This window comes from Thunnus maccoyii, chromosome 15 (genome assembly GCF_910596095.1).
Source record: "Thunnus maccoyii chromosome 15, fThuMac1.1, whole genome shotgun sequence".
In the NCBI taxonomy this organism is placed as follows: domain Eukaryota; kingdom Metazoa; phylum Chordata; class Actinopteri; order Scombriformes; family Scombridae; genus Thunnus; species Thunnus maccoyii.
Genome location: NC_056547.1, coordinates 9237826 through 9297703, shown reverse-complemented (window position 1 = coordinate 9297703; position 59878 = coordinate 9237826). Strand labels below are relative to the sequence as shown.

General features: G+C 39.9%; 6 protein-coding genes across 16 annotated transcripts; 2 read left to right on the top strand and 4 right to left on the bottom strand.

The window, feature by feature from the left end:
• Positions 1–231: 231 nt before the first annotated feature.
• Positions 232–15740, top strand: ago3b (argonaute RISC catalytic component 3b). 3 transcript variants are annotated; one of them, XM_042436493.1, is made up of 19 exons: positions 232–391; positions 5155–5326; positions 5446–5566; positions 5861–6069; positions 6448–6584; positions 7023–7157; positions 7366–7453; positions 7582–7729; positions 8388–8507; positions 8593–8715; positions 9514–9647; positions 10093–10277; positions 10493–10652; positions 10828–10918; positions 11388–11582; positions 11722–11856; positions 12082–12183; positions 12837–13036; positions 13176–15740. In XM_042436493.1, exons 1-19 carry the CDS (start codon positions 373–375, stop codon positions 13282–13284), a joined length of 2583 nt encoding a protein of 860 aa, XP_042292427.1. In that variant the 5' UTR covers positions 232–372; the 3' UTR covers positions 13285–15740. The 3 variants fall into 3 exon arrangements, with proteins under 3 accessions (XP_042292427.1, XP_042292426.1, XP_042292425.1); XM_042436492.1 differs by having other exon boundaries at positions 8593–8736; XM_042436491.1 differs by having other exon boundaries at positions 8593–8736; positions 9481–9647.
• Positions 15741–21665: 5925 nt separating this feature from the next.
• On the bottom strand, positions 21666–26862 carry LOC121913060 (free fatty acid receptor 3-like). The gene is made up of 2 exons (XM_042435717.1): positions 25691–26862; positions 21666–23266 (listed from the first exon to the last, which is right to left on the bottom strand). Exon 2 carries the CDS (start codon positions 23227–23229, stop codon positions 22306–22308), a length of 924 nt encoding a protein of 307 aa, XP_042291651.1. The 5' UTR covers positions 23230–23266; positions 25691–26862; the 3' UTR covers positions 21666–22305.
• A 1834-nt stretch (positions 26863–28696) lies between these two features.
• Positions 28697–30907, bottom strand: LOC121913058 (free fatty acid receptor 3). The gene has a single exon (XM_042435714.1). It carries the CDS (start codon positions 30673–30675, stop codon positions 29674–29676), a length of 1002 nt encoding a protein of 333 aa, XP_042291648.1. The 5' UTR covers positions 30676–30907; the 3' UTR covers positions 28697–29673.
• A 44-nt stretch (positions 30908–30951) lies between these two features.
• On the bottom strand, positions 30952–38145 carry tekt2 (tektin 2 (testicular)). Of its 2 annotated transcripts, none has more exons than XM_042435712.1 (10): positions 37864–38145; positions 36516–36678; positions 36288–36413; positions 35790–35995; positions 35287–35430; positions 34861–34975; positions 34468–34575; positions 34219–34362; positions 34041–34120; positions 30952–33551 (listed from the first exon to the last, which is right to left on the bottom strand). In XM_042435712.1, exons 2-10 carry the CDS (start codon positions 36669–36671, stop codon positions 33347–33349), a joined length of 1284 nt encoding a protein of 427 aa, XP_042291646.1. In that variant the 5' UTR covers positions 36672–36678; positions 37864–38145; the 3' UTR covers positions 30952–33346. The 2 variants fall into 2 exon arrangements, with proteins under 2 accessions (XP_042291646.1, XP_042291647.1); XM_042435713.1 differs by having other exon boundaries at positions 36516–36675.
• A 509-nt stretch (positions 38146–38654) lies between these two features.
• Positions 38655–48179, bottom strand: usf2 (upstream transcription factor 2, c-fos interacting). 2 transcript variants are annotated; one of them, XM_042435715.1, is made up of 11 exons: positions 47763–48178; positions 46976–47019; positions 46089–46204; positions 44484–44603; positions 43655–43817; positions 43354–43441; positions 42989–43033; positions 42302–42360; positions 41746–41837; positions 40962–41090; positions 38655–40176 (listed from the first exon to the last, which is right to left on the bottom strand). In XM_042435715.1, exons 1-11 carry the CDS (start codon positions 47798–47800, stop codon positions 40087–40089), a joined length of 984 nt encoding a protein of 327 aa, XP_042291649.1. In that variant the 5' UTR covers positions 47801–48178; the 3' UTR covers positions 38655–40086. The 2 variants fall into 2 exon arrangements, with proteins under 2 accessions (XP_042291649.1, XP_042291650.1); XM_042435716.1 differs by lacking the exon at positions 42989–43033 and having other exon boundaries at positions 47763–48179.
• LOC121913056 (lamin-A-like) lies at positions 43838–59513 on the top strand. Of its 7 annotated transcripts, none has more exons than XM_042435709.1 (14): positions 43838–43852; positions 51910–52058; positions 52621–52973; positions 54189–54345; positions 54815–54940; positions 55070–55240; positions 55835–55960; positions 56223–56443; positions 56582–56855; positions 57045–57152; positions 57248–57367; positions 57491–57547; positions 58314–58511; positions 58769–59513. In XM_042435709.1, exons 3-14 carry the CDS (start codon positions 52636–52638, stop codon positions 58802–58804), a joined length of 1932 nt encoding a protein of 643 aa, XP_042291643.1. In that variant the 5' UTR covers positions 43838–43852; positions 51910–52058; positions 52621–52635; the 3' UTR covers positions 58805–59513. The 7 variants fall into 7 exon arrangements, with proteins under 7 accessions (XP_042291643.1, XP_042291639.1, XP_042291640.1 ...); XM_042435705.1 differs by lacking the exon at positions 43838–43852 and adding an exon at positions 44676–45059; XM_042435706.1 differs by lacking the exon at positions 43838–43852 and adding an exon at positions 45088–45563.
• Positions 59514–59878: the final 365 nt, after the last annotated feature.

The following is a 59878-nucleotide window of genomic DNA, read 5'->3' as shown; positions in this document are numbered from 1 at the left end:
ACTCCGTGTTTTAAAACTGTCACAAACATGTCCAACACTGACAATAATGTTGTTCTCGTTTCAGCCACAAAACAAACAACTTTGGAAGTACTTAAGCGGGGACGTTTTGTACAACTTTGAGCTGCCAAGTTGCCGGTGAGGCAGGTCGGGGAGAGAGGCTCCAGGCAGGTGGAAAACCACAAGCGGCCCGGTTCAACATCAGCGACCGAAGCCGGGGAGCAGAGAGCCGGGGAGCCGTAAGGGGGAGCGGGGTGCCCGGGGGGAAGCGGGGAGCCAGCGGGGAGCGGCGTGTCGGCCAGCAAAGCTTTAACCTGCGCTGGGAGAATCGATCACTGGGTGCCGGCCGGGTTCATCCGGACTGAGACCTCATGAATGGAAATCGGAACAACAGGTGGGAACCCCAGACTAACGGCCATGCTCGACAGCGCTAATTTGGTGTCCAGGTGCTGCACTCGAGTTATTTTCAGACAGCGTAGAGTCCAAGTCACACGTTTGACCCCCATATTATAGCTTTTAGGGAAGGCTGGTACTGTTAAGTTAACATTAGACGTACTGAAAGTAGGTGACATAGTAGTTAAATGAGTCTCCAGCTCATAATGGAAACTGTATTCAAATTCACAATTCCAACTCCAGCAGACATAAAGCGTTTCTGTGCTCTGTTTTACCGGTCACTTTTCCGCCTCCTCTGCGTGTATGTGTGTGTGTACGTGTATGTTTGCGTGTGTGCGCGCGCGCGCGTGTGTGTGTGTGTGTGTGTGTGTATTCCCCAAACCAGTCTCACTGGGTTTTTTTTCTTCTATTATCTACGTCATTCTTTCTCGGCTGTCAAAGGCAGGTGGTGATCCCGTCAGGTGTGCCTGAAGCCTGAGAGGCAGGCTCACTTTCAAGGAGGTGTGTGTGTGTGTGTGTGTGTGTGTGTGTGTGTGTGTGTGTGTGTGTTCATATCCGTTTGAAGCCTTTCACACCAGCTGCTGCCATAGTTATCTCAGCTATTAGATAAAGTTCAGTTAACTGCTGCCTGAGTTAATTACAAATCAATTGAGCATTGCAGGACATAAGTCAATTTGCTTTGTTGCCAACAGGCTCAATTTGTGAGTCACAGCTTGTATATTATTGATGTTGTTGGGGCCAGCGGACTGGACTGGGAAGAGAAAAAAAGGGCCATACTGGTTCATTGAAAATGACCTACACCCACTCCACCCACTTTTCACTGTATGAGCACATGTATAACAACAGCTTTATCAGAGAGCAAAGGTAAATTGAGAACCTTTAAAACACTGTCAGACTTTGATTAATGAGCACAGAGAATTAATCTCCAACTATTTTGATGATCGATTTAAAGAAAAAATTCTCTTGTTCCTGCTTCTTAAACGTGAATGTCTTCTGGTTTCTTTAGTCCTCTACGATAGTAAACTGAATATCTTTGGGTTTATGGACTGTTTGGTCAGGACAAGACTAGACATTTGAGTTTGCACCTTCTTGGGCTTCAGTGATCAACATTTTACACACCAAACGACTAATCGTTTAATTGAGAAAATGATCCTCACATTAATAGATAAAGAAAATAATCATTAGTTGTAGCCCAAGTATATTGAATTCAAAATTTGTATTTGTTTACCATCAGTTGTTGACAAGATTGTATGACAGGCAGCTATTTTTAGTATCAACTCATTTGGCTTTTCTGTTTTTTTTAATTCATTGTATAAAATGTAGAGCTGCAACAATTAGTCGATTAATCGATCAGTTGACTACTATTAAACTAATCGGCAACTATTTTGATAATGGATTAATCGGTTTGAGTCATTTTTTAAGAAGAAAATGTCTCTCTTAAGTGAAATGTGAATATTTTCTGGTTTCTTAAGTCTTTTATGACAGTAAACTTAATATCTTTTGGTTGTGGACTGTTGGTCGGGATAAAACAACAGACATTTGAGGACGTCACCTTTTGGCTTTTGGAAACATTGATCAACATTTCACCATTTTCTGACATTTTATAGACCAATCAACTAATCGATTAATTGAGAAAGTAATCGTCAGATACATTGATATTCAAAATAATCGTTTAGTTGCAGCCCTAATAAAATGTCCATCACAATTTCTCAGAGCCCAAGCTGATTTTTCTCAAGTAGTTTTGTCTGATTAACACACCAAAACCCAAAGATACTCAATTAATAATGATATAAGACACAGAAGAACAGCAGATCCTCACATTAGAGAAGCTGAAATCAGTGAATGTTTCTGCATATATAAACTATAGATTCATCATAACTGTTTCTGTTCTGATTGAACATCTGGGCTTTCTCTGTCTCTTTTTTTCACCATCCTCATTCCCTTTCTCTCACATTTTTCATTCATTAAACTCCTAATGTGTGATTTCTAACAGATAACCATGAGGGCAGCAAATTGCTCATTGATTGGGTTTCCGCCCCCCCGGACACAATTAATGTGTAACAGAATAAGGTTGTCATTGTCAGCTCATTGTGTGAAACGTTGAACGCAGGAGAAGATGAAATGCGTAGCAGCATGGGACTTTACAAAACGATCTTTTCTTGTTGCTTGGCTCACCGGGAAAACTTGTTATGCCGCTTCAACAGGCCAGTCTTCCCCCCTCAGTGAGGCTGTCGAAATTATAGGCCGCTGTGTGAACGTGATGGTTTGTACAAGAGAAATATGTTGGTATGTATCGAGAACGAGACGTTTAAAAAGGCGCCATCTGGTTTTGTTGTCAGATATATGTGGCGTATTCTGAATTTGGTTTAATCAGCACTTCTTCTGAGCTCAGTATAACAAATTAAATATTAAAATCTAATATATATGTGTCTACCACGCATGAAATCAATAATTACGGGTATGTTATGCACCCTTTTAGGCTCGGTATCTTGTAATTCAAGGTGTCATATTTGGTACTTTTGGAAATTAAGGATCTTGAGTCAAATTAGATCGAACGTTTTTCAGGTTTAAAAAGTGTTTGTCTGCATATTATAAGTGTTTTAATACCTGCGGTCTGGAAGGATGAGGAGGTTAAAATGACATTAGCTTTACTCATATTTTTTTTTTTTTTTTTTTTTTTTTGGTCTCCAGTTTTCGCTAAGTGATGTTAAGACTGTGCAATATGACATCAGTGGAGTTCTCCTTTTAAAGTGTGTGGGCTGAATGTCAGCTCTGTGTGGGCCGCTCCTGCTTGTGTGGTGCATTTGTATGATGAAGCAGCCTGATAAGTGGTCATTAATCTCTTCATTGTTACTCGCTCTACACTGAACCTTTGTGTTTTTGGGTCATTACTGGTGCAGGAGCTGTTTTCTGTCTTTTGCCTTGTCGAGCGTGTTTTCCATAATTCCTCAAAAATACAAAAAAAAAGCCAAAAAACAATGTCGTATTCATTTTGTTGTAACTCGTGTTTCCCTTTTTGAAATTTTCCACATGAACAATTCAAACTGATTTCAAACAGACAACGTCTTTGTCACCAGAGCTCCCAAGATAAATAAAGACAAATCCGTGTGCACCTGTTTTTCCTCCTCTCGTCAGCTTGCCTTTAGTTGCCATGGAGAAAACTGTAGCCACATGGGTGCCATTGCCATGGGAACCGCTCAGGGGAAGAAGCGACCTGGCGACGCATCAGCTGAAAGTGCAGTCCTTTACAGAGTGATGCCTCCTTACGGCGGGGTCAGCCCCTTGACCCTGATTGGAGCACGCCGCTGCGAGCTGAAACAGTTAAATATTTTCCACCCACAGCTGCTCTGTCTGTCTCCCGTAACTCATGATCACATTAATCATTACTGCCAAACTCCTCACACTTTCCCCCCCATGACAACAAAGCACACGCCTTGCTGTTTTTTTTTTGTTGTGTTTTTTTTTTTACAGTTTGAACCCGCTGCGTATGTGCAGACTTTATGTCACGTTGATCTTTGTGTGCGTGTGTGTAAGTGTGCAGATCCTCTGACTCACATTCATGGAAATTGTGTGGTTGCGTGATGTCAGTTCTTTTCACTGAGTAGTTTCCAGTTTGGCATTTATGAAAATTGGTGTCAAATTGGCGTGGTGACACCCGCCTACTTCTCCTCCCGTCTGGCAAAGGCCACAGTCGATCAGAGAGAAATCTATGACCGCTGAGCCGGTCTTTACGCAAAATGTCATCAAATTCTCTAACCTTTTATTCGGTCTTTATCAGATTGATGTGGGAAAAACGGCGTCGGCCCGTTTGTTTCCAGTTTTGTCAGTTAAATATGAGGCAATGTTTAACGTCCATGACCCTGTACAGTCCCAGCACTCGCCGTCTGCTCTTTCCTCTTAATTAACCACTTCCTTCCTCCACAGTCAGTTTGTCTTCCTCTCAGAAGCTTCAGGTTTATTATACATGAGTATCTGTTTGGGCTCGGTTTTTAGCTGTGTTGGGATGTTGAATGTCGGGACACAGATGGTTTAGAATTTACATGAATGGTTTAATTTCTGGGTATTGGTACCACGTTAAACAATAATGAAATATTGAGTCAAACTTCTCTCATGTCAAACATTTTTTTTATTTTTTTTATTTCACTTTTTGGCAGCTGTTGACTCACTCCATTGACACATTTCCACCTATCACCTCATAGATTATATGGTAACGTTACCCACCTACATCCAGCAGATATGGAGCAACTTTAGGAATTCATTTGGAGTCGTGTTTCTGTTCGCTTGTCAAATTTAGGTCCAATAGTCACTCTCTTATCGACCCAGTTTCCGTCTCCACCAACTTCTGAGGTGAATAATTGTCTCTTTAGCAGCTTTGAGCTCCACGATGTTCACCAGCTAGTCACTAACTTTGTCAGGCAGGTGGTGTACCGAGAGCTTTTTCACTAAAAACCGTTTGCCTTCTGTGGTGAGAGTGAAACAGAAAACCAAAACAAGGAGTTGAAGATGCTAAAATGTTCTGTAGAGCTGAAGGTTGGGTTATAAGTCTACTGGGAGTGACCCTTTTCCCATAAACATAATCATTTGTTCCATCGTTATCTTAAAATATTGATTATAGCAGCTTTAACCATTTACATTAACACTATACATTTTAACATCAACATAGACAGAGTTGATATTAAAGTTATTGTTTATCAAGAAAGCCAGAGTGTGCTGTACACAATTCTTTTTTTTAACTCATTTATTTTTTTACATGTGTTGTTGTAGGAGCCGCTGAAGCCCGAGCCCTTTTTTCGTTGCCACGGCGACCTGGCTATGGCACCATTGGGAAGGCCATCAAGCTTCTGGCGAACTGCTTCCAGGTGGAAATCCCCAAGATCGACGTCTACTTGTATGAAGTGGACATCAAGCCTGACAAATGTCCTCGCCGGGTCAACAGGTGACAGAAAAGACTAAAACTGGTTCAAGACTGTTTTTCCACAAAAAAAATGTTTTGAGTTTGTGTCAGTTTGGATACATATATTGATCGTGGTGATATGTTTTTCTTGGTTTTTCTAGGGAGGTGGTGGACTCCATGGTTCAGCATTTCAAGGTGACCATCTTTGGTGACCATCTGCCAGTTTACGATGGGAAGAAAAGCCTCTACACTGCGAGCCCACTTCCTGTCGCCACTAGCGGGGTAAGACTCTACCGCTTGTGATTTGTGTAGTCTTGACCCAGTTTGACCAAAGTCAAGGTCAGCAACATGTTTTTTTTTTTTTTTAACTGTTGTATCAGTGCAACAGTGTCAAGGAATGACAGCTGAACAGAGCGCTAACTCAATGTAGCCTAAAGATTTTATTACTGAAGTGACTAAAATACTTTTTCATCATCTCGCAGGTAAACTTTGTTAATGTGGAAAACCCTTAAAATATGTTCATAAAGTTGTTTAACAGGTTGGTGGCACACAAATGACCCTCATTTTCCTCTTCAGGTTGATCTGGATGTCACATTGCCAGGTGAAGGTGGGAAGGACCGCCCGTTTAAAGTCAGCATGAGGTTCGTGTCGTTGGTCAGCTGGCACATGCTGCACGAAGTCTTGACGGGACGCACCATGCCTGAACCGCTGGACCTGGAGAAACCCATCAGCACTAACCCCGTTCACGCCGTGGACGTCGTCCTTCGACACCTGCCATCCATGAAGTAAGATCTCTCCCTCGGAAATTGGAATTTCCAAATGATCATAGTAAAGAAATTAAAGCTGGTATAAGGTTAAAAACATCACCGTTAATAATCATGATTATAATATACTGCTGTAGTTTCCTTTTCCCCTGTTACAGGTTCCAGCGTCAATGATTTGGCTTCATTTCAAGAACATTTACAGTCTAAATAGTATTGAATTAAGCAGAAGCAGAATATTTCCAAAACAGCTTCCAGTAACATTAATGAAAACCTTTTCAGCTCCCCGTGATTCAGACCTGTAACTCAGGCAGCACTTGTGTTATTCAGCCCCCAGTGAACCACACAGGGAATGCAACTCTCAGCCTTGGTAGAGTTTTATTTCTGTGCTCTGCTCACCAGGTACACCCCCGTCGGACGATCCTTCTTCTCCTCCCCGGAGGGCTATGACCACCCGCTAGGTGGAGGAAGAGAGGTTTGGTTTGGTTTTCATCAGTCGGTACGGCCGGCCATGTGGAAGATGATGCTCAACATCGATGGTGAGCAAGTAACACACAAAGGACATCCAGTTGTGTATTTTAATTTCATCTCCTGTTATGCAGAGATTCTGGGAATGCAGCCTTTTTAAAAAATGTTGGGGGTTTTTTTGTCACTCAGATATGGCAACACTTGTGACAGAGAAATCTAGGATCAGATCAGATCAATACATAATGAAATTAAACAGCTCTTTTATCTTACTCAAAACCTCATGACCAACTCAAAATGCCCTGATTTTGTGCATAAGACTTCTTTGAACTTCTTTGAAATCTTGTTTGAACTGGTTGACTTACAGCATTTCATCACTGAATAGTCATAGACTCTACTACAAACTGAAACATTAATCTCTTTTGCCCCAAAGAATAATCTGTCTGCTACACGTCCTGAACCTTCATCCGCCTCCACCTGTGTTATTGTGACCTTGCTCTGTATCGTTTCAGTGTCAGCCACAGCTTTTTATAAAGCCCAGCCAGTCATCCAGTTCATGTGTGAGGTCCTGGACATTCACAACATTGACGAGCAGCCCCGCCCGCTCACAGACTCCCACAGGGTTAAGTTCACCAAAGAGATCAAAGGTACTGATTGTATGTCACCGAGGAACAGCAGCTTGTTTTCAGTGCTCTGCCATTAGAGGCGTCACCCTGCTCTGCTCTGTGTGTTGTTGTAGTTGACAGTATTCAGTGTTTTGATGCTTTGCTTATTTGATACATAAAGGTCTGTTCAGATGTTCACTCTAAACCTTGCTGATACTTATTTACACTGATGCCTCCAATGTCTCTACAGGTCTTAAAGTGGAAGTGACACACTGCGGAACCATGCGTAGGAAGTACAGAGTCTGCAATGTAACACGCCGCCCCGCCACCCTCCAGACGTACGTTTTTCACATTCAAACCAAAAGCTGTTAACCCACACTCCAAAAAAAAAAAAAAAACTGAACTGACAAACTGAAATCAAATCTAATAATACATTCAACAACTCTTGTACCCTTGAAACCCACAGATTTCCTCTGCAGCTTGAGAATGGTCAGACAGTTGAGCGCACAGTGGCGCAGTACTTCCGAGAGAAGTATAATCTGCAGCTGAAGTATCCCCACCTGCCCTGTCTGCAGGTGGGCCAGGAACAGAAACACACCTACCTGCCCCTGGAGGTAAGGAGGAACCGAGACGGTATCATTCACTGCCAAATAGGAGTTGAATCATTAAGAGTCTGACAGTCAAGTTATTCTTTTACTTCTAAATCAGTGCCATAAATCTTAAATTACATTTTTATATCCACTCTGTTGCTTGATAATGTTGGTTATGTGTTAAAACCAGCCTGGTTCCAGACCTCTGAATCATAGCCCACATCTCAGTTTCAAACAGGTTTGGTGTCAATGCCCATTGACACGTGTTTCCACCAGCTGGAGAAACAGTAGATTAGTCAGATCTTAGTAGGTAGGATTTAGAATGAGGATGTCTTCTTCTGATATACATTCACAAAAAAATGATGTTAGGAAAAATGGTGACAAGCATGGATGAGATTGACCAGTTGAAACTGTTTCCATGTACGGGAATAACTCTTAAATCAACATATTTTATCTGATCAATTATAAAAAAACATTAACTGCTCCCAGCAACCATTACTGCAGCTTCCATATCAAATGATGTCAGTGTATAACACCCACTCCCAACAAGAAATCTACTTACATGAACACAACATCAGACTGAATGAGTGAAGTGTAACGAAATGGCAGTTTGGTCTGATTATCAGGATGGATTAAGAGCTGGATTAACCTGAATTGCTGTTTGGTTTTTTTTTCCATCTAGGTATGCAACATCGTTGCCGGACAGCGCTGCATTAAAAAATTAACAGATAACCAGACGTCAACCATGATAAAAGCAACAGCGCGTTCTGCCCCCGACAGACAGGAAGAGATCAGCAGGCTGGTGAGTGTCCCGGCGACCAGAGATAATACTGCATGAACTCTAAATGTTTGTCTTCTGCACTAAAAACAAATGTCTCTCCTCTCAGGTGCGGAGCGCAAATTACGAGGCCGACCCGTTTGTCCAGGAGTTCCAGTTCCGTGTTCGTGACGAGATGGCTCAGGTGATGGGCCGCGTCCTGCCGGCCCCCATGCTGCAATATGGCGGCAGGGTGAGCTCTGAACCCTTTATGGTACCTTTCTTTAAATCACGCTTCATATGCATGTGTGTCCTTCAATGTGTGTGTGTGTGTGTTTGAGACAGCAGGGTTTCCTCCAGTTTGTCAAACGAAAAGTGTACAAGGTGGCCTAACAAAAATATCCAAAATGGTTTTTAGCGGTCGGGGACTTTCTCTGCCAAAACCGAAGGATGATGATCTATCAAATAAGCCTTCGGATATTTAAATTGTGTTAGTATCATTTGAAAATGAGCCAGTGCGGCTTCACTTGTAGGCAGTTCTCTGAATGAAACGTTTCATTTCTGAGGGGGAAACCCTGTGATTAGAATCTGTAGCTTTTAGTTCTCATGTTTGATGTGCGTCCACTTTTCACCACAATTCTCTCTGGTTTCCTCATGTCTGTCTCACATCTTTTCTTTGTCTGAGTGAACTGTTTCTATTTTGAATTTGCTGAGATTTTACACTCTTTTACACAAGCATGCTGTTTTGAGAGATCATCTAGAGAACTTGTTTTATTTTAAAAGTATTTTGTTTTGCATGTCTTTCATAGAAATCATTTTTCTTGCAATACAACCTAAATGCACAACCCAATCAGAAGTGAGCACAGATAAAACTTCATCTCAAATGCCATCATCAGCCTACTGTATTCATCAGTAGCCCTTGATCTTGAGATCCTGCTGGCTGCCCGATTTCTTTTGAACCCACATCACTGTCTGTGTGTGTCGATGTACTGTGTGTGTGTGTCTTCGTGACTGCCAGCCCCAGCAGATCAACCCTGCACTGTCATTGCAGAACCGCACGGTGGCCACACCCAGCCACGGGGTGTGGGACATGAGGGGGAAGCAGTTCCACACCGGAGTAGAGATTAAGATGTGGGCCATCGCCTGCTTTGCCACCCAGAGACAGTGCCGTGAGGAGATTCTCAAGTGAGCTCACATAATTGATGTCATTGCTTGGTTTAGTTGCTTATTAGCGGAGTGGCAACTTACCAGTGACGTGATAAACACTGAGAATTTGATTGATGGAGGAAGACATCATACAGTTTTTTTTGCAAATGAGGTTAGGGTTGAAAAGCTAACACACTTCAAGGCATCAAAGTGCCACTTTTAACATCAGGAGACTATAATCAGTGTATGCTACCAAGTTCAAATTTAGCTGGAAATCACAAACGGTGTCAGTTATGTCTGTCGCAAAATGTGGTCTTTGTTTTTTAGATTTAAACATGCATTAAAACGAAGATACATCTATTGAAGAGTTATTATAACAACACACTGATTTGTTTTGAAGTAGAAACAACATGTTAGTTACTCCTAAATTGACTTGTGGAATCATATCAATAAACTAATTTGCTGGTAATTTCTTTACACGCAGGAGCTTCACTGACCAGCTGCGGAAAATCTCAAAGGATGCTGGGATGCCAATCCAAGGCCAGCCATGTTTCTGTAAATACGCCCAGGGAGCTGATAGTGTGGAGCCCATGTTCAGACACCTGAAGAACACCTACGCTGGGCTGCAGCTAATCATCGTCATCCTGCCTGGCAAAACGCCCGTCTATGGTATAAAAATAATAGTAATATTATAGTATAATATAAGACAACAACAGTAACTGAGATTAAAATCAAGAAGTGAAAGTGTAGAGAAGTTAGATTCAAACCTTCTAGGCTACTTCTACCTTAGACTAAAACATAAAGTAGCCTCAGTTTATTTATGAGGTATTTTATGAGGAATATGGCCGAGCTCTAACATGAACGTCCAATCTCTAAACCCCCAGCTGAGGTGAAGCGGGTGGGAGACACCCTCCTGGGCATGGCCACCCAGTGCGTGCAGGTGAAGAACGTAGTGAAGACGTCCCCACAGACCCTCTCCAACCTCTGCCTCAAGATCAACGTCAAGCTGGGAGGCATCAATAACATCCTGGTTCCACACCAACGGTAAAGACAACACAGCAAATTAAAGATGAACAGAAACCGTCTTGCTGTTTGACTCATACGTAGCATTATGACGGGCATGTTTACTGTTTACAGTGTACCTCGGTAGTGATAAATTCCTGACTCATCATGACAGACTTGTTGGAAGATAATTTTGTGTCTCTTGTCTTCCATCCAGGCCCTCTGTGTTCCAGCAGCCGATCATCTTCCTCGGGGCTGATGTCACTCATCCTCCAGCAGGAGACGGGAAAAAACCATCTATTGCAGCGGTGAGACTTCACTTTGTGTCTTTCCTCCTTACTTTTGTATACAACACAATACAACTCACACTTAAATTTCCTTGCAGGGATCAATACATTTTATTTTTCCCTTGAAATGCTGTTGAACTGGTAGCAACCATTCTGGTGCTACTGGTTATAGGTTAGTACTGTAACTGTAGTAAAGCTGATATGGGTTATACCAGCTTTTCCTTGCTGATATACAGTATTTAACAGAAATGGACACAGAGCACAGTTTCCTGCATTATTTTAGAGCCTAATTTGAGAGTTTAGAACATAAAATTATGACTTTTTAAATATATTTAGTTTTTGTTTTAGGCCTTTTATTACTTGTATATACTTTGTCTGCATCTAAACTGATGCAAACAAAGCACAGAAAAGCCATGGCGTTTATAAGCTTTTACAGATTTTACCAGAATAGTGTCTGACTCAGCTGACGGTTATCGTGCCTCCTCTACAGGTGGTGGGCAGCATGGACGCCCATCCCAGCAGGTACTGTGCTACGGTGCGGGTCCAGAGGCCCAGACAGGAGGTCATCCAGGACTTGGCCTCCATGGTGCGAGAGCTCTTGATCCAGTTCTACAAATCGACCCGCTACAAGCCAACCAGGATCATCTTCTACAGGGACGGAGTGTCTGAGGGCCAGTTCAGACAGGTACAATAACCTTTCTCTTTCTTTAGATCTTTAATGTTTTGTCCAACTTGGCCAGTAACTAGTTTTCATTTTCCTGGAGGGTTGTTGTTGTGTCTCTGCACCAATTTAGCAAAGGTAATTTTCTTTTTTTTCTGTGTAGGTGCTTTACTATGAGCTGCTGGCCATCAGGGAGGCTTGCATCAGTCTAGAGAAGGATTACCAGCCAGGGATTACCTACATCGTCGTACAGAAACGCCATCACACACGCCTCTTCTGTGCAGATCGCAACGAACGGGTGAGTAACTCGCAGGATTTCTTTTTGTAGATAACATTAATGGAACTCTGGGTCTACTAATTATTATAGCCACCTCATCTCTCCATCTCTCTGATTGATTCGGTAGAGTGGGATTAAATTTATGAGCCGTTATCTAACAAAAAGGAAAAGAGAGATTGAAGGATCTGATATTATTATTACTGCTCTGATCTTTAAAGAGTTTGTTGGAATGTGTTTTCCCGGCAGGTTGGAAGAAGTGGGAACATTCCTGCCGGCACCACAGTGGACACGGACATTACCCACCCCTACGAGTTTGACTTTTACCTCTGCAGTCACGCTGGAATCCAGGTAAGCCTCTCGACACCAACGCAGACTTTCAACACCCTGCTTTGGTCTTTATAATTACTGCCCAGAAAATGGTAACAAGATGATAGTTTTATAGAGAATTTAACTGTTGTGATTGGTAAGAATCTGTCTGTTTTGATTAGAGATAGCTATAAAAAAAAACAACTGACTTGTGGTTACATTTTAATAAGTGTTAAGATGCAATGGAAACAACAAAACATTCCCAAACGAGAAATGTTTGGTCTCAGAGTTCAGCAGCTCAACACATGGATGCTTTTATATTTATTTGGTCTTGAAGGCAACAACTAGTTGTTATTGATAAGTTAACAGAACTCATAACATTTTAATTTACACATTTTATTTAGTCTGATTCCAGAGCTGATGGCTATTCCCTCTTGTGTTTTATGAGAACAACAAAATAAGGGGGAAGAGGAGTTCTCCGCTGTGTTGTTATTAACATCGTCTCCAGCAGTGGAGAGCAGCAGGAGGTGAAACAAACTGAGCACCATGTTGTTTTTTTTTCATACCAGAGTTAGTTTAAGTTGTTTAAGGGCTGCAGTGTGTGTTGGTCAGCCCGATCTCGTTCAGTTATAGCCGCTCGTCGTTTGGATCCGCTTCCTCTCGGGTGCCATTTAACTCGGCTTCCCTCCCTCCAGGGTACGAGCCGGCCTTCCCACTACCACGTACTGTGGGACGACAACTGTTTCACCGCTGACGAGTTCCAGCTCCTCACCTACCAGCTGTGCCACACCTACGTACGCTGCACGCGTTCCGTCTCCATCCCAGCACCCGCCTACTACGCCCACCTGGTGGCCTTCCGCGCCCGCTACCACCTGGTCGACAAAGAGCACGACAGGTACGGCACATACTGCTTGATTTTAAGGAGTTAAAGCCCATGAACTGCCTTTTTTATAAATGTTTAATAGTAGTTTAGATCCTTTTCATGCTACTCACCATTATTTCCCTCTGTCTCCGTGCTCATTTCCTCCCGGCAGCGCTGAAGGCAGCCACGTCTCAGGGCAGAGTAACGGCAGGGACCCCACGGCGCTGGCCAAGGCCGTTCAGATCCACCACGACACACTGAGGACCATGTACTTCGCCTGATCGCCCACCCCCCCCTCCACTTCCCTCCACCTTCACCAGCCCACTCAGCCAGTCTTAGTGTTCGACTTCGGATCAGCCGCCTCGTCTCATCGCGCAGAGCGACGTCGTGCCGTCGCAGCTTTGGTCACCGGAAAACACGACGACGGCAGCAGGCTGCGTAAGGATGTCATAAGCCAGAGAGGAGTACAGCTGCATTATGCAATTTGAAACCAGCCAATTGTTTCTGTGCTCCCACCCATGCATCTCTCTTTTTTTTCTCCCCCTCATCTCCTCTGCTGTATTTTAAATCATGATGGATTCTGTCTCCTTTTTAAAAACTCACATCCTCGCCTTCCACATTTTACAGCAGCTCAAAGTTTTGTTTTGTTTTGTTTTTTTTTTAATTTCAAGTGTGTGTTTCTGGATCATAAAACAGAGCATGGCGAGGTAGCAGGGAATACAAAAACAGCAGATTTTTTTTTTGTTTTGTTTTGTTTTTGTTGCATGGGTGGGCACGAAGCAGCACCAGTGAGGACCCGACTTGAGCCTCACGTTGAGCCTAATGTCGCTGGTTTATATTGTAGACGGTTTTACATGTTTGTGTGTTTTCAGCTTGTCTAGATACAATACTGTATTTGTCTGTCGAGCAAATGTGTGATTGCCATGGCAACGTGTTAGTCGAGAACACTCGTAAATAGCAAAGCTTCCCCCCCCCCCCCCTCTTTTTTTTTTTTTCTTTCTCTCTCTCAAAAACGGCAGGCTGCCTTACTGCTTACTCTTCTGTCTCCCTTTAAGCCAATGGATGGTTACTCACAGTCATTCAGCCAGACAGTAAGAAGCGTATCTCTACACTCTTACCAGCACAGACACTGAATGAAACCTTTTTTTTTTTTTTTTTTAAACAAAGCCACGTACATTGCCATTCTTTTGAGGCATTGTGTGTATCGCTTGTTGCCTTACTGCGAGGCGAGGTGCATAAAAAGGACTGTTAGAATACGACGCCATGGCCACAAAATGGACAATTTTAAAAACTCTCACTTTAATAGCTCAGCTTGGTACAGAATAATATACCAAACGTTTCTCATGTGTTTTATTCGTCTTGCTATTTATCAGTTTTCGTCTCTTTTTAACTTAAAATAACATTTATTTTCAGCAATAGAGCAGTTTTTATCTTCTGATGACCACAAACCTTTTGATTTTTTTTTTTTTTCCCCCACACTTTTAACAAAAAAACTGACCAATTTAGTCGTCAACAGCTCGTTCTGTGCAATAAGGTGTTAAAGCAGAGAGAACAGGTTCGGTGGTGATTGTTTTCGATGAGTATTTGTGCGCTAAAACGGTTCTCGAGCGAGTTTTAGCAAGTGATAATGAACTCGGAGTAGGATTGACGCCGCAGATGTGACGCGTGGATGAGTCGTCTGACGGCGTTTTTGTGAGATTATAACAAAAGTGCCTGATTTGGTTAGAGTGTGAAATGTTGGCAGGATGGAGGGTTTTTTAATCGTATGTTGGTTTGGGTGCCTCTGTTAATGCATTTAGTTTAACAGTAACTATAAAAAAAAACACTGCACTGCCCGACATGAGGGGCTGGACAGCACAGTCACATCACAGGCCAGGTTTGTGTGATTATTTCTAATGTTTTCTCATTATAAGGAAGCAGTTATTTCCTGATTCCCACTTTTAACACACTTTGTTTCCTCGTGAACACAAAATATTTTGTTCTTGGAATGAAATGGAGATCGTACAGAGGTTTAATCATTGGCTAAAACAGTTTCGGTTTCAGATAAAATTAATGAAGCTAAACAAAAATTGCAATTTCGGCCAAAACTTTCTTGTCATATGATTTAAAAATCTTTAAAATGTCAAAATGTTCTCCAGGTAACAATCTGGTTTTCTTGATCACTAAGTAATTGTCACAATGAAGGTTTATTTAAAATAATGTCGGACTTTGTTTTTTCATGATAATTAGTAATCTTGTCATGATCTCAGAAAACAAAGCGAGATTTTAAAGTCATTTTTGTGTTTGTGAGAAAACTAAAACAACATAAATAATCACACACAGTTGGCGTCTTTGGCCTTCCATACGACGCTGTAATAAATATCTGAATATCTGAGCTATATAACATGCAGCTAAGTGAAGGCAGAGACTGTGTACTTGGATGTGCGTCCTCACATGATGCACTGTCAGGACTCGCAGTTTGCACTCTTCAGTCGAAGCCTTCGTATTCAGATTTCAGAGTCTCTGTCGCGTTAGTTCTCAGAGTCGGTATGAGCTGGGTGTCACTCGACTGGCAGTATTATAGCACCAAAACCGCTTTCAGTACTCGAAACTCCACACGGTTCCAAGATGGTGCTCGATTTCATAAAACCTTTCTATTTTGGATCAAATAATGTATCATTATGGGTAACGCTTCCTAATTTTATACTGATTTCCTGGTCATTTTTTGCAGGTATTTAACAGTTAATTTTAAGGACGTTTTGTTCAAATTATAAGATAAAAATGTAAAAAGGTGTTTAAGTTGGTAAGTCCCCGTTCGTTACAGGCTATTTGTATTTATACATAGATGTTCTTTTTCAAAATTTCTTAATAAAATAGACTTTTGACAGTTTTTTAACTGACAGAAAATACTTGGTTGTCAGTGTGTAGTTTTATGTGCTAAACCCAACATTAACATATTAGGTTTTTTCAATAATTTCCTAAAAGTAGCTGCTGTGTAACTAATAATAATAATAATAATGATAATTCTTAGGACATTTCTTTGAAAGGGTTATGAGGGTTAATATGCTAATATGTAGTTTGACACAAAGAACTACACACTGAAAACTAAATATCTTCTGTCAGTTAAAGAAAAATTACCAACTAAACGAATTTAAACAAAGTTTCTTGTAATTTACAGTCTCTGTAAAATGTCCTAAAATTAACCGTTAAATACCTCAAATTACTCTAAAAATTTCCAAAAAAATTGGTTTAAAATAAAGGACCTGTAAAATAAAGCGTTACCACATTATGCAAATAACAAAGCAGATTTTTCTCTGCTCCTTTTATACACACTTCTGGTTTACCAATATGGAGTTAAATGCAAAAACCTATCAATATAATCAAGTAAAAGGAAATCTGTTTGTAAGAATCATCAAGAACATTTTGAAGTTTATCTCGTTGCCTTTTAATCTGTCATCAGAACTTGGGTCACAGTGCTGCCGGTTTCTGGACGCCCAGCCCTGCAGGGTTTAGTCCGTCATGGTCTCGCAGTGTCGTTTAACACGGACGGTTTCATCACTTTGGACCAAACCAACGTGCCTGGTTGAGGGTGAGCCTGAAGGGTTGGATGGTCTCTGTACTGCTAACTGTGCTCGCCACACATCACCAGAACCAAACTTCAGCTGCTATAAGAAAACATTTATTTAAATATTTCATCAGATACATATATATAGGCTATATATATTAATACAGAGAGACTTAGAGGTTATGGTATTTTACTGCACTTAAAAAGAAAAATAGAAAAAAAAAGATGCATGTGTTTGTGGAGTCGAGATGCTGAGATGTGCGTTGGTTTAGACTCTTTCTTTGCCTGCAGTTAAAACATTTTTAACAATAATCCAAGCGCCCTTTTTGTGTTTGTCGTCACGTTGAAGCTGTTTTTTTTTTTTTTTTAATGTCAGACATTACCAGCATTTGATTTTTACTTGAAAAAGAGTCAGTTGTGGGCATGTTTAACATTGTTGGCGAGTGCTCTGCTTGTTTTTTTTTTTTATTTTTTTATTTTGAAAGTGTATATTGAGTCTTTTCCACTCACAACGCCACGTACAGTAAATCGACCTGAAGACGCCTGTAGGCAGGGCGCAGGGCCAGACATCAGATGCCTTTTTTTTTTCTTTTTTTCTTCACGTGATTTGAAGGAAGAGAAAAGAAAAAAAAGAAGCATTTTTAAGTCTGAACGAAGATATATTTATATTTAAAGATATTAATGTAATGCACACACTACTTATTTTTTCTAACAGAATCCTATTTGATGCGGAATCGTAACAGCTGTGTTGAAATATCGACGTTTTAATAATGATCATTTTTTTCCAAAAAAATTTGATAATGCAATACTTCACGTGAAAAGCGAAACCGATGCTGCATTGACCTGCTTTTTGTGGAGACGGTCGGAAGGTTTGTTCTGTCATGTAGTGATGAGATGAACCGTCAACCATCCTCTGCTTCTTCTTCTTCTTCTTTTTTTTTTTTAAAAATTCACCAAACTAAAGGCGAGCTGTGAAGACCTCCCTCTACTCTGAATTTTATTTTATCATCTCAAAAGCTCATGAAGGAAGCAGAAGACTCTGATGGGGTTTAACACATTTCTTAATATTTTTACAGCACTGCAAACTGCATCATTAAAGGTTTTATTTTGGGTCTTTTTCTTCTTTTTTTTTTTTTTTTTTTGCATATTCACAAGAGGAGGGTTGAAAGTTCATCCTCAGACTTTTGTCGATTTTGTCCGTTACAGACTGTGCCTTTCCTGATGGTGCTGAACAGAAAACAAACAAACAAACAAACAAACAAACAAAAAAAAAACTGAGTAAAACAATGAAATCTTAACGTTCAGAACGGGCGCCGAGCTCCGAGTCTACATGGATAAGTATATATTGATACATGACAATACTGTAAGTTGTGATTGTGTGTGTATGTTTGGTTTGTGAGTGTGTGTGTGTGTGTGTGTGAGAGCGCGCGCGTCCAACATATGCCAAGAACAGATAATATGCAGAACTGATCAGTTTTCGGAGCTGACAGGACCAAACGGCCTGTGGGGGATCGGTTTAAGTGGACGGGCACTCTGGAGCACAACCCGAAACATTTCTTCTTCTTCTTCTACTTCAAAAAAAACAAACAAACTCATGAAAACGAGGGTCTAAACATTATGTAGCATTATTTATTTGACTTCATCTCTACGGGGGACACGACGCGTCTCTTTACTGCCTGTTAACAACATTTTTTTTTTTTTCATTATTTACTGTCAATTTCATGTGTTCATTCTTAAATGGACGGCAATAATGAAGTGTTTGTGCAATCGGTTTTTCCTTTTTAATTGTAGTTTTTCTTCTTTTTTTTGTTTCTTTTTTTTTTTTTTCTTCTAATGTGAAATTTTGGGATAGTTTGGTTGTGTCATCATGAGTGCCCGTTTCCCCACAAACATAAATCTTTACACCTCTGTGGTTTGCTGCATATCACGCTCGAAGAGAAAAGTGATGTTTGGGTTTCACAGTGTATTAATGTGCTTGTTCTTTTGGTTTTTTTTTTTTTTTTTTTTTTGCCTTTTTATTACATCCTGTCACTTTTAGAAGTAAAACTGTATGTCAAGACCTTTTTTTTTTTTTTTTTTTTTGTCTTAACATTTACCTGATCCTGGTCCTAAAGTTGAGCCTTTTTATTTGGTTGTCATATTTAATTTTTTTTGAATAAATACTCTATGTATGAAACTTGTGTTTTTGTTTTTTTTGATATTTGAAGAACATCAGCCGAATGTTTCATCGTGTTGAAATCTGAACTCATAAAAAGACAGGAGATGACGTTCACATCAGATATCAAAGCCTTGCGGTGTTTATAAATCAATATAAAATTATCTGATAGACTATTATGAATCACACGCTGTCAGTAAACTCATTTAGTTTCATCTCATTAACTCACTACAAGTACAGTTATTGTAGTTTTTAAAGTACTTGTGTTCTATTGTACTCTTATGAAAGCAGACAAGAAATATCCTGCAGCTGTGCTGTTATGATGCAGTCAGAAAAATTAATTTAATTGTTTTTTTTCCTTTTAAGGTGAACTGAAAACACTTTCTGATGACAAGAGATGACCAAAACTTCAGAGAGAAGAATTTGCAGGGTGTTTTTTTCTTTTTAATATTCAAACAAGTTGCCATTTTGTCTCTTTTACAATCACGTCAATTAGTTTTATTCAAAAAAAAAAAAAGCTACTTGATATTTATGTTTCCTCTTGTGTCACTACTACTGCAAAAAGAAAATACTCCCTAGTTAGTTTATATCTAATTTTGCATTAAAATTGGCAGTATTTTATCTTATTGGTCCCAGAATTTCTTTTTCCTTGTATGTTTTTTTTTTTAAAATAACAGTGTAATTTGGCACTAATTATAAGAACAATCGAGACAGAACACATTAAGTCTCAACTGAGTCCTTATATATCAGTTACATAGTTGAACAGAGTAGATAAATAATGCTAAAATTGCAAATAATAATGCTAAAATGAAAAAAACCCATCAATTTCGAGGAGATATCTATTCAGTGAATTATTTTAAACTCCAGTACTTCTCCATATTTAATGAGCTGTACGCTTACCTTTAAATTTACACAGAACTACAAAGAAAGAAAAAAAATCATATTTTTGCACTCTGTTAGCTTTCTGTGTGACTATAAGATGATTACTTTGGTAAAGGAAGGTTGAAATATAAATTAATTGGAAATAGTACAGATTGAATAGGAAACTGTAGGAAAACTATTACTACTGAGAGACAATAAGATAAATATTAAATGACATTAAACATGTAACTGAATTAAATTTCTTTGTCAACAGTAAACATCAAGATCCAAAAGCTTCATCCGACATTCAACCTTTTCTCTGCTGGAGGGAACAATTTTATAAATGGTGATTGTGTTCAATAAACTAATAAATGAACAGAGTGTTCTGGCTCCGCAGTATACAACAGGATATACTACGTTCACTATTACTGTCGGGAAATGGTCGCAGGGCGGTTATCAGTCAGCGCTCTGCCTCCTTGTTTGAAGTCCCTTCAGACCAGAGAGAGACGTGCTTTATAGACGCGCTTCACCGCAGCGTTGTTTAATGTCCGTGTTTACACTTCCGCCTGTCTTGTGCTTATAACTCCAAATTAGCTCAGCAGTGGACGTCTCTTCTTCCTGCTTATGTAGTCTAACAGCCCCTGGTTTTTAATTGCTTTATCCCTCGCTCCTGTAAAACACTCATCTTTGATTAAACAGTGTCCTTGTTGCTCTCTGAGTCACATGCAGGCAGCTGTTAAAACCTTATTTAACCAGTAAACTGTATGTCTGCACCTGATAAGACTCTTTTTTTTCCCCTAAAATCACACCAGAGAGCCTCCAGTTAACCAGATTACACCCTTCATTTGTGACCTTTTTGGTTTGTGACACCTCAAAATAAAGAAAGTTATGAGCAAATGTTCAAGCAAAGACTGATTTTTTTTTCCTTCAGTTTGTTTCATTTGAAGGATTTTAGTGGAAGAGGAAGAGATGAAGAAGTGTTGCAGTATAGCAATATATATATATGTATATATATATCTGTTTTATCCCTTTATTCATCTCATGACCCCTCAAATTTATCTTGGGATCCCTTTGGGGGTCATTTAGCCGTTTCCAGAGAATTAATTTGGACAGTCGACTCAAATAGAGCAGCTGTCCACAACAATAATTTATGTTTATATGCTGATATTAATGCCTTCAATAAACTATGAATACATTACTTTTATAACTATGAATCAGCAATGAGTCGTTTGAATAAAAAATATCTGCCGGGTTGTTTTTATGTATTTAAAATGTAAGTTTTCTCTCACTGACTGTTCAACCTTCTGGATGAAAGCTGCAGAGCATCCAGGCAACAAACCATCTATTACTGACTTAATAACAGTTATCTGTCCTTTGATAATGACTCTTTATTATTGGCCTGCTGACAGTTTTAAGTGCACACTTGATGGGTTTTAAAAAAACCAAAAAAAACCAAAACAGTTTAAGAAAAAATAAATGACTAAAAAGTCCACAGGAGAGGTCCTTCTCAAGTGCAGCTCATTATGCATAAATGATCTCTTAACCGCTACTTATCTCATCAGTGACAACTTAACGCTAACACTTCATAAGTAAGTCTTTACTTTAAAACACATTTTACCACTTTTATCTAATGGCGCTGAGCCATGCGGGTCATTTGGTCCATAGATGAAATTACATTCAGGCAAAGTCAGAGATCTCCAAGAAAGACATCTCACAACCTCAGCAGATACAAAAACAAAACTATCTGCAAATGCTCGACACATGTAGAAGTGATAAATGTTTTTTTGTGTGTCATTTGGCTAAAGAATCATTTGTAGCTCGAATCAGCCAGTAAAGAACAAAAACGGATTTGCATCTTGATGTGTTTACTTGATCCCTTAAAGTATTTCTCTGACATGACTAAAAGAGCATCATTTAAAGTTTAAGTTCAGTTTAACAGAGTTTAACACTGAAAAATTGAATCTGCTTAATCAGGGCTGTGCGGTCTGATTAGATTTAAAGGTGCAGTGTGTAGAATTTAGTGACATCTAGCAGAACGGACTTGGCAGAAATTGAATAAAATACTCATAAGTATGTTTTAATTAGTGTATAATCACCTGAAAATAAGAATTGTTGTGTTTTTGTTACCATAGAATGAGCCCTTTATATCTACACAGGGAGCGGATCCTCTTCTACGGAGCCCACCATCTTGCACCGCTATGTTTCTACAGTAGCCCAGAACTGACAAACCAAACACTGGCTTTAGAGAGGGCCTTTCGTGTTTTTTTGCGAGTTTCATGGCCACCGTAGGTTCTCCTATATGCTTGGGAGGAGGCAGAGTATTCAGTTGGTTGCAATCTGCAACCTCACCACTAGATGCCACTAAATCTTACACACTGGTCCTTTAACTGACTGCTGACAACATAAGCGAACAACAACCACAACTGGTTTAACATGTGGTTGAAAATAGCACGTTCATATATCATATATAATCACTTATAGTAAGAAGCTCATTGGGAAACAATTTTTTCAGGGCGTTTAAGTGTTTTATGGCAAAGCATCACCTCTTTTCTATTAAAGTTAGGACACAATCTTATCTGCCAGCCACAATTAAAATATTGCCAGAGCTTCTTTCATTGGTTGGACTGCAGTAACATTTGTCCACAATTTTTTTGCATAAAATAAGCAACACATACTAAACAAAAACACACAAAGAGGTGCTACTTTCCTGCAGTTTTCAGTCTTGGAGGGTCTCTTGTGAAGTCAGTGAGGAGCCCCTCCACACCTCAGGATGTGCAGCTTTGCCATGATGTTCCTGACGCAGCGACTCAACATGCTCCTGACCGCCGCAGAGGAGAAGTAGAAGATAAAGGGGTCCAGGCAGGCGTTGAAGGTGCTGGAGAGCAACGCCACGTCCCTCCACTGCTCACTGTCACTACGCACATACCCAACCAGGTGAGAGACGTTATAGGGCCCGAAGCAGACGGCGAACACTATCAGGGTACCGAGGGCCAAGCCGATGGCTCGCAGCCTCCGGCGCCTGCTGATGTTTGGGAGACGTGACAGGATGAGGATGAAGTTGACGTAGCAGAAGCAGCAGATGAAGAAGGGGATGCAGAAGAGGACCAGGAAGAGCTCCAGGCGGAACGGCAGCAGGATGTTGAGCTCCTCCGTGGTGAAATTCAGGTAGCAGGTGGTTGGAGGCAGCGCGGAGCTGTTGTTGTCACTGCCTGCAACATTTCTCCACTGAGCGTAGGGCATGATGTAGACCACGCTGAGGTTCAGAGAGGTCACCGCCCAGAAGATGACGCTGGCCACCGCGGCGTAGCGAGGCCTGCGATACACGGAGTACCTGAGAGGGTAGGCGACCCCCAGGTAGCGCTCCACGCTCACAGCCGTGAGGAGCAGGGTGCTGTTGTAGATGGTGACGTAGAAGAGAAAACCAGTGAAGGGGCACAGGGGGAAAGGCAGCAGCCACACCATGTTGTCAAAAGCCTCTTTCATTTTGAAGGGCAGGAGAGCCAGGAAGATGAGGTCGGAGATGGTGAGGTTGAGCAGCAGGATGTCTATCGGGGTGGCCTTGCGTCGCACCTTGAGGCAGAAGGTCCAGAATGCCAGGATGTTGGCAGGGACCCCCATCAGGAAGGTGACGATGTAGACACACAGCAACAGGTGACAGGTCAGCATAGTGGCCGCTCACACCGGTGACGGACTCTTACAGGTGCTGGACGAAAGAAAGCATGAGTCGGGATTTATAAAGGAAAAGAACTGCACAAATTTCAGCCACATAAACAAAACAAAACAGTTTTTGAGTTTTCTTGTGTCTGACTGTTGACCTGCCATTAGCTACCTCACTTTAAACCTGCATTAACTGATTTTTTTTGGCCACTTGGGGGCAGCAGATACAAGATGTGAAGACATCACTGACATATCATCACTTTTGAAGTTGATATGTTTAAACAGTTGCTTATTTACACATCCAGCAGTTACGGAGCAACATTATCATTAATTTTTAGTCATGTTTCTGGCCACCTGGTGAATGTAAGTCCAATATTCACTCTCTTTTAGCTCTATTTTTTGCTCTCTATCAACTCCTGAGGGAAATATCTGGCTCTTTAGCTGCTGAATGCTCCGCTACATTCACCAGCTAGTCTACAGCTAACTGTGTCTGTTTGCCGTTTGGTGCTGAGCATGCAGTGTACAGTTGGAGCTTTTAAGAGCAACAAATTTTATATTAAAGGAGTAGTTCTAGATACCTCTTTCATGTCTGTACAGTTAATACTGTAAAACCAGAAGCCAGTTAGCTTAGCTTAGCATAAAGACTGGGAACAGGGGGAAACAGCTAGCCTGGCTCAGTAACTTCGTGGATTTCTGTCGAGGTTGCCAGGAAACAAATGGAAACTCCAGGAAGTGACTATGCTAAGCAAACCTGCTGGTGGCTGTAGCTTCGTATTTGGTGTGATATCATTTTTTATTCATATTTAGATGATATTGAGCTTGATATCGATCTTCTCAAGTAATTCTCGGTAAGAAAGTAAATAAATGTATTCCCCAAAAATGTTGAACTATTCCCTTGTGTGACTATTGTTTGGACATCATCCACTGAGGTGCGTTGGCAATAACCATACTGGCCCCAATATAAAACAATATTTTATCAATACAATAAAATATAATATTTTTCATCTGCAATTTCGGGTTTTAATAGAACCTACTTCCAGTCAGATAAGTCCCCTGTAAATGCAAAATGTCTTGCCTTCTGTTTTTATTTTAAATAGTAATGGCACCTTGCATTCCTGCAGCACTAAAGCAAGTCACTGAAAAAAAAGATTATGTAGTCGAAGGAACTTTTCACACTGAAATTACTGCAAGCAAAGATGTAGAAGTTCTCCTTGTAATTTCTCATAAACCAAACTGTGGTTGAAAAACAGCATCTTCTTAAAAACGTCACTCTTGAAATGTGAAATTCAGTTATTTAAATGTACAGATGCAAATTGAGAGAGAGTATAATAATCAACATAAGCCTTCATTTAGTTCTAAGGTTCGGTATATTTAAAGGATAAGTCTGATGATAGGGTTTTGATTATTCTTTAGTTTTCTTATTGTCAGCAAAACCAATAATATGTGTTAGTTCATCTCAGTAATTTCCAACTTCCCTACTCTGTCTTCAGCACTCAGCCCCAATACAACAGGTTCATACTGAGGAAGTACATCTTTAGACGCAGGTCACAAATACTATATATACATATTTTAAAATCTATAAATGCAAATGTAATATGAATCTATATAGTCTGTTGTTTTTATCAGATGGTACTCAAATGGGAGAAATTGTTAATTTGTTGGGGACTATTTTCAGCAGCAGATTTAGTGCTGCAGTGATTATTAGCATAGTGTATATTAGATTAGATACAACTATACTATATATACTAACTATACAACTATAATATAAACTATAGAAAACTAAATCTACATAAAACAAAGTTCAAGTAGCAATGACTAAAAGCAATGATGCTATTAGTGCAAAACTGTCGGTGCTCGTCAGATGACTATGTGCCTTCTAGGTAAAGTATTTACAATAAGTACAGTATAAACAAGATAAATAGATAAATTAAAAGAGAAAACACAAGATATTGTACATAGATCAATGAAATGAAACAATTACAATGACATTTAACGGATTACAGCCATACAGATTATGAGCGAGCGGCGTTCAATGAGCAGGTAGTTTAGTTTATATGATAGTATATAAAAAGGAAGTAATGCAGAAAGTGCAAAAGTTTGATGGTTCTGTGCATGTCTGTAGAAGTGGGATTATAGAGAGTAGTAAGTAAAAAGTAGTCAGAATCAGAATCAACTCTAAATAAAAATTAAATGAAGGAAAACTATATCAGGTTTTAGATTCACAGACTTTTCAGTAAGATCAATTCCATTTTTTTGTTTTTGGTTTTTTTCATGGCGTTTGTTGATGATAAGAAAATTACAAAATATTAACAGATTTATCTGTTAATACTTGTTATCTGTTTTGAACTCCAGCATTCATCTTTGAAAAATGAGGAAAAATATGAATTTGCAGCCAGATGTTTATGCTGCCGACCAGATGTAAAACATGTCTTTTAATGAAATTATTATAAAAAAAATGTGACAATCTCACCTCTGTCAAACTTGATATATCAGGACCTCCATCACTGTGCGGCCGTCCTGTCTGATACTCCAGCACACTGTCAGCATGCTTTGACTCCTGAAAGCAGACTGATCAGATCACAATATCTGCTATCTGCCTTCAACAGCGGAAATTTAATAATCTTCTGGTGCATAATCTTTGTTCTATCCAAACATCATCACCCAGCAACTGCTCAAAAGCTCCGCCTGCTGTATGTGGAAACGTATTGTAATAACTTTCTGTGTTAAAGACCTTGACAAACAATAGATGATGCATCAGTTACAGCATCTAACAATGGAAAATTGAGCTTTTATCTTGCTGTAATTCCCACATCCCTCCATCCCTCCATCCCCTTGGTCTTTGCAGTTTTTCCACCTGACCACCAGGTGCCCCCGGACTTTCTTTCCTGCTCGCTATACACACCTGCTCACCTGCTTCAGCTACTCAGTACTTATACTTGGTCTCAATCATCCATTCCCTGCCAGTTTGTCATACTTGCTTTTAAGGACTCTCACGTACTGGTCAGCCTGATACTGATTTTGCTTGATCCTGTTCCTGTCTGTTCCTGTTTGGACTGATTTTGACCGGCTTGCTTCTTTTGGACTTGTTTGCCTGATTCTCGTTATGACCTGTAAGCCTGTTTTTTCTGTGTTTTGAGCATTAAAGCCGCCCTCATTTAACATTTCTGTCTGCCAAGTCTACGTTTGGGTCCACCTGTCTGCCCTGTAGACACACTTGCGACACCCGTGACGTGTTTTCCAGTTCTGGCAGCTGACTGGTGTTGATATTAGTCTCAGTCAAACTGTGATCGATGTCTGAGGGGACAGATGGGTTCAGTCTGCAGCTTGTGGAGCCCCTCAGCTCCACTGTGGTCTGACACTCAGTCAGTTTGTAACACAACAATCTGTTTATACTGTCACAACAACATGCTCAACAACAAACCTGTGATTAGTCTGCACCGCGGTGCCAGACGATCCCTGGCTGACCCCCGGGGGGGGTGAACATGCAGCATGTTTATATCAGACATGATTCATGTAAATGTTTGTACACACAGGAGGAAGTTAAAACCCACCAACTGTACATTTAGTGTATTTATTTACTAGAACAATGTTTTCAGTGCTGGCGTGAGGCTTCATAATGTAAAGTAAGTAAATCTGAACACAAGGAGAACATTTTTGTATTATTTTATGTTTGGTGTTCATGTTGTATGATTTGTATTCATTCTATGTGTTTATTTGTATTACAATAACATTAAAGGACATAGTTTTTCAAGTCTGTCTTAAAACAACAGTCAGGAGCCCAAATGAACATTGAAACGTGTTTTTCTTGCTGTAATCAGTCCTAATGTTCATACTGATCATTAGAAGATCCCATCAAAATCCACAAGCCTCCTTCTGTGCAAATCTGAAGCTAATATGAAGCTTTAAATGAGTCAAATCAAGTAGATATCTTTCAACATTACATTCTTTTTAGTACCAAATTCCCTCTTTTTGTCACTATACTTCCACCACAGCTCAACAGGGAAACACAAAAAGACTGTAAATATGGCAGATATCCACTTAATATGACTAACTCAGACTGCTGAAGCCTCATATAAGCCTCAGATCAGCTTTTAAATGCATTTTTGCACAATATGACTGTGGACACACTGTGGATTTTGGCCTCCATCACTTACATTGAAAGCATATTTGAAGGGGATCTTTTAATAGCCAGTATGAACAGGAGGAATGATTACAGCGAGGAAAACCTCTTTCAGTGTTTATATGGACACCTGACTGTTGTTTTAAGACACACTTGAGGCTTTAAAATTTGAGAACTATCCTTTAATTCAAGTCAAGATACTAAACAGGCTCCACTAGTCTAGATTATGTTCTAAAATTCAACCCTTTCTGTCTGGCATTTCTGATATTACCTCGGCTCATCTGACTCAACAACAAATCTGACTTCAGCTCAGAAAGTCTTTACCTACACAATTGCATAAAACTAGTGAAGATAAAATATATTTTCCATCTGTAACATTTCACAGTATCAACAAATATGAAAGAATGTGCATCAGTCATTATCTAGACTTTTTATTGCCTTTTCTCTCCCCTCATCCCCACATCATTATGTGATTTATTTAAATGTCTTGTATCTTTTTTTGTCGCTTATGTGTGTGAAATTGTACACTTTCTGTATTGTATACTGCCAGGATGTATACCCAAACCCAAAATGTTCACTCTGATGACTACGGAGGCCCATTGAAACCAAAAAAAAACACATGTTGTGCTACCACTGTCTCTTTTGTTCTTTCAGGGTCAATCTACAGTAGTGTACAGTGTGTTTCTGAAGCAGTAGTGATCATTTCAGGCTATCTATCAACCACTTGATAATTGCAGTAATCATTCACCAAGGTGAAGGTGAAGTTTAAATTGATAAGCTCACCATGGTAACCCAGAGATAACCACATCATTCACTAAGTAAATCGTGATAATGTTGTATGTGCATATCAGAAAAATATAGAGCAACTTGGATATTTTTCAAACTTGACAATTTACATAATAATCAAGACATAACATAATTAACTACTAAGACTATAGACTCACAAATCAGTCTGTAAGCACTTTGCTCAACGAATGACTGAGGACAATCTCCCAGCTTTGTTGTTAAAACTGGATGGAAACAATTAGTTGGAAACCCAACACTACCAATCCAAAGTCTTCAGGGCGGCACTTCATATTGGGGTGGTGACATGCAGTTCACTATAGAGAATGAGGGGAGAGCATCATTTCAGGCATGTCCTTGACAAAATGTAAGGACTGTAGGTTTGTTGCTAGCCGTTCAAGTAACTAACTTTCATTTAGAAATCCCCAGACAATCAATAAGTGTGGAGATCTTCGATTGTCTGGTCTCACGAGACAACTAAAACTAAAACAAATCATCTTCTGGTTTGTCTTTTACAGATGTCGTCTTCCAGCTGAATTTAACTGTGTGTGTTGTGGCTGACAGGAGGTTAGATTCATTAAATTCAAAGGTGTTTCAACAAACAAAACCACAGGATACACTTGGACAGCTCATACTTTATTTTTGAGGTCATTTAACAACATTTTAAAAAGTAAACACAAACGTAACCGAGACAGCTGATTAACATGTTCAGAAACCAACCAATTAATGCAGAAATAGGTGGTGTATATTTAACTTCCAACATCAAACTGTTGGTAAACCTTTATGTTAAAGCACAGGTGTCACTAATAACGTTAACAATGCTGAAACGCAGCCATAATTTTTGAAAAACACTTTCTAAAAGAAAACATATTTGAAAGAGATTTCCGTGTTGCAGCTTGGAGGACTAATTGACACCAGATGGAGCCATTTGTCATCAAACTGATCATGTGATGCAAAGTTAAGCTCTTTTTTCCACTGACTGGTTTAAAACAAAGTCTTGTTGTAATCTCAGAGTGTGAGAAGTAACACTTAGTCCATTTCAAAGACGTGCAATCTACTTAGGCAAAAATGTAGATTTCCAAGTCTGCAAATAGTTCCTTTTTACTGACAAGGTGGCCCTGCTTTAGGCCATTCCAGAAAAAAACTACTTGCTGAGTCAGTTTTTATTGGGCAGAAAAAGCACTGACATATGACAGGAAACATCAATACTGCACATTTGTGGTCAGACTTGCAAAACTGCTTTTGTCATCATTCTTCTTCTTAAATATTTGGTCGAAAGAGAAAAGAAAGAAGAGAAGTTACGGTCAGATGACACATTGTGATGTGGTCTGGATTTAATCATTCTGCCCGAAACTGACAAAGACTGTTTGTAGATTTTTTTTTCTGGTTCATCTCTGAAGAGTCATATAGCAGTTGTGCTCCACATTTCCAAGCCTCACAACAGTAGGATAAGGATAGACATCTTCTATCAGTCTGTCCGTGAATGTTTTCATCCTATTTATCCTTTTAGATTCACCACAAAGTCCCTGAACTATCCGCTCACTGTGACCTCACCCCTGACTTATTTTGGTCACCTCTGCCCCTGCCTGGCTTCTGTCAGATAGCGTAGGCGGCGCCCTGACATTTGCTTCAGCGATGGCATAATTACATCGACGACGAGACCCCTCGATTCGGCTGAATTGACTTTGCCGTCCGCACATTCTTCCCATGACTCCTCTCGACACTGCTGGCGACAGCATCAGCATGACCACAGGCTCCAGGAAAACATTACAGGAGCTTGTCAGCATGGCGTATGTCCTCCACTCCACATTTTCCTGCAACACGAACCCCACAATGTGTGAGGCGTTGTAGGGCGCGTAGCACACCACAAACACAGCGAGTGTGGAGAGTGCAACTGTCAGAACTCTTCTCTTCCCCATTGGGGGTAAATTTGAGCGCCACACCAAGGTAACACATTGCAACGTGCAAAAGGACGTCACAATCAGTGGGAAAATAAACAGGACAATGGCCATCTCCAGGCGCAGGGGCAGCAGAACAGCCAGCTGGGAGGTGTTGAAATGTTCATAGCAAGCCAAGGTGTTGTTCTTGATGGAGACAAAGTGGGCCCCTCCTTCGGCCACCAGGCCAATGCCGAGGTGTAGAAGCACTAAGGTCCACAGGGCAGCACTGATGAAGCAAGAGATACGAGCATGGCGGTACAACTTGTAGACAATCGGGAATGCAATGCTGAGGTAACGCCCCACCGTCACGGCGGTGATGAACAGGCAGCTGCCGTAGAGCGAGGAGAAGAGGAAGAAGTGGTAAATAGGGCAGACAGGTGCTGGTAGCCTCCAGTCCTGAAGCAAAGTCTCCAGGGCCTTGATGGGCAGCCAGGCCACGAGCACCAGGTTGGCCAGGCACAAGTTGAGAGCGTAGACAACGTTGGGCGTGGCGCCACGTTTGCGGGCCTTGCGCAGGTACACAAACAGGACCAGCAGGTTGGCAGGAAGACCCAGCAGAAAGGTGAAGGAGTAGACACATAGAGCAACGCAATCCTTGACACTCACCTGCATCTCTTCAGATTAGGACATGGATACTGTTTACAAAGGAAGTCCTGCAAGAAAGTGGCACTTCTTCCTTTTTACCATGACAAGTTAAATCTTGAAATTCAAGCTGACAGGAAAGTCTTGACTAAAATAAGCAAACAAAGAGTCAGGTGCACAGTTATCTTTGTGTCCTCTCCATTTATAAACCACATATTTCAGAAGACAGAGTCTCCATTTGTGGCAGCAAGGTTCTTTCCAAAGCAGGTATGTGAATCATCTCCCTCCGTCATGTACAGACTGTGACATAGAAGCAGCAGCCCTGTCACACGTGGCAGCAGAAAAGAGGCGGTGGCCACAAAGGTGCTAATGCATGTGGGCATGAAGGGGGCGAGGTTTACACGACATCATGACAGAGATGCAGATAAAAAGACGCATCCGCTCATGCAGAAGCAGGGGGCATTTAGCAGGCACCAGGCTGCCTTAATTGCCCTCTCAGTGGAGGGCAACAGACAGGTAGCATCTGGGCCCTTAAGTGAAATGATTCAGAATAATTCAGAGTGTCAGGAAGCACATGGTCATCCCCTTAAAGCTGAAGCAGTCTAAATGAACTGGAGGACCAGGCAGTAAAGTCATAAAAGTGCCGAAGTTGATGGTCGATGCGAGGAAGAGGATGGGTTGGGCTTTGTGTAACGAACGCGTTTCTCACCGTTTTATGGCAGAGAATGTTTTCCTTTTTGGGTGTGTTAAAGTGAGTGTGAGAGAAGAGAAGGTGTGTCATGCAAAAGGCTTTTGGTGAAGAAAATGGAGCAGAAAATCAGTGACTTGTTGCAGAGGCATTTTATTAGAGCAGAGTGACAGATACCAAGAAACGTTTTTCCGAGAAAAGACCTGCAGCAGTTCAAAACAGGGCTGCTAGCTGTTTGATTAGTCTATCGATCCACTGTTCAAAACAAATGTGTATGATATATATTCTTCTGATATCTTAGAATGAATATTTGGTAAATAATGACAATATTTTTATATTATTTATTAGCTGAATTGAATGTGATGTTAGTACAGCCTTCAGTCACCTCTAACATTTTGTTGTTTTCTATTTTCTGACGGCCTCAGAGGGTTGCAGCAGTTATTTTCAACATGAGGGCCATTTACAAGCATCCAAAGCCTGATACACACATAATACTTGTAAGATTAGCTCATTTTTGGTTTGGCTCTGCTCATGAGATTTATTGACAATAAGGAAAATATAGAAAATCGCCTGATCCTTTAAACAGTCCTGGCTAAGTTGTCATGAACAAAAAACTTTTAAGGTTTCTGTGATTGCCTTAATAATGAATTTTGCTCATATTTAACAAAGACAAGATGAGAGTCAAACCTTATTGATTAATATAGTGCACAATAACAATTTTATTTGTTTTATTAAAATGTTGTGTCTTAGGAGCTTACAAGTTCTCATATAACTGATCCGTTCGTCGAGGTTTGAGACAGGGGAGACTCCTCTGCCTTGCAGTGTGTTGAGCCAGTTGTTCATGTGATTAGTCAAAGTTCTCACTTCCATGTCTATGACTAATAATAACCACCAACATTGTGTCAACTTTCTAGGGCTCATTGTATTAGTCCGATGTAGTTTAGAGAAACAAATACTGATTTGCAAATGCCGTCTAACCTTTCTGTGGTCTCGATATGTGTTGGAGAATATGGTAATTTATCGTAAGTGCAGTGAAAACTGGTAATCAGATGATTTTCTAAACAAACAAACACAGATTTATCTGATAATCTTTCATCGGAACCTTCAAACACAGAAAAGCCCCATAAATCTCTTTTAAAGAGGGTGTTAGCACCTCTTATAAACAGATCTTTTTCTCTCTCTCGTCTTAATCCTCATAAAAATTCAGCGAATGACACAAACATCCATTTAAAGACATTAAAGCTGAGGCAGGTGAGAATTACATGGGTTTATTGTCTGAGGGATCTTGTTTATTACCTGTTTACCAGATTTTTTATCTAAACCGTATATACTGTATGAGTCAAAGTTCACGTCATTATCACCGTCTTCATGCTCCAAACAGCGTCAGATGATCAAACAATATGACAAGGCCAAACAAAGCCATTAAAGCTAATGGTTCATAAAAGTAATGACCTTACTAGACCATGAACTTGAGCGCTTTCACTCTCAAATTGTAGCACTCAAACATTAAATTCTAAAAAAGACAACATCAAAAGTGTAAATACACTCAGATGCCAGAAATATCTTGATGACTAGATGTGTAAATATGTGTGTAAACCATTTTTAAAGATAATTTGCATGATGTTTGTAAGGAAGTTAAATAGATGCAGATAAAGTACATAAGTGATCATTTAACACAACACAACTGAAAGCAAATTAACAACACAAAAGAAGGTCTTTTTTTTGCAAAAGGATGACAGTTATTGTTGAGATAAACAAAATACACACTGTCCTTCAGCATTAATGCATTTCATTACACATTTAATTTATTAAGCTAACTATTCTCTTCAAGTTTACAACATCAGAATTTAATGTATTTTAAGGATGGACAGAGCATTTTGGTGTCATGCACATTGCTTGATAATGTCTGCAGGATTAGAAACATTACATCCAAGCTGAAAACGAATTAATCATCCTTATATATTTGTTAAATTAGACTCCTTCCCTTCAAAAAAACCATCTAATACCATGTTCTTACTGAGCCAGCAGCTGCAGGTTACTCCTCCCACTAGAGTTTGTGAGCGGGACCAGCAGCACCGGAGTTTTATCAGCGCAGGAAGTTGATGTGAGGCGGGTACGAGTGTTCATGCTTCGCTGTTCCAGAGACAGAGTTTCCTGTTTTCTGGAGAGATCCTGCAACATGCGGGCGTGATGGAGCTTCATCTTCTGTAATGAGTGTCTGAGTGAACATGGAATAAGAGAAACAAGCAGTGAGGATCGTTTTAGGTGGATTTCTTTCCCATGTGGTATTTAAAACATTAAGAACTATTATTTATTACTGTAAAACTGTAGCCCGAATAATCTGTGTGTTTATTTTTTCGATAATTCATTTCTGTGGCTTCTTGCTGGTTTAATTAGCTGGGGTTAAGGCAGCACAATGTACAGAACACACTGTATAATAAAAACGACATTCCTAAATGTGTTTTCTCCTTTATTTTATTCATTATTCAATAGTTTTAAGAGAGATACAAATATATTTCAAGACATATATTCTATGGATGATTGAGTGTTACCTTTATCATTTTTGTGTTGTTAGCTAATTTTTGACTTTCCTGTATGTGCAAAATTACATGGCCAATAAAGCAGACTTGTTTTTGCTGCTTAAAGATAAAAACGTGGATAAATAATTAGCTCTAAGTTGTGATCATAGCAACAAACTCTGACTCACTGAGCCTCAGACAGCTTCTGCTTCAGAGCCGTGATTGTAGCCTCCAGCTGACTAACTTCATTAATGAGGCCGTGCTGCACCTGGGAAAAAACACAGGAAGAAAAGGATCAAATCAGGAAGAAACCTCAGAACAACTCCATTACAACTGCTAATAGTCCTTGATCTATTTCATATAAACCTCATCTTTGCACAGGTCCATGCCAGGTCTGTTGGTCCTGTTCTCCAGTCTGGTGTGAGCCAACTTCAGGGAGGCCGTCTCCGCCTGCAGATCTGCATCCAGCCCGTGGATGTCGCTCTCCATGTCAGTCATTTCATCTTCAGTCTACAGACAGACACACCTTGCTGATAAACAAACACCTCACAGTGAACAGTCACCTCTTGCCTTCCAGTAATACGGCTGGTTTAAGACCTTTGATAGATGACTCACATTTCTTATTTGCCACTCGAGCTCATCGCAGGCCTGCTCTTCATGGTGATTTCGCTTACGGAGAGCAAACTCTGTGGCCCTGCGCTGAGTCTCCAACTCATTCTGCAGCTAAGAAACAGAGGATAAAGAAAGGGAATTAATCGCAAATGTGTCACATCTGACCCCACAGAAGAAATGAGAGCAGAAATAGTGCATGATATTCCAAAACTGTTCCCAAAGCATTATCAAATTTTGTAAATATCTTTGAATCTGCGTTGAAGAAATCCTCTGAAATCCACTTCAAAATGGATGTTTCATTCAGTCTTAAGCTAAACGGTTTGGGAACATGGTTTGTATAAGGCCATATTTCCACTAAAAATAGTATGAGGTCATGTGTAGTTACATCACATTTACCTGGGCTCTAGTGAGACTCATGTCCTCCCTCATTTGCTGGGACACCTGCATAGCCTCCTGGGCACAAGTCACATTATACTGGCTGAACTGGACCCACTCCTGGGGGGTGGAGGACCTACAACAATGGCAATGACATATCTGCGTTTAAGCTTATGAGGCTGTTTTTTAAACTCTGATTTAACCAAGCAAGGTGAAAATTGAAGCATTATTCTGTACTTAACTCAGCTCAAATGTTTATACCAGGATATAATGTGCCATGAAAGTAAAAATTCTTCTAAGTAATCTAGAAGTTTATTTTTTTATTCTGTTGCCCTGTAAAACACTCAAACAAAATAAATCAAAATGGAGATGTAAAATGCATAAAAGCTGCCACTGGATGCAATATTTGACTCTGTTATTTCATGCACACCCTCATCTTGAGATTACCCTGACGGTATGCGAGTAGGATTGGTCTTCAGGGAGATCAGAGGTGACTTTATTGTAAGTGACAGGCAGGAGATATCGATGTCCAGGGCGTCCATCTTGTTTTGGAGGTCAGCAGTCAGTTGGTGCCGAGCCTCCTGCAAAATACTGGGAACATAAAACACAGGAAGGTGGTCAGTCAGGTGCAACAACCTGCATCAATATAACCTGTTATAACCTTACATGCCCATTAAGAGGATATTGTACTCTTAAAGGTGCAGTGTGTAGAATTTAGTGGCATCTAGTGGAACGGACTGCAATCTACAACCTCACCACTAGATGCCACTAAATCCTACACACTGCACCTTTAAATCATGGGTGAACAATACAAAAAGTGAATATTTCAAAGCGACAAACACACTATGGAAGTTGAGGGAATGGTTTTACATTTACAAAACAGTGGAAAAACACTTAAAAAAAAAAAGAAATAGGGTCCATCTGTAGTTTTATCCTTGTAGCTCTCTTACCACAGCTGCTCAAAGGCCTTGTCTATGTGCTGTTGCAGGACTTGCTGCACCCTTTCAATCAACTCCACTTCTTTTTTTAATTGTTCATCCACGGGGTCGGTGACCAGCTCGTACCCTCGCCGTCCCTCCCTCAGCGTCAGACACTCGGTGCTGACCTCCAGGGGAACCGCAGTAGCAGCCAGGGCCTGCTCGGTCTGCTCTTTAGACTGTCCCAACACACATCAACGCTGAGGTCATATCGCTGTCATTTCAGTCAGATTCAGACAGTGAAGTTTGTTTCAACAGGACAAACTGACACCTGCGTTCTCACAAGTATGATTGTTATCTGTTGAAAGGCTGCCACTTTAAATTTTGATTACATTGGATTCAAATAATATTGATACTTACCCTAAAAATCACACAAATACACTCACACAAGCATTAAAGTACATAGGGTCTAGCACTTCAAAAAAGGCTGATATATTTGTAATATTGTGAACACAAAATGAGATAAATCACCAGGGTCAGATCCTCCATCTCTTTATCTACTTTCTGTGCGCAGGTTTCCAATGCTTCCTTCCATCGAGCAACATCCCAGACGCGGTCGCTCAACCTGCGAGAGGTATCACTCTCATCCCAGGTTGTCTGCAAAGAAAGGTAGCATCAAAATCACTGAGGGTAGAACTGATACAATGTGGAGAAGGAGGTGACACTGACATGTTGCATCCTCACAAAACAAGAACCCACCGTACAGTTGGTCTCGTTGCGTAGTGACCTGCCTTCTTGGCGGATCACATTAGAAACGTGTCGCTCGTGTTGCGCTGTGGCAGACAGCTGGTGGTTGTTGCTGTACCACTCTGACACACTATGGTGCAGGCCGGGCTTTGCAGGAAGTGTAGACATTGTACTGCTGCAGCAACATGAAAAAATATCAGACTCTGCATTAAAATATTTATCAGGCTCAGTTAAGTGACACTTTTACAGAAGCATATTAATATCCCTGAGTTTCACAGTGAGTATTTACAGAAGTGGTATAAGCTGGAACATGCAGCAGAATAACACATTCAATATCTTGAGAAACTTATATTTATGTATTCTTATATTAACAACTGAATTTTCATTCATAATTTCAGTTTCAATTAGAGTAAATGTCTTTGGATCGCCCTTAAACTATCTGATTGACCCAGAAAACTCAGTTAATGTAGTTTTATTATATATATATGGTTTGTTTAATTAAGGACTGTACTCATACACAGTTTTATAGACTCCAGTATCTCCATTTTATGACACTCTCCAAGTACTGTTCCAAGGAAAATATTACACTATTTAGTCCACTTCATTTGTTTAATGGCTCATGATTTGGATATAAAGGCTCAAACTCAAAAAATCTAAGTAGTTTTTATAGATTGAACTTTTCAAAAGTATAGGCAATATTTACAATAGACATTACACCTCCTGGACCTGATAATAAAAGCACCTTCTTCTTATTTGTTTCTCATAAATTATTTACTTGAAAACCATGGCTTTATATTTGCACTCTCCATAAGAACACAACTATACTGTATGTACTTTAACCACATTCCTAATGCCACCACCGGTATTTTTTAGTATACTTATGCTTAACAATAATTTACAGATCCCTCATAATTTATGTGGATTACTTATGGGTCATAAGTTACTCAGAGGTGACTACTGCTGTGTTAACATAACATTTATGTAAATTTAACAGAACGCACTTAAACTTAATGGACTGTTTGAAATTTGCTGGTAGGACACAGGCAGTGAGGTGGAGACTCCCGGAGTAATGTGACAGTTACATACATGATACATGACAGGAGTTGAATTCTTCGAAACAACAGTCAATTTACTTTAAACCAGACAACAGAACCAGCAAAAAAATTAATACAAAGGCTTAATGAGAGATAAATGGAAACGTTATTCTGATAAAACGTCACATTTTATTTCTGATGATCTTAAGTCAGCTCGAACAGCTTAGTTTCTCCTGTTGTTTCTCTACATGGAGTTTAATCCTCAACATAGTATCAATAAAGTTTAAAACTCATTTTAAAGTATCTTCACTTAGAATTGTACTCACCGGAATTCTAGAATGTTCCGATAGTCGGCGCGTGCTGGTGTTTCTGGACTCGGTTTCCTATAGCAACAACTGCTCGGGCCGTCTCCAGGCAACGAGCCCACACAACGTTCGACTTTACTTAATAATTAAAATACTGCGCAACGTCCAGTTAATAACGTTTTTGTTGATTCTGATACGTTTATGACATTATCAGCCTACAGAGGACGTAAAGAAGGTCAAACAATTCTTACTTTTGTTAAGTTTACTTTATGTATACTCACATTGATATGTTATCAGCACTCTCGTGTTCTCTTGTGTGTGTGTGTGTGTGTGTGTGTGTGTGTGTGTGTGTGGGGGGGGGGGGGGGGGTTACAGTTAAGTATAGAACATTTTATATTACGTAATTTTTGGGCCAAACACACAAAACAGAAAAATAGAAAACTAAGAAGTTTCATTTGACCACTAAATCAGTGGTTTTCAAAGTGGGGTGTGGGGAACCCCAGGGGTCCTTGAGGGGGTTCCTGGGGGTCTCCAGCAACAAGGAGAATAATTTATTTTCACTACAATTCCATCCATAAGTAACACAATGAAAGACCGTATGAATGTATGTAGACTATTTTTGTCTTGGGTTTCATACACTTCCTGTGATAAAGCATCTAAATGCAAAAAGTCTTATCAGATGGGGATCTGTGGTTTAAATTGTGTCAGTTTAGGGTTTCTTGCTGTGAGAACCACTGCACTAAGGTGCCTTCCTGGCTGCTAAAAAGCTATTTAAAATACACAAATTGTATCGTTAATAATCAACACTCAGGTATAAACACTTCTGTTTTATTGTAGTATCAGAATTAGTCATGCCAGTGGTTATAATTCCATGCTGTGGTGACTTTCAGTGTAGACAAAAGCTGGTTAGTTACAACTATCATCACTTGCATCCAAACAACCCTCAGCACATTCCTGACCATGGCTGTTTTTATTATCTTCTGTCAGCAGCAACGGTTCCCAAAATGTTTTGAGAAATGGGGAAGAAAAAGCCACCTCTGGTCTCCACTAAAATGCAGCAGGACTGGTGGGCCAAACAGAGGCTAGTGGGCTAAACAGAGGCCGGGTCTCAAACCAAGACCTCACGTGCCTGAACCTCTATTTCAGTGCATTACACCAGTGACCTATTAAGCAGATATACAAACAAACTATGATTTAATGCCCGATAAAAAAAATGATTCACATGTTGAAAATCATCTCAATAATTCTCATTTATCTGTACATTGCACCTAATGGGGACACAAAAGAGATCTAAATTCTATATGTAAAGACTTCATTGAGCCTGGGAACCACTTGCCAGTGCACTATCCCAATTACCTGAGCTATGGTAACACCTATATTCTCCAACAGGCTTCTATTAAGGCCTTGCGCTAAAAATAAAACCCCCATGCATGTGCTATCAAAGCTGCTTACACTTTGACTGACAGAAAAGTATCATAGTTCTTTTAATTTACTGACATTGGACTACATTTATAAGGTTTGTGAGCTCCGTCTGGTGCTTGGAGTGTCAGTGTTAAGAGGCAGAAATTGTTACCTAAATCTGCACACAGATCAACTATACATTATATACACGTGATCCACGGACAGTAAAACTAACCTTAACAGTGATGAATATGAAAATACCCATTTTGCCCATTATGTTGTTCACTGCTAGGGGGGAAGGAGTCAATGTGAAAGTCAGCTTTGTTTTTTTTTCCTTTCTGTATACACATTCCTTAAAGACTAATAAATTAAAAAAAGGACAAAGAAAAAAAAGGAAACTATCATTCATGTCACATTTAGTAGTTTCAAACACAGCATATCAACAAAAACATAAAAGAGTTTGCGGTAAGATAAAAAGGTGAAATCATTAAAAGTAAATTTTCTGTGGCAGGTTCATAATTTAAAGTAAAAAGAAAGTTTGGTGCAAGAGTGGTGGTGGTGTGCGGAGGTCGATTTTTCCTTGAAGCAGAGGTGAGAGGTTCATTTAGCTACACAGTTAACGGATTTCAGAGCGTTCATCCTTTGAACAGCTGGAGGTGTTGGTGGTGTTTTCAGTTTGCAGTCCTTCAGTGTTCTCTTCAAGCTCGTGTGTGTGTATGTTTTATGTGTGGTCCAATTTCAGATGTAAGCCATCTCTCAACGTTTTTTTTCCGTTTCCTGGTATTGTTCGGGTGAGTGGGAGGATGCGTTTTTTTTGTGACGTTACATATGTCCAGTCCACAATCACTGTGGTGTCGCATCTCCATTGACTTCTACACCGTGCTGCTGTAGCTGTGCTCGAAGCAGTGCATTGTCGTTTTTTAGCTCCTCAATCTGGAAAAGCGAAAGAACAATTATTAAAAACTCAAAGAAAACAATAGACACAAAGCAATATGGTGAGTTTTGTTTCGCTCACTTTCATCTTCTAACAATAGTAGCTGAATTATCAATGTGTGCTTATTGATGAACAGTGCCCACTGTGGCGACAAGTGGTAATTACAGAACATTAATTACTTACAAGGACATTGTTATTGCTCTCAGACAAATCTGACTTTTTCACAATTGTAATCACCACTTGGCTGTTGAAGTAAACTGGTGATTACAGTAACTCCAGTATGACATGAACATGACATTGTTATTACACTGTAACATGTTTCTTAACAGTAGCACAAGAACGCAGCAAAGTGTTGCACAGCAATATCAAGCTGAATTTAGCTAACATTAGCCACTGGTCACCAGTAAGACTAGAGTCAAAATCTCTGGGTATAGTGAATTGAGTACAGGTGTATTTTATTGATTATTAACCTTGTTAACGTTTCACTTATATAAGAGAGAATGTGCTAGTTCTTCATCCAAAACCTACATAGGCTTGCTTTAACAGGTTTCTTACACCAGGTTAAGGTTACCTGTGTTTTATTTTTGGTTGTTTTTCCATTCTATTTTTTTCTTAAACAGTATGTTACTTGCCCAGACATTTTCCTGCTAACGCTGCCATTTAAACGGATTACCTTTCATTCGCAGGCCTGCTTCTCTTCTTTTTGATTCAAAATAAGAGTCCTATTCAGGCTGAGTGTAGTCAAGCAAAGATATGAAGCAAAGTGTGTATGTTTGAAGTTAACCTGTTGTCTGAGCAGCTCGTTGTCCATCTCCACTCGCTCCACCTCCTTGTAACTCTCCTGCAGTCGCTGGTTACTCTGACGCAGCTCTCTGATGTAGTCACAAGCTTTGGACAGGATGCCTCCTTTACTCTGAGAATCACAACAGATTGTGTTGCTGGAGGATCAAATGACTCATCGTTTCCTTTCTTACTAAGATTTCTTTCTAAGCCTTCAGTTTTTCCCCCCACCATTGTGTCAATTGCATAAATCTTTATTTAGCTTTCCCTCTTGTGACTAAACCATCTCAGAGCCTTTGACTTTTGGCCAACTCCTGGTTACATATGGAGCAACAACAGAGTCATATGAACTCAATAGACGCTGCCACGTGTCCCTCTCTGTTACTTTTGACTCAGATTGTGAATCCTTTAATGTGGTTACACCTGTTTAAAATCTGACTTTCTGCCTTAGTTTCAGAGGGTCAGAATTCAGAGAAATTACTGGATGCATCCTAGCCACAACATGAATACAAGCAATGCATGCATGCGAGCAATGTTTAACAAGATCAACAACACAAAACAGAAACTTTCAGACTAAATATGGACATATCAGCAGTGTGACCTCAAAAAAACCTGATCTCTAGAGAGATCCAGCTTTAATCTAATCAAAGACTTATTACAGCCATCTGTCACCATTTTTTTTTTACATGCTTTGAAGACTTTATGGGTTGTTAGGAGGACACTTAAGCGTCACAAGAAAAAAATAAAATGTGATTTTCGGGGCTTTTTGTGTTTTGTGTGACACTCACCGCTCCAGTTCTGCTATCTACGCTGCAGTCAGGGATGATTTTTGAAAGCGTGACAATCCAGTTGTTAATCTTGTCTCTTCTTCTTCTTTCCACTGCAAAATTTTAAAAAGGAAAGAAAGATACTTATCTTTTAACCCTCAAAGCTGTGGTCATATACATCTGACAACAGCAAGTATAATCTTAGCAGATGAGTTGTTTTAGATTAAATGCAGAGAAACAAACACATCTTTCTTTTTTCTTTCAAACTTAAAAGGCCGTTTATACTGTATGCATTATCATGCGACTACAATTTGTCCACCATTTGCAGAAATGAGCTGCAACAGTCCTTTTTAAAGACAAAATTAAAACATAACACCTTAGGGATAAACATTTAAATCAGATCCAATATTTTAAAGGGTAATTTATGCTTAAAATATTGGTGCTAATATACTATCATCAACTGTTTAAAAGGTTCAAATAACACCCAGAGCTTTCCTGAGGTACACGAGGATTCGATTTTATATTAAAATATTTGACAAAATAATTTAAAACATTCATGACACTTGTGACCACATACCTTCATTGTGCTGTGCTCTTCGCCTCTCATCCCTGGGTGCCCGTGGACCATCCACCTTCCTGTAAAGACACAACAAAAGAAACAAAAAAAACATACATTTGACACTAACATTTGGATAAAATTCAATGTCAGATTTTCATTGTGCAGAATATTAACCATATAAAAAACAACTAAACAAAACTGTAACACCTTAACTAGAATTCAGTGACACAACAATGTTGTCAAAGGTAATTAAACAAAGATCCATGTGATTGATAAAGGAGATTTGTTTACTTTTATGAATCAACAATAACCCATAAATGTACCCTTCATTATGGTTTATGTCAAGCTAGACTGTCTCATTTGGCGGGAAGGTGCAGGGCCTTCATGTCCTCCGAAGGGCACACTTTTGTGGGCCTCGTCCTTCGAAGGATCTGGCCTCTGAATAAGGGTTTTTAGTTAACTATCAACCATATTTCATGCTATGAGAAAGACTCAATCATAGGATGGATACCAAAGGTGGGTGTAAACTAAACCTGGAGGCAGTCAGCTTACTCCATGTATGTAAACACAGCCACTGACTATATACACATGTAATTCACCAAACAAGGATGCTAATGATTGATTAGTGAGCCACCAAACGTCTCTACAACACGTCATGGGGGCAGGGTGGGGGGGTTGGGGGGCGTATGTGAAAGTTCTCCTCACCAGTTTGTACTGCCATGCTGCAACATCTCGCTTTCACCAAGGTCTCTGGGGATGGCAGGTAAGTAGGACAGAGTGTGGTTTTCAGATGTTGGATGTTTTAAATGATGGATATTGAATTTATTTGTTCATCTTCACTTGTACACACAATGACAAAAACTAAATCATTCCAAAAAAAGGGAGGAAAAGAACATCCAATCCACTGTGGAGAAGGGGTTAGAAAATGTGTGTGGTGGGTGGGAGGTTTGGGGAGAGGGGAGGGTGAGAAGATGGCTGACCATGTGGGGAAGGTGCTGTGGATTTGGTGAAACACCAGACTTAAGGGATGATGATGATGAATATGCAGTGAGGCGTTGTGTTATACTCACGCTGTGTAGGTGTGCGTGCGCGGTGCGATGGTACGAGGGGTCGCCGTCTGCAGCACCTCAGGGGGGCTCATCATCACGTAAAACTGACCTAGATTTATAAAAAAGGGACAAAAAATTAAGTTTATCCTGCAGTGACAGAAGAATAAAAATATTCTAAAGATGCACTGATACCTTCAGTATCTATTAAACATGAAACAATGTGTCTTGGGAAGCTTTTGACTGTTACTGCATGTATAAAAATACAATTTTTTAAAGATAAAGCATCACTTTTCCCCCAGATAATTATGGAGCGTTTTCTCACCTCCTGCCTGTGTGATGGTTGGGTCGGCGGTGGCCTGCACCGACACGGCCGTGGCTGTTCCATCGCTGACGGTGGCGGCAGGGAAATAAGCAAACCGCGTCTCTCCCCCCACGGTCTCCCCGACAGGACTGCCCCCGTTACTGAAAGGGTTCTGGATGACAGCCTGAACGGTGATGAAGACAGGAACAAGTCAAAATAGTGAGAATAATATCTAAATGACTGATACAAAGTATAAGGTAAGGTTATGTGTGTATTAATGTAGCTTTGAAGTGATGTTTGAGACATCTTGGGATGAAATTAAGAACAAAAGAAGGGTAAATCTATGTGACATCTGCCAAAACCTTCAAAAAACATGTACATCTATATCAGCATTGCTTTCCACAATATCGCTTTCCTTTCAATGCAAGTGAGGGTTTAAAAGGTTAGCTACCTAAGCCACACTGCACTCACAATGATAACACTATTTCACTATTATCTGCTTGTGATATATTTGTGATTGAGCTTCACATTTTATGAGGTTTCCTAACTTTTATTTATGGTTATAATAAGGATTGATCTGGCAGACATGAGTAGATTTAATGTTACTATTCAAAATGTTAATGTTTATTACACATATTTTAGAGAAAATCTTTGTCATACTTGTTTTCTTGAAACAAAAGTTCAATAAAAATAAGAAGATGAGTTTTGTGAGTACATCTGAGTTGTTGAATCACATGTCATAGCACATTAGCATGAACATACAAATTTTTCTTCCCGCTGTGTTTGGTGTTGCTTTGTTGTGCATGTAAATTAGACAGAAGTCACGCAGTCTCTCAGTTTGTCGACTGACCTGTGCCACTGCCTGAGGGGCTCCGGCAAACGCTGCAGTCGAGACGACGCTGACGGCTCCGGTCCCGTCAGCTGTTGCTTCTATTTGATCGTCTGTCACTTGAACCACACGATAGGTCACCTGTATACAGAGCAAAGAGGAAACACGTTTTTTGTTTTTTTAAAAAAAAGAGCTCCAGGGAAGTGGTTTTAAATTGTATAGTTGCTTTTACACTGCCAAATCAAAATAAAACCTAGACTTAAAAACAAAATAACAACAAACAACCGACGTGGGAATTCATGACATTTATCCTAATGTAGAGAGGACGGTTAATCTCACATTTACATCTTTTCTGAGAATAAGTAAGTGGTTATTGGGTCTTAACATCTACCTCATCTGTTTCCTATGATAACTCTGGGTTTGGGGTTACGTATGTGTAGAAATACAATTCCTGGCAACAAACAAGTGTGGTTTGAACATGGCTAATTTAAAATATCTTGGTATCAGTTATCTAAACCCCTCCCTAGATCACAGCACGCCTGTCAAGCGAAGATTTCTCCACACACATTGAAGACGTGTGCATTAAGTTGGACTGTGGTAAGAACTACTCGGTACATTTTAGATACTCAGTATCTAAAAAGTAAGAAGGGAAGGGTCTGTGTATTTATCCTAATCCAAAAATCACACAACCAGAAGTGTAAATAACTGAGTTTTTCTGCTATAATTTAAGCTGCTTTCATTAGCATGTCCGGCTAAGAAGCATACTACCTTCAGCACTAACCATAGTAACCAAGTGTTACTTCCAATGCTAAGGCAGGTAGATACAGCTGATAAAATTTGCCAACAAGTAGTCACTTCTGACGGCCAAATAAACAGTTGCCAGCTAGAAATGAAAAGCCTGCTTTTGTTTGCCTCTGCCTAAAAATCAATTACTTATCCTTTCAAAAATTGCTAAGAATTTCAAGCAGTAAATCGACCGTTACAAACTGAAAGATTGACAGACATAGCAACAGTAACTACGGGGGCGGGGCTTAGCTAACGGTCAATCGGTAGAATGAGCAAACAACGTAAGCACCAAAACCTGACCGTTTAATGGCAGATGTAAGACAAATTATTTGTATTTTCTCAAAGTACAGTTTTTGAGTTACACATGTTTAAGTGCTGCATAAGTGGAAAGAGACAGAAAATTGTTAGATGGAGCCAGAGACTGACATCTGGAGTGATTAGTACTTAATAACACCCCTATTATGCTACTCTTGCTACAAATCTGTTTCCACTGTGTAACTACTGTACTACTGCTGCTCTTAACTATCTGTTGTAGGGGGAGAAAATTAATCTCCAACAATTTTGATAATCAATTAATCAATTTGAACCATTTTTAAAGGAAAAAAAATGTTAAAATTCACGGGTTCCAGCTTCTTAAATGTGAATATTTCAAGTTATTTAGACCTCTTTGATAGTAAACTGAATATTTTTGACTTGTGAACTGTTGGTCAGGACAAATCAATGCATTTTAGATAGCATCTTAGACTTTAGGAAACAATCATCAACATTTTCTCACATATTATAAACCCAACAACTAATAAATTAATCGTGAAAATAAGTCGAGAGGTTCTCCATCCTCACCTGTCCTCCACTGTTCTCTGTGCGGAACTGGTACTGCACATTGTGGTCAGCGAACGCAGCTTGTGGGACACCGGTGATGGTCACTGCTGTCTGCTCCTCCGTCCCCACCGCTTCTCCTGCAACATACGGCAAGGCAAGTTTAGTTGTATAGCGCATTTCAACGACAAGGCAATTCAAAGTGCTTTACATAGAGCATAAAAGGCATCAAGACAGAATATGAAAGCAATACAAGGCAACGTAAAAAGACATTAAAATACAATTAAAAAGTGTTAAACTGGAAATTAAAGAAAGCTAAAATAGAATAAGACAGACACAGGTCGAAATGTTTCAAATCTGTGACTCTGCATCTGGTCAGAGACATAAAAACACAGATGTGAGGAAAAAGATATACACATAATGTCTCAGCGTGAGTCAAGAATGGACAAGAATATTCAAGAGTAAGTAAATATAATATAATTTATCTTTCTCTGAGAAGCAGCATGTACATTTGTATTCAATGCATGCATTATCATGACAGCACTAGGATTACAACTAACATTTTTTCCCATTACTGATTGCACTGACAGTTATTTTATTGATTAATAGTTTGTAAAATGTCAGAAAATATTGTAAAACATCCAATCCCAATTCAGAGTGCTTGTTTTGTCCAACCAACACCCAAAAATATTAAATAACTTTAATTAACAATGAAATAAGAGCAAATCCTCACATTTGAGATGGTTGAACAAGCACGTATTTACTGTTTTTTTTTGCTGAATATACAACAACTCTACTATCAGAATGTGTTGGCAGATAATTGTCTGTTGATCTACTAATCAAGTAACTGCATTTGCACTAACTAGGACACTTGTTTCACTTGGTTAGATTGGAAGTAAGGAAGCTCTCACCTTCCTGTAACTGCACCACCTCTTCTGTTTCCTGTTTGTCGTGACTAAAAAAACAGAAAAGACAGATGAGTCAATTGAAATCAACAGTGATTACTTGCAAACCAGATCATTACTTATCACCAATAGAGTGCCAATCCTGAGTTGTGGATAAACGGCGCCCCCGGGTGGTCACATGAGTAAATGATAAATAAGACATAAATAAAGTAATCGTACATAATTGGCGTACATGCATGATAAAAATCAAGTTTTCTGCAAATTCCAGGAGGAAAATTACAATTATTTGGTGATTAAAAGTCAAGTATGAGTGGTTGATTGGCTGCACATGGAGAGAAAAACTTTCAAAAATAACTATAATACTACTAACACCGCCCTGTTTTCGTTAAAAAAGCATTTTAATCCCACAAAATGTGCATCAGGTACAATATCAGCACGATGCAATCGATATTACCCTGAAAAATAGACTCAAATTGCTGTTATGAGCTTGCCTTGCTTGTCTAGTAAATATAACAGCAGATGTAATGTCACAGATTTGTAAAAAAAAAAAAAAAAAAAAAAGGCGCTCAGTTTTAGCTGAAAATATCTTTAATGGTGCTCAAAGGCAGCATTAACCCAGCATACTGCACAGACACCGATTCAACCGGGAGACACAAAACCGAGCGATGCACAAATATTTTTAAAAAAGTAACCGCAGCATAAAGCTTATTAACAGAGCATCGCGTTGCAGGGAGATTTTAGGCCGTGGTGGTGGGAGCCATGGCAGAGCAGGAAGCGGCCAACAGCCTCTCACCTCGCCGAGCTGTCCAGACTCTGCTCCAGCATATCCATGAAGGTTCCGCGGGTGTAAAAAAAAAAAACGCCGATATTCAACGACACTGATTTACGGAGATGGAAGCGCTGATCACGGGGACAAACACACGGGTCATGTGAGAAAGACAGTCCAGGACACGTGAGGCACCGACCGGGCAAGGAGCTAAAATGGAGGCCGTTGTGAAGCAGGACGGCGCCGTCTGCGTCTGTGCGTAAAAACAAAAAAACAGCTCGGGCGGTTTACGCGGCTATGAAGGCGGCGGTGCTCCGGCTTCTGCTGCTGTCAAGGGTTAAGATTGTTAAAGTCTTTAAGATGAGCTGCTGGATGCACTGACAGAAGATGATTTCCTCTTTAAATAGATGAGCTGGAGGTCGTCTTTGGTGTCCTTTTTTTTTTTTGTTGCTCTGCGACACACAGCTGCTGTTTATCCGCGCAAAGCTGCAGGCTGGCTACGACATGCGCCCGATAAGACGCGGAGTGGACTACTTATTATGCGATACATTTTTTGTTTTTCACTGTTTTTTTTTTGTTGCTTTGTATGTGTACGATTTCAGATATTGTCATCTAGTATTCACGTGACTCCTCCAATGCCAACAGTTGGGGTGTTAGAAGCAGATTCTCGTGTCTTTTCTCTGTTTATTTCCTTATTTAAAAAAAGACTTAAACGGGTTCCACGTGGATTATTTGGCTTTTTAGTATCTGAAACGGCGTTATACTGTTTGTTTTCCCTGTCAAGCATGCTCAAGTGTATTTATCTGTCAGATACACGTTGACAGGCAGCTCCTCAACGCAACGTTTTTCAGCTTCCTTGCCCAGGTGACCACAGAGATCCAATACGGGTTTTCCCACAAACCACATGACAGAAACCATGTCCATGCCGTGCCACGAAGCAGCGCGCAGCGCACACACGGTGCTCATAATTCACCGTTTTATGTCCTGTTGGACAGCTGTAGCACCAATTTTACGTCAAAATCTGATAGGAGAGCTACTTTTGTGGGTAATTAATTGGGCTGTAGATGAAGCAGGAGAGCGGTTACGAGGGGAACATGCTGTCTGTCCGCAGGCAGTCACGACATTTCCATCACATCAGCAGCCAGTGGGAGGCGATGCTGGATCCATCAGGCATAGTGTAGACAGAAAATACACTCACATTCACTTCATGAGGTACACCTGCACAATCTAATGCAATCCAATACAACAGATCTGCCATAAATTGTATTTTATGTTTGTTATTGAGGTTGTAGTGGGTGGTGGTACAGGAGTGCATTATATTGAAAGGTGTTTCTAATATTTTGTCCACCCCATTAACATACATGAAGGGGGCAAAATACTAGGGACACTTTTCAATATAATGCACCCCAGTACACCACCATCATCCACTACGATAATACAATAATAAACATAAAGTAGAATTATCACCTTTCTGACGATGTCGACAAAAACTGAAAATGTATAAGTTTCGCAATAGTTGAGAGTTGTTGTATTGGTTTGCATTTGTGTTTCTAATAAAGTGGCCGGTGAGTGTTTATTAGCAGATATTCCAACTATGTCTGAGATCAATTTTTTTCCCCCCACTTGAAAGGTTTTTAAGTTTTTATAAATGAGCTTCAGAAAACACCTTGAAATCATCAGAACATCTAAAAACGTGATTTAGTATAGAACTGAGAAATAGTAATAAAACAAAAAAGGACACCAAACAAACACAACTTCATATTATACACATTAAAATATGATAGTAGTCCTTAAATCAAAGATAAAGTTTTCACCCATCTGGAAGTTTTGTTGTCTTAAAACACTGAATCAAAGTAGATGAGGAGGGGTGGATACTTACGCAAACAAGTATATTGAATTTTACATTTGTAGCTTATTTATATCACTTTGTAGAGATCTGTTTTCATATTGATATTAAAGGGTGTTTTTTTCTGCTAGTCAGTGTCAAAAAGCCACATTAAATCTAGTCAAACTTTCAAGGGGGGTGAATAGTTTCTGCAGACACTATGAATCTGAGGGATTACAAGATGATTAAAAGGCAACGCAAGAAAGAAAAACATCTCTCCACCATAATTACAGCATGTTTATTTTTTCCAACTTTTCTGCTTTTCCTCTTGTGAAATACCGGATACTTTAACCTTTTCAGGTCTGTAAATGTCCTTCAAAAAAAAAAAAAAACAGAAGAGGGGACAATCAGTCTCACATCCACACTGAGGCCATGTCCTTTGATAAGGGATCACAAGCCAAAAAGTTTGAAAAAATGACTTTTTAAAAGTCTAATATGACCATGCTATGACAATAAAAGCATTTAATTGTTTTAAAGGGAATGCTCTGGAGTTTTCTTGTATTTTTAAGCCAAAAAGTTTAATGCAACTTCCAAAAATTTGCAACTTTCACAGCAGCAGGGTCCAACATACTCAATAAAATATTGTGTATGTAATATAAATAATAAATAAAATCCTTACAAGCATACGTTTGCAGAAGAAAACTAGTTACTGGGATTTGCTTGATCATCTGATGGAAATCTATAATAAACACATACAGTACCTGAAACAGAAGTACCCTTTTAACCTTTAACATTCAGTTTCCCCCTTTTATTTCCCCTTAAATAGCTTTAATGTCTGTCAGAATCATTTGTGTTCTGTATCTGCTTGTTTACAACATATTTACACTGAATAAAATATTCAAATGAAAGACTACATGACATCTATTCCCTCAGTGGGAAATATTCTAGATGTGTTTTACATTGTTTTATACACATTTCCCCACAATTTGGTGTCTTTGGAAAGATTTGCATCGGCCTATGTTTACACTGTAGTAACTGAAAAAAACTGGGCCTATAGATCTTCAGCTACACAACATCTTTTAGTCTTAAAATTAGTCAAACGACTCAAAAATAAGAGACAGTACTTCAAAGTTGAATAAAAAAACACTCAGTCAGACAGAGTTCAGTGCAATATTAGATTTACTGTGCAAATAGCATAATACAGTAAACCGAGTCTTGGTTCATGAAGCAAAAACCTAAAAACCGAATAAGAAACCATCACCTTATATACTCTGGAGAGTGCCTCCCAATGTGGAGCTTCAGGGTTCCTCCCATGTCACAAAGTCCAGGTAATTTCCACCATTAACACCTCTTCAGTGGACAGTCCCTGGCATTTGTTCAACAAGAGGCTTATGTGCCTTTATTGATTACACTTACATATTGGTTTATAATGAAACTTCACCTAACACACACAAAATAGCTTTTTTTAACATTAAGGCAAGTTACTTCACCTCTTTTTCATCTCCTCCTCACCTTATTTCACCCTGCTCCCCCATCATGCTCCTGTGGGCAAGTAAGCAAGTCCCTTATCTTCATCTTGACATGTTTATGACATTCCGTTTATGCCAACACCTTATGATATCTTCTGGTGGGCTTCACCCCTGCCAACATCAGGCTCTGGCTGGTACCTGTGTCCACTCATGCTCACAATTTTGGCAAAACACACACACAACACGGTCCACGTTGCCTATAAATCATCATGACCTGCTCATGCCCTTTCTGTAAGAGACACAGACTTCATACACTCACATCACCTCTTCACCTGATACAAAGACACACATATATTAACTCATTTTGTTAGGATTAAGTGTATTATATGCATATACCATGTTAATCACAAAAAACCCCCACTACAACACTGATGGAGTTTTAAGTGAAATATTTAAGAATATTTAAAGAAAAGGAAAGAAATCAAGATTAGGTTCTCTCGAGTCAGTATTACATAATACTCCAGGTGTGTATTTAAGGGTTAAAACAATCTAAAACTTCTTATACTTCAACTTCATGGAGAAGTATAAGAAGTGTGGTTTGAGTAAAATACTGTAAATGAGTAGAATTCAACACTCAGGTAATACTTCTGTTTAAAATTATCCCTCGTTCATATCACATGTCATTGTGCATTTCTTTTGGTCAAGAGTGACTCATTCATTCAAATCACACACCCATTACAGTGAGACAGACAGAGAGAGAGAGAGAGAGAGAGAGAGAGAGGGATGGAGAGAGAGGGGAACAGCCACCTACTGAATGCCAAACTTGAGGCCAACCTCTCTCTTCTCCTCCCATCTCATTCTTTCCTACATGGGCACTCAGATGAGTTTGCAGACAGCGCAATAACAGGCTGAACAGTGCTGGAGAACTCAGAGAGACACTCTGATCACAAGTTTACCAAGGAAACTAACAGAGAGATCATCAGACATCCTCGGAGCACAGTCTTCTCTTTTTCCGACCCACTTAAAAAGGTAAAATCTTTCTATAAAAGTTATTTTTTTGTGCAGGGATATTACTTTGACTTTTGGGTGGAGTCGTTAACCCCTCCCATGATTTTTGTGATTATACTGTTTGTCTTTTTTTGTCCTTAATGTCGTTGCACTCAAAGGAGTTGGAGGTTTCTGGAAATTGTGCATATTTTACAGTGAATTATGTTCTCTTTTGCAACTCTAAACTTGCAGTTTTGACTTTGTTGTACTTGTATGGAAGTTCACAGATGCACACTTTTCTTCAAAAGTAAAAAATATACTTGTATGGATAGATTAGCCATGCTTTCATTCTTGTGTTCTGGATTTATTTTAATAATAAGAATGATGAATGTTAAATGTTGATTTATAGACTGAACTGCATGGTTGACTTCCTCCATCCTCCCATTTAAAGTCCTGTTTTCATTGCACTGAGTATAAACTATACACAATAAAATGTCAGTTTTTGCAAATGTGCACCAGAATAAGAAAAAAGTGTAAATTTATTTTGCTTTGAAAAAAAAAAAAGATTCCAGAAAGTGAATAATCGTGTCTCTTTCTACAACAGTAGCAGATAGGTGCAATGGCGACACCCAAAAACACTCCCAGAGGTGCAAACACACCGCTGTCCCCCAACCGCATCACCCGGCTCCAGGAGAAGGAGGACCTGTGCAACCTCAATGATCGTCTGGTTGTCTACATCGACAAGGTCCGCTCTCTGGAGACCGAGAATGCCGGCCTGCGTATGCGCATCACAGAGTCTGAGACAGAGATCAGCCGGGAGCTGACGGGCCTTAAGGCTGCCTACGAGACCGAGCTGGCGGATGCCCGTCAGACCCTGGACTCGGTGGCCAAAGAGCGAGCACGTCTCCAGCTGGAGCTGGGCAAGCTGAGAGAGGACTACAAGGAGCTGAAAGCCAGGTGGGTTACAGCACATGACACTGGTCCAAATCTAAATCTGGTAGCAGCTTCTATTGTGTTTGCCATGTGTTTGCAGGGGTGGTGCTAGTGAGGAGAGAAGGAGGAATATTTTTAGCAGGGCTTAAACCTTTCAAACAGTAATAAATCACATTTATCAGCAGCCCCGAAATGTCTTTGCAACACCACTGTGTGTTTATGAGATGCAGTTTCTTCAGACATAAAGTCCAAATGACCATGCTCTCTTGGAAAGTACTCACAATCTGACTATAGATGTTAGATATCACAGAGCAAAGCTTGTGAGAGCAGTTTTGGTCAAAAATAAAATTGGGTTGATATGCTGTTTATAAACAAATTGAAAAAAACACTAGTGATGCAAATAATTTGTGCTGTCTGATGATCACGAGAGGAAACGGCTCCCTCGAGGCCTCTGAAATCCCCTTTTTTAAAACCGAATCTTTCTCCGTTATTGTGATCTGTCCGCTTAATATTGCATGAGTTTGAGGGTTTGTGATGGAAGTGTGAATATCTGAATTATTCATACATGTAATGCACAGCAGCAGAAGATAAGTTACTCATTAGCTCCTCATAGCTGGTGCTTGTTTAACTGCTGCTGACGCTCTGCCTGTCGCTTTGCCCTGCTCGCTGGGGCCACTCCCTATAACATACCCTCCTCATTGCTCACTTCAGTTTGACGTTGGACTTCCACTCCGGCTCCTTCCCGTGCTGCCACATCCCGGGCTTGATGACTAACTCTTTCCCTTTCTCCTCCTTCACCAAAGTAATCATTATACACACAATACGTGGCGGTGTTTAGTGTGCTCCAGTCTTGCTTCCATTATTTTTCCATAAATATTGAGGAGATGGCAACTGTGTGTTTTGGTAAAGCCAGGCCGTTGCCATGGCAGCGTTTCAGCTAAACACCAACAGCGCTGGCTTGTGGCTACCAGATGCATGGGATCAGAGGCTGATCACTGTGGGCTATGAGTCATACACAGGCTTGGAAACACCAAGGTCTTTCCCCTGTTACTATTTCATCCAGGCAACATTAGATTGTGTAAAGGAAACTGTAGTAATTTACTTTCCACTTGGTTCATAAGTTATAAAACAAAATGAACATCTATCCTTACTCTCTTCACTGAAATATTCTTATTCTCTCATTCTTAAACACATCCAGGAAAAGGTTTTTTTAACACCTGATTATTTTTGTCATTACAGAAACGGCAAAAAGGAGTCAGATCTGGCAGGAGCGTTGCAGAGGCTCAAAGACCTGGAGGCCCTGCTGAACTCGAAGGATGCGTCTTTGACTACGGCTTTGGGGGAGAAGCGTAACCTCGATGTGGAAAACAGGGACCTGAAGACGCAGGTTGCCAAAGTAAGCTCAAGCCTACGCTCAATTTAAAAATCTGTGGAAACACATCTGGGATCAATCTCGCTGTAGTTGTGTTGTAAAATCACCAGCTCAGAGTTTGTCCACTGTGTTTTCCACTTTGTGATACTAAATGTCACAGCTCTATTTTTAGCCTTCACTTCTAGCCTTTTTAATTTTAAGTTCATCCTGTAGGGTTTTGCAAGAGCCTCATAAGAGTTGTATAATTTTCTCAAGTGAAAATAAAACACCAAAATTCTTGTGTATTTCTCCAGCTGACCTCAGCAGGGCAGACTTCTTCAGACATCTGTCATGGCTGCTTGAGCTCAGGCATTTTGATTAAAGGACTGTCTCCATAACCATCCCTGATCCATCGCCAGCACACTTCTGTGCTGCGTAGTTGTGCTCTCAGCTGCTAGTTTATGTGAATGTTTGTGCTTTGTACTAATATTTAGTTCCTGTTATGCTTTCTTAGCTGGACACCACTTTGGGTGATGCCAGGAAGCAGCTGCAGGATGAGATGCTGAGGAGAGTAGACGGAGAGAATCGCATCCAGACTCTCAAAGAGGAGCTGGAGTTTCAAAAGAACCTGCACTCTGAGGTCTGACTCTCTTATCATCATCATCATCATCATACATCACTTCTCCACTTACTTTTTCTATCACATTAAAATCTGCCTGCTATTTCTGTATGAAGTGAAAATAATCCTGATGTTATAATTCTCCAACAGGAGCTGCGGGAGACGAAGCGACGCCATGAGTCTCGTATGGTCGAGTTGGATAACGGTCACCAGCAAGACTTTGAAAGCAAGTTGGCGGAGGCTTTGGCCGAGATGCGTGGTCAGCATGAACTGCAGATTAAAATGTACAAGGATGAGATTGAGAAGACCTACAATACTAAGGTACGCTATCATTTTAACGCTGCTATAAGGTAAAAAGCCATAATTGAACAATTGAACTGTCTCAACAAACCATGTGTTCCCAATGACTGCCCATTGTCTATTGGACATGTTATACATTAGAACAATAGAATGAACAGTAGATAATAAAATCTGCTTAGAATACCAGATTGATGAGAGTTCTGCATTTTCATATTAAATCAACTTAGTAATAGTTTTTCATGACTATTTAACATTTCTGGCACTGTTTTTTTCTTTTTTCTGTCTGTCAAACTGAGCTGATATGACACCCGCTGTATCTATCTAAGAACAATTCATGAAAAATATTTATTTCAATTTATTTACAATACATTTGACCCCAGAGGACAGAAGAGGAAAGATTTACTGACATTCTTTCCATCAACAGAAGATAAAATATCAGTAACATGATCATAACACAGGAAGACATTTGGCATTTTTCTTACTTCCCTTTTTTCAACAGTTGACTCGCAGCAGCGGGAAAGCAAGTTTCACAAACTGATACTAACGAGGCAAAATGAGATTCAGAGTGCAGTTAGGTTATAATTCTGACTTTATGAATCTTCCTACGTCTGTCAGCTGGAGGGTGCACGTCAGTCGGCGGACAGGAACAGCCACCTGGTGGGAGCGGCACACGAGGAGCTTCAGCAGACTCGAATCCGCCTGGAGTCCTCGTCTGCTCAGCTCAGCCAGCTGCAGAAACAGGTGATCTGAAACCAGCAGCTCACACTGCACGCATGAATGCGAACATATTTTACAGCAAAGCAAAAACCTCACTTGAATTAATGTTTTTTTTAATTCAAAACATAAAATCTGCTCCACACATTTACATAAATTCAGTTGAGTTAAACAAAACTAACCTATGTGAACAACACCTCTTTTCTGACTCCTTTGAGACTGGGTTTTCAAACTTAACCGAGCTGATTCTGATCTGATTATAACTGTGTGATTCTTCTGTCTAAACAAGCTGGCGGCTCGTGAGGCAAAGGTGAGGGACCTGGAGGACGCCCTGTCTCGAGAGCGGGACACCACGCGTCGCCGTCTGGGAGAGAAAGACAGAGAAATGGCCGAGATGAGACAGCAGATGCAGCAGCAGCTGGACGAATATCAGGAGCTTTTGGATATCAAGCTGGCCCTGGATATGGAGATATGTGCCTACAGGAAGCTACTGGAAGGAGAGGAAGAGAGGTATGTGCCACGGTGGCGTAGATGTGTGTAGACTAATGAGCTTTGGCCATGAAGTCATAAATAAATTAAGGGCTTTGCAGTAGTAGCAGTCATTTCTTCTCTGCCTCTTACACTTTTTCCTTTTCCCTGTCCCCGTAGGCTGCGTCTCTCCCCCAGCCCCCCACCGACCAGAGTAACAGGAAGTCGTTCCTCTACTTCAGCAGCTCACTCTCGGTCAGTCCACTGCAGCGGTCACAGTACTCCAGGCAAGAGGCGCCGCCCCAATGACACCGACAGCGAGGCCTCCAGCTTTGCAGGAGGAGCTGTGGCCCGCACTCGTATCACTCAGCAGGCCTCTGCCAGCGGACGGGTCACTGTGGATGAAGTGGACCTGGACGGGAAATACGTCAGACTCAGCAACAAAGCAGATGAGGTGAGATAGTTGGAAATCTAAATATCTGAGACGTCTTGTTTGTCTGTTTCTGTTCTGTAGTTTTCACTTCACTTTTACATTGTCGGTAGATCTACACAATGATCTCCTGAAGGTTTTTTACTTTAGGGGTTTGACATTATAAAAACACACCACTGATGTTTGATCCAACTATTATCTTGTTTTCTGCAGGATCAGAATTTGGGCAACTGGCAGGTGAAGCGGCAGGTAGGATCTGGTGCACCCATCGCATTCAAGTTCCCTGCTAAATTCACCTTGAGGGCCGGCCAGAGGGTCACGGTAAGCAGCGACTTCACTCAGCAGTATCACAAATCAGCACAGCGATAAACGGTTACAGATGTCTTACCCTGCTCTATCTTTGGCGTGGCGATCAGATCTGGGCCTCTGGTTCTGGTGGAACCCACAATCCTCCCTCTGACCTGGTATGGAAGACTCAGAACTCCTGGGGCACCGGAGACTTCTTCCAGACCACCTTGATCAGTGCCAATGGAGAGGTATTTTAATTATGGTGTTTGGTATTTGACACTTTATTTAAACCTAAAGTACTATGAATACATGGAGTTTTGTTATGGCCACAATGCTAGTGTTTGGTTTTACAGTAACATCTTTTCTTCCAGGAAATGGCAATGAGGAAGGTCACCCGCACACAGTTTGAAGAGGAAGATGATGACATGGTGAGAATAATTATATTTATTACATACAAATGGGTGTGAGCAGGTCAGTCATCAGTAGATTCAACCTAATGCTGGACTATCAGGTTCCTCTGAATTAGACTTACAGTATTTTAAGATCACTCAACTGTGCAGCCCAGAAATATTACATTAACTACTTTAACACTTTTAAACAAACAGTCACAGGGATACAGGTAGTACAATAGATTGGTTTGAGATTAAACTGTTAAAAACCTGTTAAACTTAACTAAATTAAATTAAACTGAACTAATTTTTTAGATATTGGACGTGTGCAATGAAATGAGATGTTAATCTCTTTGCTTTTTGCTCTATAAATGCCTGGCCTGAAGGAGTGGAACAACAATCAAATTTGGGGAAAATCAACAGTTTTGTATCTTCAAGTCTAACATTATTGATTGGTAGCACACAAACATCGGTTATCAGTGAAGTCAGTCTCAAAATATGAGTTGTGGCAATGCTGACTTTCAAAAAATGGACAAAACTTACTAGTACCAAATGTGCATCACATGTAGCATTGATGATTTTAGTGATAATTTAACCTAATTTTATTAATGTTTGTGACATAAATCAGTCTTCTTCTTTTAAAGACATTCAATATATTCTTCAGGAATATTTTAAGCCCTCTTCTTTTGTCCACCCTTGGAATTATCACCAATTACAACAATCAAACATGAGAAGTGTTGACAGATTTTCAGTGAGTCCTTATTAAATTCACAATATCTGCACTGAATCTTTCTCTTTGCCTCAGCAGGTGGCTCACAGCACCTGTGGCGACGGCGAGTACAACCTGAGGAGCCGGACGGTGGTGTGCGGCTCCTGCGGCCTTCCTTCAGACAAATCCAGCAACTGCTCCGTGTCTTCAGCTTCCCGCTCCTTCCGCAGCGGCGGCATCTCCGAAGGTTTACTGCCGCAGTCCTACGTGTTCAGCGCCAGCACACCTCGCAAGGTCGGCCCTGCAACACAAACAGTTGATATATGACTAAAATTTTAAGGCCTAAGTAGAAAGAAAACTGTCAGCAACTCTTGGAGGCTTAAGCATGAATTTTTTTCCTCTGTATTTTAAGATTTTTTAAGGCATTTAACCAGAAATAACACATTTTTTGGGAATTTGTGATTTTTGTCTCATCTTCTCTATGGTGTAAATAACTTAAAGAACATTTTTTTTGTGTGATGATACTAACTTTGTTCATTTCTTTTTCTCAGAGTGGAAGCAGAATGGAGAGCTGTCCAGTCATGTGAGCTCCGGGATTGATGTCGGAGCTTCTAAACTCTATTAGTTCTTAGTTATTAGTTAAGTTACTAGTTGTAGTTATTAAGTTCAATTCATGTATTTTGGAATCATTTTCAAGAATAGTATGCAATAAAGATGTATACTGCTTTTTTATAATGTACATAGGCAAGCTAAATATTGTCACCTTTGTATTGGTGACATTCAGGGTTGGAAACTTTCTACATGGCAGCAAAAAATTAAGCTACAGTTACTTTAACACTCAAACAGATTAAAACTTCTGTTTGGACACTATTTTGACAGCAGTGTTTGCTGGTAAAATAAAAGCTAAAGTATTGTCTTGAACTATTCCTATCAATAAAGTCTAATCATATTTTCATTACCCCCTAAAGACACATTGACACAGCAGGGTTGTAGAAAATTCAAAAGAAATGTTAATTGTTTTCAAAAAATAAATTGAATTTTGAACTCAGTTGTAAAATGACCCCAGCCGTGCTACAGGTCTATTTTGTGTATTTTTGCTGATATCAATAAACATATTTTCAGAAATCTGGTTGATTTGTCTTTTTGTAATGATAATGATTTGATCAAATCATGGATTACTTGCAGTGTTTGGTGTGTTTCTGTAGCGTAAACATGTTATGATGGACGGGATATTTTAATTGTGGGGTGAAATTTATCTGACTGACTGTAATTAATTTGCACAGATGGTTATTTTTCTTTCATAAAATCTGAGACCAAAAATTAAAAAAGGAAATATTTGAAAAACAAAACAAAACTTACTTAATATTTAGCCATCAACATCAGGAACATGTTTACTTAAGATTATTATACACATTTTTCAGGTGCTCATCACAATAGATAACATAATTTATAGTGAGATTATAGTTATGTATTCATATTCATCCACTGTCTGCTGTCTTTAACAACTGTTTTTTATTATTATTATATTATTGTTTTTGCTGCAGATATTTACCACCATGTTTATGTTTGACAGTGAAAGAAGCAGATCAACAGATAAAAGAAAATGCAAAATCTTGTTAAATAAATTATCTATGAGGACTTTTTGATACTTTAGGTACATT

Bases quoted from the DNA above. Each gene is read 5' to 3' on its own strand.
- ago3b (XM_042436491.1), top strand. The intron at 8,508-8,592 runs GTGAGTGTCCCG...CTCTCCTCTCAG, and splicing joins AGGAAGAGATCAGCAGGCTG to GTGCGGAGCGCAAATTACGA. The intron at 11,857-12,081 runs GTGAGTAACTCG...TTTTCCCGGCAG, and splicing joins GTGCAGATCGCAACGAACGG to GTTGGAAGAAGTGGGAACAT.
- LOC121913060 (XM_042435717.1), bottom strand. From the start codon at position 23,229: ATGCTGACCTGTCACCTGTTGCTGTGTGTCTACATCGTCACCTTCCTG.
- LOC121913058 (XM_042435714.1), bottom strand. From the start codon at position 30,675: ATGCAGGTGAGTGTCAAGGATTGCGTTGCTCTATGTGTCTACTCCTTC.
- tekt2 (XM_042435712.1), bottom strand. From the start codon at position 36,671: ATGTCTACACTTCCTGCAAAGCCCGGCCTGCACCATAGTGTGTCAGAG. The intron at 35,431-35,789 runs GTAAGAGAGCTA...TTATGTTCCCAG, and splicing joins AAGGCCTTTGAGCAGCTGTG to TATTTTGCAGGAGGCTCGGC. The intron at 34,363-34,467 runs GTGAGTCATCTA...GTCTGTCTGTAG, and splicing joins TCGAGTGGCAAATAAGAAAT to ACTGAAGATGAAATGACTGA.
- usf2 (XM_042435715.1), bottom strand. From the start codon at position 47,800: ATGGATATGCTGGAGCAGAGTCTGGACAGCTCGGCGAG. The intron at 44,604-46,088 runs GTGAGGATGGAG...CTCTGTATACAG, and splicing joins CAGAGAACAGTGGAGGACAG to GTGACCTATCGTGTGGTTCA. The intron at 41,091-41,745 runs GTGAGTGTCACA...TGTGATTCTCAG, and splicing joins TAGATAGCAGAACTGGAGCG to AGTAAAGGAGGCATCCTGTC.
- LOC121913056 (XM_042435709.1), top strand. From the start codon at position 52,636: ATGGCGACACCCAAAAACACTCCCAGAGGTGCAAACACACCGCTGTCC. The intron at 55,961-56,222 runs GTGATCTGAAAC...TGTCTAAACAAG, and splicing joins TCAGCCAGCTGCAGAAACAG to CTGGCGGCTCGTGAGGCAAA. The intron at 57,368-57,490 runs GTATTTTAATTA...CTTTTCTTCCAG, and splicing joins TGATCAGTGCCAATGGAGAG to GAAATGGCAATGAGGAAGGT.